A 72,089-nucleotide genomic window follows, 5' to 3' on the forward strand; every position below is an offset into this window, starting at 1 on the left:
TTTTATAAAAAAATTATACTAGTATTTTCAACTAATCTATTTACAACGTATTCCAATTTATTATAATTAGTGAGAAACTATTTTAAATGATACTTTTATTCAGCTCTTTGATGGGATGGTGTTTTTTTTATATGAATGGTACCAAAAATGAAAACTATTAATTTATTTTCTTAATTATTTTACCAAGAAAAAAATGCACAATTACGTATTAAAATTCTTAAAAAGAATTTTTTTTTGAAAAATAAATAAAATTCTAAAGCAACTGTAGTGAATGTCTTTTACACTTAATTTATTTTTTTATCTCTTTTGATATTTCTCTTCAAGAAAATATTTTTAATTTTTACTTAATTTCTTACTTATTTTCACTTATCCATTTTATTTTTATCTATCATTTTCTCTTCTTTTTTTTCTATCAAACAGGCACAGTGTCCAAGTTTATTTTTCGTTTATGAATTATGCTGTTTTAAAGTATACTTGCATTGACTTGACGCGGGGTCATCACGTGACAAATTTTATAGCCGACATCTCGACAATCACCAGCTACGTCATCGTGGCCATCACCAACTTAATTTACACTCATTTTGTTCGTGTTAAATTCTTAGGAAATAATATGAAAATGATAACATTTAACAAGATGATCTCAATAATAGAAAAATATATATTATTGTACGGTCATTGTTTAGAACCTTTCTTGTATATTATTATTTTTTAAATAAAACATAAAATCTTACTGAAATGAGATTTTTATTTTGTTAGTGTAAATATTGTGAACCTGTATGATAAAACTTTTTTTTGTGAACAAATGGGGCTAGGCCCACTTGTATGATAAAACTAATATCCCCCAATAAAAAACACTGGTGCGTGAAATTGAACATTCTTCCGTGTCATGGATTCATGGGAGAAAAACTTCAATTCCAAAAATACATTGATATATTGGGTGTGTGTATTGGAAAATTTATAGTATACTTTTAAAGATCAGTAGTTATATTTTCAATAATACAACATCAAATTATATAAACATGACTGATTAATTATATTATGTAATAATTACAATATTTTAAATTATATAACAAGGTATAATTATATTTTTAGTCTTTTTAATTAAGACTATAATTTATTTTACTCTTTCAAACTTTTTATTTTTTATAAGTAATTTTTTCAGTTAATTAAATTTATTTAGTTTTAAAATTGAGCAAATTACTCTATTATTTTTATTTTACTTAAAATCCGTAATTTCTCGTTTGTTACTTATTTTTACCGCAAAATCAAGTTGATTATTTTAAGTTTCTTTTACTCAAAATTTACTAATTAATTAACAAATCATATTTTAGACAAAACTAAAATATATTCTGTCATTTCTTTTATCTTCGAACCTTAATTTTACATCTTGAAAATTTCTTTAAATTTCATTAAATATTCACTAATTTGATTTTTAAACTTTTAAATCGGTTAAATGTATATTTAGTCTCTGCAAAATGGAAAAATTTCAATACCTTCAAAAGTTTATCTATGATTTTCATTATTTTTCTTCAATTTAAAAGCAATATTTTTGGTTCCTACGATCATATGACATCTGTTAATTATTTATGTGTCTAATAGAAAGTCACATAACCATCGCATATAAAAAATACCAAAAAGTACTATGTGATTCCGTATGTGAACACGTGGCTCCATAATTTGTCTTAGTCCTAAAATATGTTATTTTTCAGTCTTGAAATGAATACTAATGAAAAACATTCATTTTGGAGATGAAAATCAAATAATTTTTTTTTAATAGGGACTAATTCCAAAATATTCAATCGGAGATAATAAAAAAATATTTCAAATTTTATGAAATGCGGGATAGAAAAATGATCCCTGGGAAAATATGAAGATGATTTTTTATTAATTAAGCTTGAGTTAATAATTAAAAAACATTTAAAATTATATGTATATATAATTAAGGTGGTTCTATATTGTTGAAAGTATAGTCCCTGCGATTTTTTTTATTCATATTCTAGTCCTCGTAGTAAAAATAATAAGTCTTCAAATGCGAAGCCCAAAATGAGCTAATATCTACAAGATGATGTTCAAATGTTAGAAAAAATTATATTCCCTGTTATTGTCCTCTAGAATCTATTAAACACAGATAAGGTGGTTGACTTAGCCGACAACACTAACAATGATCCATATATTCGATGCTTAACGTGAAGGAATTCTATTGCTTTCACTCTATATATGGTAGGAATTTGGAAATAATTTTAAAAAAACTCACCTTTAGAGCAATGTAATTATTATAACAAATTGATATTATATAGCCACTACGATATTTGGGAGTTGCAAGCCCTCAAAGAAAAGAATAAGACATGCACTACAACATATATACCAGTATAAATTCACTTGTCATCGTTCATTCGGACACGTCATGTATATAATGTTTGAGAAGAATACTGATTACGGTGAAACGACCAACCACTAGGGATGATTCTTATGTGCATTAATTGGACAAAATACTATACTAGTAGCTGTCACATCATTTTTATATTTGTATGTTAAACAAATACCACATGTTTGTTAAATTTTATTTCAAACGAGTAATAACTAACAATTTTAATGTTTGCTTATATATTTTTGTATTTGAATAATCAGTATGCATATCGAGAATTTTTATCCCTACTTTTATTATATATAAAAGTATTATTCTCATTGTTTCGAAATTATTTGCCTTTAATCTTGTTCAACATAAAGTTAAGATTATTATTTATTTTAAGAATATTAAATTATTAATTAAACTCATTAAATAAAGATGCAATTCATATCATATAACTTCACAATATCCAGTAATTTTAAATTAATAATAAAACTGTGTTTAGAATATTGGCCTAATTAAATAATAATTAATTTATTGTTATAATTTTTGTTATTTAAAATAAAAATATTGTACCCGAAATTTAAAAATAAAAGCAATTTACTAAGCTCTAAAAAATGAAAAAAAAAAAAAAACAAACAAACTGGACACGTACTTGGTCAAATTAAACATGTTGGTACTTTTACTTAAGCAAGGCTAGGTCAAATGAAGAAGATAATAATAACACTCATGAGACACGACGCCGACGGCCATCTCTACGTCAATGAACAGTGATGAATCTTTATCGTCTCAATTCTCAAACAATAATCTCAACTTTTTTATTTTTATTTTTCATCTTAGTTCACGCTATGTATACACATGTTATGTAGATATAAACACTTTACTTTGTCGGCCAGCAGCCAAATGCTAACTAAAATTTCATTTTAGATAAAAATCACTGTACTAGTAATTATAATTTTGTCGAGTATTTAAATAAGTCTTATTCATTAAATTTTTTAAGGGTATTTTAATCAAAATCATTCTATACATCCTTTTTGCAACCAACCAAATTCTAGACATCCTTCTAACTAGTTACTTTAATAGTTTAGGTTAAGAATATCGTTTTATTTTGAAGTAATACTTTTACTTATTATTTCTTAATCAACATCCTATGATATATCGTTTTATTTTGAAGTAATACTTTTACTTATTATTTCTTAATCAACATCCTATACTTTTTATTCATTTCTTAAAGAAATCGTTAGTTGTTACTTAATACATAAAAATATGTTTAATGATTTAATATTAGTTTTTATCAAAATATAATGTAGTTGTTTTTATTTGATTTGACAACACCTGTTGATTTTTTTTTTTTTTGTGAACCTCTTTAGGAATTATGGATGATGCTTAAATTAGAGGTGTAAATATATGCAAACAATAATATGTTAAAAATTCAAATTTTTTACCTATGTCTCGATAATCTTTTATATAGGAGAAATTAAATTATTTAATCTCAATATTTTTCTTTTAGATAATGTAAATAAAAAAAATATGAGATAATTATCTTATTTTTTCTTTAATAAAAGATACTTTCTGATATTAAAATTATATATTTATTTTATGATTAAGAGATAAATTTTTCTTTTTACGTTAATTAAATTGCCTATATATTCAGGATTTGAGTAGCCTATTTTACCATTGATATGATTTGTGCCACAAATTTCTTTTAGAGTTGAAAGAATTGAGCTTGAACTCTAAATCAAAGTGTTTATCAAGTTTTTGTTAATTTTGAAAGTCAATTTCTGGGACGGCCGGGTAAAATTAGTTTTAAGTCAAATGATATTTTTGTTCATTAAATAAAATTAACCGTAAATGTAACGATAACATCCACAAATTAACTAAATAAGGTCAAATCTTTTAAAATTTCGATTAAAGTATCATACTTTTTAATTTAATTTGATAAAAAAGAGATGGCAAAATTAATATGCATCACATGAAGTATTTCATTGCTATTGAGGATAACAGGATAAGGATGAAATTAAGAAAAGAATTGAAGCAAGTTGTTTGATAATAAAAAATAAAAAAAGAAAAAGAAAAAATAAGCAAGTTGATAGACAGTAAAGAGAATACGACCGCTAAAGCTGTCAAGTGGCTAATTCTCCCATGTGCATTAAATGTTTCACTCAGTTTTTTTCTGTTCATGTTTTGTCTCATGTACGTGTTGACGAACGACTGGGAAAAGTGAACCAATCACAGTTGAAACTTTCCTTCTTTTGGAAAAGTCATCGCACACACTTTCTCTCTCTTCAAATGGAGGCTCTAGTATTTTTTTTTTTTTTTTTTTTTGCGTGTTTTTCACCACATTTTGCACACGCACCTGTGTATATATACAACACCACACCGCTCTCATTTCTCAACTCCAAAGTTTTCAAACACAAAACCACCACTCTCAATTCACAAAAAAACACACTAACCTCTTCAGTTCACAAACCACACAACCTCTTCTAATATTCCTTTTCTGATCTACGCAAGGTTAAGGTTAATTTGCTTCTATCTACATGGACATTAACGAGATCGATGTTCCTTCATTCTTTCTCTGCCCCATTTCGTTAGAAATCATGAAGGATCCAGTGACGGTCTCAACAGGCATCACCTACGACCGTGAAAGCATCGAAACATGGCTGTTCTCGAAGAAAAACACGACATGCCCCATGACCAAACAGCCCTTGATAGATTACACCGATCTCACACCAAACCACACCCTTCGGAGACTCATCCAAGCGTGGTGTACCATGAACACTTCTCACGGCATCGAAAGGATCCCAACCCCCAAACCCCCCATTAACAAAAATCAAATTTCCAAGCTTCTCAAGGACGCTTCTCATTCCCCTCTCACATGCCTCAGGAGACTCAAATCCATCGCTTCAGGAAGCGAAACAAATAAGCGGTGCATGGAAGCTTCTGGTGTTGTTGAATTTCTAGCATCAATTGTAATCAACAACAACAACATCGTTTCTTCAAATGAGGCTGACTCAAATGAGGGATCTGGATTCGAGTTGAGAACAAGTGCAAGCGATGAAGCGTTGAGTTTGCTTCATAATCTTCATTTATCTGATCAAGGGTTGAAGACTCTCTTGAGCTTCAAAACCGGCGACTTTATTGAGTCTTTGACAAGAGTTATGCAAAAGGGGTTCTTTGAATCACGCGCTTATGCAGTGTTCTTGTTGAAATCCATGTCCGAAGTGGCTGAGCCAGTGCAATTATTGCATCTAAGACAGGACCTTTTTGTCGAACTAGTACAAGTCTTGAAGGATCAAATTTCTCAAAAGACATCAAAAGCAACACTCCAAACCCTGATCCAATTCTCTCCTTGGGGGAGGAACAGGATCAAAGCTGTGGAAGCAGGTACCGTTCCTGTTTTGGTAGAGCTTCTTCTCGATTGCAAGGAGAGAAAGCCTTGCGAGATGATGCTGGTGTTGTTGGAAATTCTATGCCAGTGTGCTGAGGGAAGAGCAGAACTTTTGAATCATGCAGCAGGTCTTGCCATTGTGTCCAAAAAGATTCTAAGGGTTTCGACTTTGGCCAATGATAGAGCTGTTAAGATTCTTCTGTCTGTTTCGAGATTCTCTGCGACTCCACATGTTGTTCAAGAAATGCTTAAACTCGGTGTGGTCGCGAAATTGTGCTTGGTGCTTCAGGTGGATAGTGGAAACAAGGCTAAGGAAAAGGCAAGAGAGATTCTCAAATTGCATGCTCGTGCGTGGAGGAATTCTCCATGCATACCGAACAATTTGCTTAATTCATACCCGAACTATGTGTGAAATGATACGAGAATTTTGAATGGTACCTCTTTTAGAAATTTTAATGTACATAAATTATTTGGAAAGGACACAGTTAGGTGTAAGTTATAAATATGAGCAGCAACTATATATATTGATTGCCCCACAAAAAGCATAGGTGGGTAGTGAGATTTCAGGTTTTGATTTGTATTTCCTGACAATTGTGTGATGGATTTTTGTTTTGCTAATTAAGCTAGCTGACACAGAAATGAGAAAAGGGTTAATCAATCATGATTTAATTTTATTCCAGATTTTGAGTTAAATTTTCTTTTTTGATATTTTTTCCCCTTAAACATTCAATGGCTTGAAATACTATAAAAGTTGAATTTGGAGCAAACAAATGTTGTGGGCATGTCTTAATTAATTAAAGAAAATGCCGTGATGTATAATAACATATGCCGTGGCCTAATCATCACAATTGAGATGAATTACTTTTTAAAGTAATTTAGTTCCATTTAAGCAACTGATTCTAATTTGAAGGGCTTTAATTAATTGTTTCATGACGATAATATTTTGTTCAATATAAATCATATTAACAACTTCTTCCACTATGACATTAAAAATGCTGGAGTATGAATTTTTAATTGCCCACATAACTAACGTGGGGAATTGGGCTTATTGAATAAATTGAAAAAAGCAAAATAAGAACTTAAATTTTTGTCTGAAAAGAAAATAACAACTTTTGATACTCACATAATTTAGTATTCGCATTTGATTGTTGAGGCATATCAAATGAAAATATTATTGATAAAAGTTGAAAGGAACTTTTAGTATATTTTTGTTTTGACAGAAGGAACTTGATTTTATTACTGTATTACTTAGTGTCACGTGTTTTTATGTTCTAGTTTTAATAATAAATGTGTGTGTGAGATATATGATGTATATATAGACATTTTTCTCTACATAGTATACTATAGAAATGCATTTTATAGTAAGAAATGTAAATCTTAACCATAAAATCATATATATATATATATATATATATAGTTTAGTTTCTCTATTAACAAATTAAAAAAAATAGTTTCTCTTGCACATATGAAAAAAAAACTATTGGTGGAGCTATACCTTACCGTGAATTAATATTTCCATTTCAAGTATTATTCGCATAAAAGATACTTATGCGCTATACATGTTTCAATGTTCATTTTTTCTTGCCTTTAAAACTTATATAAAATTAAATTAATATATATGTGTGTATACCAACCTTTTTTCATAGAAATTAAATTAAATCAATATGTGAAAGAGCCGCGTGTGGCATGTCCCCCGTTTTTTTGTGAAAGAGTCGTTGCGTTGGTTAGGAAAGATTGAGTTGTGATACGCACTAGACTACGTACGTTGAGCAAGAAGGATCGCGAAATTTGTTATACTTTGAAATTTTGTCAAGTGCTTGCAAGTGCATTGTTGGATTTATTTTTTTTAATAAAAAGTTTCATTATTTCCTTCAACAAATCAATCGTGATATATGTTCTTCTAGAAAATGAACTCTCTAGGAGCGCCTAGTTGTGAATGTGATGTTCAAACTTTTATCTAGACCAAGCTAGCTAGTTCGTGTAAAGTTTGAAACCTAATATGATTTGTTAGTAAGAAACTTCTTCATCGATCTATGCATATTGACCCAAAATAATAAACAGAAGCATACCTTCGGATTCGACGTCCGAAATATTAATGGCATGTAAAACAACAGCCCGATCAATCGGAAGCTGCGGCTAGAGCTGAATTAATGACAAACAATTAATTTTTCCAAGCCAATAATGCTCATGAATTCGTCAAACCACTTTATAATATTAATTAATGTGTATGAGCTTGCACAGGGTATTGCCATCCCTTAATCCCTCAATGATCTATGCTGTCTATACCATTTTACGGTATGAATATAGTGGCAGAATCTTATAAGATATATAGTGACCATTGTCTCCTAAGAATATATATAAGAATAAATTAATATATTATGTAGGTATTAATTTCTTTGTAAGATGGGATTTGATCTAATTTATCAATATATATATATATATATATATATATATATATATATATATATATATATATATATATATATATATATATATATATATATCGTCAGGGCCAGTTTTTTAGATCACGAGCTTAATTTTCTAGGACAATGTGTTGCACTTGCACATATTTTATGTACTGTGGTTGCTCTCTGTAATTTCAAGTAGTTTCAGTTTGTCCAAACTTTCAAAGTTTGAATACCCCTCCCCAAAAAAAAGAGACTGCGGTGGGCTGATGGCCAGGTCGATACAAAGTAATATGTGGTTTATAAATTTTACTATTAAATTCCATGTGTCAGGTTCTGTTCATTGAAGGTCAATATAGCTGTGAACGTGAAAGAACGTATATATTTGAATATGATTTTCTGACCAAATTATTAGCTCGAGTTGGCCATTGATCAGTGACCAGGTGCAAAGTTGGGTGCGGTCCAACCTATTTTTTTCGTACAGTTGATTTGGATTTCAGTGAAGTTTGGAACCCGCAATTAATAATTTTAAACAGCATTAGTTAGTACCCTTCTGCTGACCCATATAAATTGTCAAAGACTTCTGGCTCAACACAAAACTATTACTAGTATTTAAAATTTCAAATCAATATTCAAAGTAACCTACCTTCGCTGGGAGTCGTTGATACATTCGAAACTAGTGAAGTTTCTAAACCGCAAGTAGAGGGCATAATTGGAGTTTACTTTTACGTAAGCAACTTATTCGATCAATAAAGCAAAATCAAAATAGTAATAACCATATGCAACACATAAGGGTTAAAGTATATATTTTGTATTTTTATTTTTATATGGACGAAAGTGAATATTATTATTGATAAATAATTGTAACCAAAACTTAACACAAAATGTGTCAAGCGGTGGTTACATAAAAGAAAATTACTGCCTATATTAAAATAATGAAAAAATATGTTTAGTTTTTGTATATTTTTTTTTAGATCTTGGAATTTTATATCGTCCAATTTAGTCTATATATTTTATTAAAAATGTATATTTAGTCCCTCTTCACATACAATATTGACGCTGTTTATTATAAGACACATAAATTACACGATGATCATTATTTTTATAAATGTGACAATACATATTATTCCATGCGATATTTTGAATTAAAACCCACGAAATCTGCAATCTGCATGGTATACGAGCCTTATTTTTTTGAGTCCGTTTAAAAAGCAAGCTTTTTAGCCTATCTCGCATAACCAGCGAGTTAAATGGGTTTTACCCATGGGTATTTTAATCTCTATTAAAAAAAAAAGGGTGTGGTTTAGCAAAACTAAAACCCCTAAAACACAGATCTATTGACTAAATCCCTAATTCTCAAGCACTCAGACTCCTCTCCTCTCCTCGCATAGTTAGTGAAACTCCTCTCTTCTCGTCGCACTCGACCATGTTGACGTCGCCATGACTCCTCCACACGACCACGACATATCATCTCTCTCTCTCACTCGTAGTCACTCGGACTCCACTCCTCTCCTCGCGCTCCACCATGCTAGCGTTGCCATGGCTCCTCCACATGACCATGGCTCGCAATCCCTTTCTCTCTTTCTCTTTCTCTTTCTCGTACTCGCAGTCCCAGTCTCACAGTAGTCTCCCTTGCACTCCTTTATTTTATTTTCTTGTGGATGCGAACTACTTGCAAAACGCGGGGCGGGGGTGGGTTCAAAATAAATGAGCCCATTTAGAATGTAAGTTTTGCTGGACTAGCTTTGCGGCTTGCAGGTTTCGCAGGTGTAGGTTTCGCGAGGCGGACTTACCCTAATGTCCAACTCCAATACCCACATCTTTTGGTAAACCCATAAATGCCCATGAATAACCATGAATATTTTAGAAAAATACTTTATTATGGGTAAAATAAAGATATTTATTTCATTATACCATAAGAATGAGCATAAGACGTGACATCAAGAGAAAGAGAAGAAAATATAAAAAAAAATTCTTAAAAACCAATATCATATATATGCACCTAACATAATACCCCGTCAGAAATATTTCACAACTCATCGAAGCCTTTCATTTATCTCGTGACCACGATGTACACAACAACGGAGGAAAAACTCATGCAACCAATAAAGTTATTTGAACACACAAGTCTCTTGAAAACCCACGCCCACATACTACTATCTAGGTTAAATTATTTCAAGGACATTTAGGTATGGGTACGAGTACCATGATACTCGTCTTCGCTCCGTTAAGTCACGGGTGGAGAAAATACATGTATCCCTTCCTTGTGGGTACTTTTTCTTTATTAGGGATATTAATTGTTAATATATTAGTTTTTGTTTGTAAGAGATATTTAAACTCACAATGTTAATTCATAAGCAAAAATGATCAAAAACAGTTGATTCATGAACCGGCATTGCAAGAATATTATATGTTCTCACATACGTTTTCACAAATGAATCGTGTTTTCTTCAAACATGTGTTGGTTGGTTGGAGATGATTAATCAATGTTTTATATACTATCCAATGATGGCAACAGTTTCGAAGACCCAATAAAATTTTACTGGCCCCAGCAGTTCCAGTGGGGACAGTCGTTGTGTGGTGGAATCCCTTTGACGATCACGGCCAACGTCGTTAATTCCAAATATGTTTATGTGCCACATGGCTATTCAAAAAACACCTTTCTTGATGCCATTATGATGAGAGTAACGGCGATTACTATAAGGTTGTTCTTTACCTTCATCCACGCCTTATGTTTGAAGATTGGCACACGAACTATGCTAATTACAAATGGATGAACAATTGAGTATGGTTACATAGCTCACAAAGTCGCTCATATAGATGTCTAAATGTTGCTTGGCCTCTGTCCCATAATGGAGTTGGTTGTCATGTGTACTTGGATGGACAACCTCATTTGATTCGTGGAGGGCATGACATGACTTTCGAGATTGATGAGTTTTTGCTGGTGTTGTATGTTTGGAAGATCGAGACATTTATCACTACTTGAATTCCCTATCCATGGGACGATGAACCACAAGATTCACATAGAATTATTACTTCTGATGCAATCTCTACATACCACTAGCCTTATTGAACCGAAGCGTTGCTTTAATTAATCATGTACTTCTCGTGGACATACCCCTTTGATGTTTAAATCTTGGGTGTAGTTGTGTTGAAAAGTCACGACCCGTTGTACATGCTAATTTGCTAGTTTTTGTTTGTAAAAAAGATTCAAACCCACAATGTCGGTTCATGAACACAATTGATCAAAAGCCATCACGAGAATAGTATATCTGTCCATGACGTACATTTTCACAAAAAGAACCATGTTTTCTTCAAACATGTGTCAGTCAGAGATGATCAATCATCGTTTTATCTATTATCCGGTGGTGGCAACAGTTTTGAATACCTATTGATTGGCTCTTGCAATTTAAAAATGACAAAAATGGTATTAAAAGGCCTAGTACTTCCAATTTCAATGGATTTATATGCATTAAGGGGTCAGCGGATCCAGTGGTGGCAAGCGTTGGGTGGTAGAACCCTTTGATGATTGAGATCAACGTTGTTCCTTCCAAATATGTCGTTTATGTGCCAAATGACTATTCAAAAAAACACTTTAATGGATGTCATTATGATGAGAGTAACCACGATGATAAGGTTATTCTTTACATTCATCCACGCTTTATGTTTGATGATTAGGACACGGGATTTCAAAGATGAGTTTGATTACAAAGACGGGTTTCACAACTCTTTTTACCGCGCGCGGGTCACATTCTACAATATACATTCATTGAGCCCTACCACTCGGGCTGGAATTTATTTTCTCAATGATTTCCTTTTGAGTTGTCTGATCCAAGAAACCGCATAGCAACGACAACCAAAGAATCTCAAGAAGAATATCAAGGTTATGTTAGAGCAAGAAGCGCATGAGTCCGGTGAGCTCATTTTATGGTTTGTTTGTGATATGATGAGGGTAAAAACATTGTAAGTGAAGTGACCATACATGTCTCACTACGAATGGTGAACTAAAGGTAATGTCATTCACCTAGCCATGAGGAATGACGGCAAGCTGAAGAAGTTGGTAGCAAATGTCATAGGTTTCAGAAGAGAAGTAGACCTAAGAACGGGTAATTGCTATACAAGATTTCTTATCTGATTATTCCAGGATGTTAATCTTGAATATTGTACAAAGTATTACAAGGACAATGATGGTAAAAATCTCTCACTGAGCCATAATACTTCCTTGATTGCTTTACTTCCATGTGATGTTGAAAGACACATAAGAAAAATAAGGATACTATTTGACAATTGAAATGCTTACACAAATGTGTAAAAATGAAGTCATCATTGATTTTGACCAGTCTCCTTCTAGAACATTATTGTTTCCACACTATAACGATTTAGAGGGACATCACCGTATGACAGATACAACACATCACCATTGCAAGGGCAAATCGACAAAGGTCACATACTCGTCCTGTCACATATTGTCTATACAATCTCATCTCCCTCTCTTAATACATTTGATCTCATAGTGTTTGCTTTAACATGCCTTGGCATGGATCCTTCGCGCACGACGAAGGTGGCGCAACAACTCTATAAAGAAGGCTTCATCAACTATCGTCGCACCTAGTGACAGATCCAGAGAAGTTATAAGTTGTGGCGGCAAGACTTGTATAAGTTTGTAGCATTAAAAATATTACACTTCACTTTTAAAAATATTAATATACATTATAATGTTTCTTTTAAAAAATTCACATTCTATTTTTTATTTTCTCATTTTCAGTATTAATTAGCAAAAATCTTTTTCGATATAGGTAAGTAACTACACAATCATTCATCTCATACAAATTCATATCCAATACTAAAGAAAAATAATATTTTAACCTTTAACTAATCCAAAAAATAATATTTTAACTAATTAGCAAAGGGGTCTAATTAAGTTAATTCAACATTATAAGTAAGTTATTGTAAATACTTTAATACTTATGTTTGATTAAAAAAATATAAACAACAAGAATATTTTTATGTTGAGAAAATCGGAAGAAAAAAATAATAACATCCAAATAACATTTGAGAAATAATCTAATAAAATATAAAAAAATACATTGAAACATATTGAATAGAAGAAAATTAAGTAATTAACCTCTGAAATAAGATTTTTTAATTTTCTTCTCCTTAACCGTTTTTCCTTCCTTTGAGACTAGTATGTGTTTTTTGAAAAATTAAAAAATAGTAAGCTTAATAGGTATAAAAAATATTGAATATTTACAATAAAAATATCAATTACATTCTAACAAAACATGAAAATGTAACAATATAGCAATTTGTTCTGATTTTGAGTCGGTTGCGAAAACTTGTAAGTTTTATTTTATTTTTTTATTATCAAAATTTAACTTTTACTTTTAAAATGTTATATTATTTATGGGAATATATTATTAAAGTCTTTAAAATGTTACTGGAATATATTCATCCTATGAATGCTTCTACTACGTTTTATATTCATCCTATGAATGTTTCTCTTACTTTACACTTTTTATTAATATGGAAAAACAATATCAATCTCAAAATAAGACTTTTATTATTCATTCTCAAAATCATTATTTTATTATGATTCATTTCTTAATGGTCCAAATTGAGGGCTTTTTAAGAGTGGTTACTAGTACTCCTAAATTACTAATCCCACCCCTATTTTTTTTTAATAAAACTTTACATTACTATTCATTCCTAAGCCCTTTCTTTCCCTTCCCGGTTCCCCTTCAGTTTTTGCACATCCTATTTCCCTTCATTTTCTCTCTTTGTTTCTCTCTACAAACCATTATCGCTAAACATCACACCATCCTACTTCCTACCATGACACATCCCGTTGAATCCTGTCATCAACATTATCACGATAAGCTTCAAAACTCTTTTTCCCCATTTGTGGATGCTACATACACTACTAGAAATACGTTTTTCTAAGTCGGTTAAGTAGTGTTTTTAACGACGGTTTTCAACCGTTGTAATTGCCGCCGTCGTAAAAGGTAGAATTACTTGAAAGACGGTTCTATTAACCGTCGTTGTAAACATAACTTTTTACGACGGTTGTTGATGAACCGTCGTTGTATGTCTGTGCTGTTTACGACGCTTGTTGATAAACCGTCGTTGTATGTCTGTGCTGTTTACGACGGTTGTTAATGAACCGTCTTCGTATATGTGCGCTTTTTACGACGGTTGTTGATGAACCGTCTTCGTATATGTGCACTTTTTACGACGGTTGTTGATGAACCGTCTTCATATGTGACATGCAAAAATGGCTTTTTACGCCGGTTTTGATATAACAGGCGTAGTAAGTGTAATATACTAAGACGGTTGGATTATAACCGTCGTAGTATTACCAATTTTTTTTAACTATTTTATGCCGGTTGTGAAGTAACCGACGTAGTAAGGGCAATATACTAAGACGGTTATAGAATAACCGTCGTAGTATTGTTATTTTTTTATTGTTTTTTTTTTGTATATTTTCTTTTTTTTGTTTTTTTTTTAATTTGATAGGAACCAAAACTATCAAATGAAAATGATGCAAGAAATTAATAAGTCTGTCAAAGCAAATTTATACTAGATTTTCATTCTAGAAGATTATATTAAATATTTTTAAAAATAAATTAAATTAAACATTTTATTAGTAATTTAGTCAAATAATAATAGTAATAACAATAAATGGGGATGATCTATTTAACATAAATCCTGTTATGGATGAATTTCTGCAGTCCATAAAAAGTTAAAAAAATGTTCATATCAACAACACTCATAATATGCTACATCTCCATATCAATAGAACCAACATTCCAATCATGCGTGCTAGAATCATCACAACTGCATCATTTGGAAATTAAATAGCACCTGCAGAAGACATAAGAATTCAGCATAAGTTTCATTTGTTTTTTTTTCCAAGTAATTCTTGGCAGCTTTCAAGTAAATCTTCCCGTGCCTAATGATAAAAAAAAAGGATTAGTAGATTATCGCATCTAGTTTCTTATTTTGGGCAAAGATTGCAGAACATATGCAACACAACAATGCAAATGAAACTATTCTCAAGTGACATAACTAAAAGCAAATGTTCTAGAAGGATGATGTTTATTTAAGTTACCTTGAGGCAGAACCCTTCAGCTTCTCAACTTCCTCTTCCATTCGGGTAAACACGGATTTCTTCTCTTCATCGCTGGCAGCTACAAACTCCTTAACCAAGACATCCAAGCTTTCTCAATTATAGTTTTTATTTTTATGTGTTAGAAAAATATGATGTTGACACTTGGATAATTATTATCCTTGATTGACATTTTTAGGACTATATAAATGTACTCATCTTTACTTATTATTATCAATGAATGAAATCTGAATTTTATGTTCATCTTCTTTACAGCTTTTATTTGTAGCTTTAATGGTGTTTTCTTAGGAGTAGTGGTAGAGTAGAATTAGCACCCTTTCAAATATATGTAAAGGAAAAATAATTTCACCCAATAATGGATTTCAAAAAAGGAGATTCCTGATAGGGGTACTAACTAGACTAATACAAGATGACACTATTGTAAGGTTAATACAATCAAACTCTATTCTTATTCACAGCTCTATCTGGACTATCATTTCAATATAAACTTTGGAATATGATATTTTACAAGTGGACTCTCAAAATGTGATCTCATCATTCATTGTTCTTAAAAGGGAAAAGTTCCAAACTAGAAAAGAATCACAAGATAAATAATTCAGTACATATTTTATTTACTATAGAGTGTAAAGACAGTTAGATAGATGAGTGAGGGAGACACAGTATTGATTTGTTTATTAGAAAGAGTTAAGGACCTGCACTGGAGTATTAATAGCAGCTCGCTCAATGTGACCTTTCTGATAGGTGTTAGCTTGGGCCATCAAAGGGAACCGTCGAGCTCGCCCTAGCAATGTGTAAACACAATGTAACACGCGAGCTTCCTTTTTACGCTTCTCTTGCCATTGCAAAACCTCTTTTCTATCATTGTACCAAAGGTCAACTGTTTTCTTAGCTTATTTCACAGAAACCTGAGTGAACAATCAAATAATAAATCAAGGGCACTTGTCACCATTGTAAATCCCTCATAATAAGTAACATTTCAGGGTACCTTCCAATCCTTGGAAAGCCCCATAGGAGTCTTCCCATATGCAATTGAGAAGTTAAGCATTTTAGCTTTTCTTCTTTCAGAAGCAAAGGCATCCTGACATGGAAGGGAAACAAAAATCAAAACATGATCAATCATGAAATAGATGGTTATAAGTTATAACAGTAAACTGCTAAAACAGCTTTTTGATATCTTGAGGGAAGGGCATCAAACAACATTAAACTGCTAAAAAAGCTTATTAATGCCTGGTGTATTCTGATTTACTTTTATTAATATACATAAACATTATTAAACACATTATATATAAAAAAACTCAGTGAATTCTTCTACTACCACAGCAACTATGTTTTCCCCCTAAACAGTGTTCTAATGAGCAGTAGCTGTCCTTTATTTCTATTGGAAAGTTCACAAGTTATTAGTATTTGTTCTGATTTTTAATAAAGTATATTTATCGCATTTGCAGTTGATGGATCTGGGTCCAATCAGAACAAGGATTAGTCCTCCCTCATGCACCTGCCAGCACTCTGGTGGTCACTATATTTGACGTCATCAGCTACAAGAAATACCAAACTAAAGACAAAGCCACTACTTCCACATCTCAATGCAATGGTACTTGCAACTATCAGCATACAGTTACCTTCAAAAGAGGAACTGGGGGTTTATCTTCACCAGGCTGAGGATGCCACTCAAGAAGCACTTCCTTTTTTTCAACTGCTTCACGAATATGTGGGTACATATTCATTGCAGTCCTTGAATGGAAATCTCCACCAGCTTCAAAAGCTTCCAACATGCTCTTACAGTCTGCAAGGTGTGCCAGAATCCTAAGTTCCAGCTGTAACAATAAACAAGGCAGTTAACAGAATGAAATTTCTTGAAAATAGTTCAGTTAGATAGACAATATAGACTGTTAACCTGTCCATAATCAGCAACTATAAGAGAATTCCTGGGTGCAGCAATGAATGCTTGACGGATTTTGTATCGATCCTTTTCTAGAGCAGGTTGATTCTAATTCATGAAGCGTAAGTGTCAGGTTCTATATTGTTTTGAAAGTCTGATTAATCTAGTGGATGTAATACCCGCATGTCAATGTCAAAATACAAATTGAAAATGAATGAGATGCATTGCGCAGTCCAAAATTAGGACCCAAATCATTGTAATAAAGTAACAGAAAAGGCATCAAGACCAAGTAGACATCAAATGATTACATGAATGTGTATCGCAATTAGCAAGGCTGGGATTAGTACAAAAACACTAATTTTAATCAGATATTTTTAACTAAAGGAATAAATGAATACAAAAGAATGTACATTTGAGCAAAGATGTCAAGAACTGACTCTTGACCTTGAGATATTTGATACATGACGGCCTAAAAAGGGTTTTATATTTTTAACATGCTACCTCACACAAGAATAATTCAGGTTTGCAACACAAATAATCCACAGACCTATTTCACCTTCAGCTGAATTTTTTTTTGTTCAACCTTACTGCCAAAATTTAGTTAAGAAAAACAGCAGCAAAAAGATAGAGTGGAGGTTCAAAATGGACTTATATGTCTAATAGGAAGAAACCCTACTAAAAGGAGAAACTACATTTTAGATTAAAAGACAAAATGATAAAGCCTTCTACTAAGAGTCTAGCATCAAGGAAACTGTATGCCACCAATTAATGAACATACCAGCACACAGATGAAGGTTAATGGTCAAATCTCAAATGTATAGCACTTAAAAAAATTTGAAGTTCACAACGACTACTATCAAAATGAAAATTCCTAATCAAAATCATTAGAGAATTCTGATTAATCTAATTAGAATAACCTGCAGATTTGGCCTTCTTGCTGACAAGCGTCCTGTCTCTGTGTTGATATTTAAGGAACAATGAACACGGAGATCTTTTCCTGATATATTATGTCCCTGACAAAGAGAAACTGCAGCTATTATAGAGCACATATAAAGAGCTTCAGTGTAAGAATACAAATGTTTACTAAAAGTTCTAAAATGTAAGTGGTGGCACAATAAGCATTCAAAAAATTAGCTTAAATCAGGTACACATTAACTTAACATTAGGAATGCAAGTTGCAACCTATTCTTAGCATATTATTGAAAAATTGAATATACCACTGAACACGCAGTAAAAATCAATATGGCTCTCTGTATAATACGACACTAAACTTTTACATTACCTGAGGTTAATTTCAGAACAGATTGTAGCTGATTGTCATATATCTTAACTAGTAAGGCATCTTTCATACAGTAGCAAGCATAGAATTAAGATTTGAGGAGTGTTGCATGTTGAGGAGAGTAATAGGATTAAGAACATAGAAGGGATAGAAGAAGAAAAGTTTACCTTCTTGATGGAAGAATCGCTAAAAAATTCAGCAAATTTTTCTAAAATCTCTTTGCCTCCACCATCAAGTTTACCTACTTAATTATTCTTTGTCCAAATATTAATGAGAAACAATTAAGTGGATAGAGAGATAAGAAAAGGATAAAATTTAGGAATGCTAGCACAATTAATTGACAGATTTAATGTGGTTAATTAAACTAGGTACTTTTCTTAAAGGGCGTAAATTAGTTGAAAGAGTCTTATAATTAAGGACGGAGGGAGTAATAAGTTCATAATTTAGTGCGCTTACTCTATACTCTAACACAATCCTAAATACATGCACAAAAATCAAAGTTGCAAACTGTCAAACTCTCAACCTATAATCAGCTTTACTCTTCTACAGTTCTACAAATTTATTCCTGTTCCTTGGCAAGAAACATTGGCAAAATAAAAATATTATATATAATCTATTTTTTCTTTAGGCAACCATAGCCTTACCTGCAATAGTAAGCTTCTCCACATCCACCAGGGCATGGAACAGCTGGCGGCAAGGAGACTTCTCGGAGAAAGGCAACACCAATTGGCCATTCATTAAAGATTTCACAACATCTTCAGGGAGAGGAACTTTAGTTTTGGGACTACCAAAAGTGCATTGCTGAGTGCTCTCCTCTTCATCTGAAGATTCCATTTCATGGCAGTGTTTCTAAGAGCTTCCCACATCACAACCATGACTCTCGTTGGCCCTCAGTTGTTGCATGTAAAGCCTCCTTCCAATTTCAAGTTCTATGGAACCAACAAAACGAAAGCAGAAGCTACACACCAAACAATCAATCTGCGAAACAAGGTAGAATATAAGAGAAAGGAGCAGAAAGCTTTTAATATGGCTACACAAGAACAAAAACTGTGAAAATGAAAACAAACCTTTTTGAGGGGATGTTGAGCTCCTACAACATGGGGTCCTTCAAAACCAGTTCCCCCTCTTTGAAGTCCATGTCTGCATATAAACCTGCAGTTCTCCAATTGCAGAAAAAACACATACTATGAACTAATAATTGCGTTGATCCTATTAAAATGAATATTTTATAATAAAATAAAACCACAAACTAAAACAATTTAAGCATAAACAATGGAGACCTTAATTGTGCCTTTCATATAATCAGATGAAACAATTGTTTGAAATTTTAAACGAAATGATGTAATGACACTAAAAATGTTCTACTACATAATGAAAATCCTCTTTAGCATCCGCTTTTCCTAATACTTAAAAAGAATGTTGCCCATTTTTGGCGAAGTGTGGTGATGGCCTCCACGTCTAACGGTGATCCATCAGAAAACCACTACAAAATTAAGAATTGATGACATTATTAGTAAGTTAACAAATATTAACCAAACCTACAATCGTAAGTCCATGCATTACGTATACCTTGTTCCAGTCATCCTTCAATCCACCAGTCACTATGCACCACATCCAATGCATGACATAATATCCGCACTCGTACGCTCCAGTTTGGACATGACTCTAAATTTAACATTGAAAATTGTTAGTTAAGATACAAGACTTCAACATGTACAAACACTTCATTAGAAACAGGTAGAACTTCAATAATTTCTAACCTTTGGTTCAACCCACCGAGGTGCAGCTTGATTAGACATGCCTTGGAAAGAACTGGTTATTGTCTTCATTGCACTAGTAAAAAAAATACAAACAACCATATATATGACAACCATTATTTATGTATATGTAACAACAGTTACCTCCACAGACCATCATTTGTATATTTGAATAGAACCTGTTAATTGTGGCTTTGATGTTAATATCTGGCTTCTTCCTCAGAGAACAAAACCAAACAACCGTGTTTTCCCTTGGACACAAAACAAATAGTTGCCAATGTGCCCTGAAGTTGACAATTACAATTAGGTTTTTATTCAAGCAAAAAAAAAATGACTTTAATTACAACAACAGTTCAACTTACTGATGCAAGTAAGCCCCTAAGTACAACTGCCTTTGTGATTCCTTGACCCATGTTTGAATGTATTCTTGGCATTGTTCACGTCTGTCCTTAGCATTGTGTATAGATTGAGGCTCCAACAGACCATACAGTGACTGATCAACTTTGCTTCTACCACAGTTATTCATAAAACTATTTGCAACACAAGTCATGAATATTGTAAATGTTTTAGATTCAAGAATGTTGGTTATGACGTAATCAAACATAAAGGTTGACAAAAAATGACTTACATGGTCCACAGCTGCAGGATAGATATGTTCAAACACTTGTCACCTGATATTATTTCCGCTAGATCAGCATGTGTGATGAAAAATTTTGCCCCAACATCAGGAAGTCCAAATTGCGTCGCCTCCCATGGCACTTCCACTGGACTCTTGTACACGTAAAACAATGTCTTCATTAATTCGCCCAATGGATCAGGTTCAGCTGCAACCTCAGCCTCACCAAGACGTCCAACTGGCAAACGCGCATTATGATTTGAATCCTATATGGTACAAGAAAATAAGTAGTAAAGTTAATCACAAATGGTGTATTAAATTAAATGACATTAGGCAGGGCGATAATTATATTACTTACATCAGTTATAGGCTTCACTAGATGTCTGGGCCATGCAATGAATGTGCTACTCGCGTCCCTGACATACTGAATCTCTGCAGTTGGAAACGGGACAGTGGCGTCACCATCGTAAATTGTGTCAACACAAACCCTTACTACATCATCTGCGTAAGCAACATTGTGTATAATGCCACCAACTCCATACATTTTTCCCGCAGCCACCACCTGTGTACTATCACCACACACAATGTATAACCCCACAATAGAAGCATCAAGTGTAGACCGCTCCTTAGCAACAACATTTGCAGCAGCCTCGGCACAGCTTTCTTTGGTGCTGACACGTGCAACCAATACATCAGGGATAGACGGTCTACAAGGAGCTGACTGTTGCGTTTGAATTTGTGATAACTCACTCTTGATCGCATCCAACTGCTTTTGCAATAAGTCGATAGTCCGTTTGTTTTCGTCTTCTACCTCTTTCCTCAACTCTTGCTTTATACTTCCTATGATTTCCACCAATTTATCTGCGGTCATCGTCGCCGAAGAAGTGTTGGAGCCACTACCACGCGGTCCATAGTAATTACCTATCGTGACACCATGTCCAGCAACACGAACCCGACCTGGGTGCTCTGGACGGCCAATGGCAGTGTTCAAAATGTCTTCACGACCATGCGGGACAAAAGTTCCCTGTGTTGATTGTTCCTGCAAATCATCCTGTAACAATGACAACAAGTAAACTCATAACTGTCATTACAACTTACAATTTTTAAGGGAAACATATATTGAGCTTACAATTTTGTCTGCGATTTCTTGAGCTGCAGCAGATGTCATTTGCCCAAATTTGTTAGTTCTAGCCTTCTTCCACTTCACATGTCTTGCAATAGGGGATGGAGGGTCGACGACCACATCTGTATTGTCAGTACCATCACCTTGATTCACTCTTGACTTTGTTTTCTCGGCCATCAATTTTTTTTCAAGCACGTCGTACCCTCCACGAGATAGTACGTGGGGACAGTCATTAAATTTTTGAATTTCCTGTGCTTTTTTGCGGATTCCCTGTCAACATTATTAAATACAAGTCAATATATCAAAACTTTGACAACAATTAAATAAGTTAAATGTTGAGTAAAAACAATTAAATTTAAACCTTCCAAGTTGGTGTCTGTCGTGTCTTTGAAAATGCTTCCCATGTTTCTCGATCGAAACCATACTTAGCAGATGGATCAATGTTTTGTTGATCGTCTTTGTCAGTGTATAGATATCTGGAGGTCAAGGAGGACTTAAATTGCCTCCATCTTGTTGCAACCGTGGACATAACCTTCTTCTTCGCAGTTAAACCTTCAGGAATATCAAATTTGGCCTAAAATAATAAATACTTTTCAATCAGTAACTGCATAAACCACATTTCCACAGGCATTAAATATACACAAAAGTAAACTCGTTACCAGTTGAGTGGACTTACCAAAATGTCATCCCATACAATAACTTTTAAAGTTTCGGGGACATCTTTCCAAGTAGCATGAACAATAGGGATTTTCTCCCGCGCCACTACCCCCAAGTAACTATGGAATTTTTCTTTATGTGGGCCAGATCCTCTACCAGTACTAGTGTTGACGTGGACAGTTGGTCGTGGTTGATATAAGCTTCGTGCAGTCAACCTTCGGAGCCTAGTAGTTTGTCTAGTCTTCCTTTTTGTGGTTGCACTAGGAGAATCTGGTGGTGGAGGGGATCTCAGGGGTGTTGTCATGGCTGCAATCAAAAAGAAAAATTAATTATGCCAACTTAATTGTCACAACATAGAAGTATGAAATTATAATGAAAGAAAAATAATGGCAAATTGAAAATCAGAAATGGACAACATAAAGAAAATTTGGGTTATATACCACATTCAAGTAGCAATATTTTCCCATAAACCTTCATCATGATCGATACGATTTGCAAATACATCATCCTCCTCATTTTCAGCATTTACCGAAGGCATTTCTGTGCAGAACGTCGGGATGTCATTAACATCAAGGGTTGAAACATCAATATCGGGAGGGATACCAGTTGTTTTACCCTGAAGAACCACTGACCATCTTGCGTCACTGGGATCTTCAACATAAAACACCTGTCTTGCTTGTGCTGCCAGGATGAATGGCTCGTCCTTGTAGCCAATCTTTTGAAGGTCAACCAAAGTAAAACCCATTTTGTCTTGTCGGACACCAGCATTTCCATTAACCCATTGGCACTTGAAAACAGGCACTCTAAATTCACCATAATCAAGCTCCCAGATTTCCTTAATCAGTCCATAATAAGGCATGGACGCTCGAATAGGATGGTTATCTAATGCACTACTAAAGTGCTCCGAATGAGCATCAATCGTTACTCCACAGTTTTGCACAGTGCTATTATCATCCTGGGATTTTGTGTAGAACGAATAATTGTTGATATCATACCCCCTCCAAGTCAAGACATTGAGATTAGGCCCAACAGCTAACAATGATAATGTCTTAGAAGTGTTGTCGCTAGCAAATATTGTTTTTCTAAACCAATTGACGAAACTCTTATTGTGCTCCTGCAACACACGCATCATATTCATGGTTGGGTGACAAGCTGTAACATATTCTTTGTGAGCATCTATGTATGGTATAACTTCAGCTGTGTTGTTTAGTACATATAAATGCGCTTGTGACAGTTGCTGGCGATCCATGGTTACAACATTGAATCCTCGTTTCCCCCTACCTTGGTGGCTAGACTCGTGACGGCTTTGAGGAAGACCAACAGGTGAAGCATTTTCAATGTAGTCAGAACAAAACTCAATAGCTTCTTCTGCCACGTACCTTTCAACAATGCTTGCTTCTGGCCGATATTGATTCTTGGTATAACTTTTCAATACCTTCATGTACCGCTCTACCGGATACATCCACCGCAGATACACGGGCCCGCACAACCGTATTTCTCGAACCAGATGAACAACCAAGTGAACCATTATGTCAAAAAAGGCTGGTGGAAAATACATCTCCAACTGACAAACGATAATTGAAGCCTCATTTTCCAAATCATCCAACTGTTTCGGGTCGATGACTTTGCTACAGATGGCATTGAAGAAAAAACACAATCTAGTTATTGCAACCCTTACTTTGTCAGGCAATATACCACGAATGGCAACAGGCAACAATTGCTGCATTAAAACATGACAATCATGAGACTTCAAACCAACCAACTTCATTTCAGTCACAGATACAAGGCTCTTGATATTTGAAGAGTATCCTTGTGGGACTTTAACATTTTTCAAACAATGACAGAAACTTTTTTTCTCAGACGTTGACATCGTATGACATGCTGGCGGTAAATATGTTCGAAGCCCTTTTGACACTGGATGCAACTGTTGTCGTATGCCCATTTCTGCTAGATCTTGACGACATTTCAAACCATCTTTTGTCTTCCCTTTAATGTTAAGCAGTGTCCCAACCAAACTATCACAGACATTTTTCTCAACATGCATAACATCTAAACAATGTCTCACATTTAAATCGCACCAGTAAGGCAGATCAAAAAAGATGGACCTTTTCTTCCAAATTTTGTTTGCAGAGCCATCCTTTTTTTGTGTCTTCCCATAGATAATGGTAATGTTGTTCACCCGATCAAGAACTTCAACACCTGACAAAGGAATCGGTGCACTGTCAATCTCAGATGTCCCATTAAAGGCTTTCTTCATTCGCCTATATGGGTGAAAAGGTTTTAAAAATCTTCGGTGTCTTGTATACACTGTCTTTTTGCCATGCTTTAATTGGATGTAACTTGTGTCTTTCTCACATATGGGACATGCGTGGTGGCCTTTCACACTATATCCACTCAAATTACCATATGCTGGAAAGTCATTAATGGTACAAAATATCAAGGCACGCAACTTGAAGGTCTCATGAGCATTCCCATCATAAACATCAACCCCTTCTACCCATAATTTTTTTAGGTCTTCAATCAAGGGAGCAAGATACACATCAATGTCATTTCCTGGTTGTCTTGGACCGGCTATCATCATAGACATCATAATGTACTTCCGCTTGATGCACAACCAAGGAGGGAGGTTGTAGATCATTAGCAAAACAGGCCACGAACTATGATTGCAACTCAAGTTTCCAAATGGATTCATTCCATCCGAAGCGAGAGCAACCCTTAGGTTTCGAGGATCTTGGCTAAACTCTGGATACAGCTGATCAATTGTTTTCCATTGAGGAGAATCAGCAGGATGACGGAGCAATCCATCTTTGATCCTGCCATCAGCATGCCATGTTAGGTTTTTCGCGTCTTCTGCATTAGCAAACAATCGCTTAAACCTTGGTATTACTGGAAGATACCAACAAACCTTGGATGGGCGATCTTTGTATGTGGTTGCATCTTCACCGCAATCATTGGAATTCACTTTGTAGCGTGACACGCCACATGTAGGGCAGTTGCGCAGTTCAGCATACTCATGCCTATACAAGATACAATCGTTAGGGCAAGCATGTATTTTTTGATATTCCATTCCAACAGGACATAATATCTTCTTTGCCTCGTAATGATTCTTCAGTAGCGTGTTATCTTCAGGAAGCATATTCTTCAATAACAACAGTAATTCGTTGAAGCTTTTGTCACTCCACCCAAATCTTGCTTTCAAATTCACCAAAGCTAACACCCCTGACAACCGTGTATACTTAGTGCATCCGACATACAACGGTTTCTTTGAATCATTATCTAACTTTTCAAAATATGGTGCGTGTGTTTGCCTAAAACCCTCTTGTCCAAGATCGCGTAGCATGTCTTCTATACGATCACCAACTTCTTCATGAACTCCAACATTTGCAGGGGTTGATGACATTTCTGATAACTCACCATGCCATATCCATCTTGTATAAGTAGGACAGATACCATCACATATCAGATGTGTTCTAATGTCATCCAAAGATTGTCGTCGACCATTCAAACATTTCACACATGGACAGAAGTATACCCCACGAAAGTCTGCAGCATTTTCAACAGCAAATTGCAAGAAATCTTCAACCCCATTCTCGTACTCTTCAGTTATGCGTGGTCTTGTCATCCAACTCCGATCCATATTTAGTGTACTGTCAAACGAGGTTCATTATCTGATATGCATGCGAACCTCTCTTTTTTATTGTAAAAAGGTGTGACCCTACCCCATTCAGGAAGACACTTTTTTACTTCATTCAAACAAACAAGTTAAGGCACTTATGTTAAATTTGACTAAATTTCGGCAGCATTTCGCTTTGGTCTCCAAGTACACAACATGAAACCTGTGACATCAATTGACACCGATCATGTATGCACCCGGAGAACAAAGCAAGATGCAGTGACCGAAATATAATCAAAAATAACACAACATACTTGTAAGTCAAAATGAAGTAAAAAAAATTGTCTTCCCAAACTGTCCAAACGGACAATTCAAGATTCAATACAACAATTAATCCAAACTATCCGTATTAATCGTTGTATTGAAGCTCAAACGGGGAACTATGGCTCACTCAATGAGGTAGAATGTAATAATAAACAATACTTACATCAGGGGCAAAAATATAATAGTTAACCACAACAGTTTAAGAATGACATACATACCTCCGAAGATGAGCAGTATGACAGTATTTGTTGCAGTAACACTGAAGTTGGCAAGTACTTTTTGCCAATCCGTAGCAGTCGGTACCTACAAATTAAGAATAATTTCATATTTAATAGCACAGCAAAATTACAGTTGTGCAACAAAAAAAATTGAAACACACATTTTTCATATGGCTGTAAGGTAATTCAATGACACAAAATTGTTTCCATCCATTCCTTCCATTTTCACCCTTTCCAAAAGCACAATAAATATACAAATATAGTTGTGCCTTTTTTTTTTCCTTTTTTTTAGTTTTACAAGCATAATTAATATTTCTAAGTTGCAAACTAGGTGTTCTAAGTTGCAAACTGGGTGTTCAAGCTTGTGCTCAAACAGTTTCTTCAACCAACCACTAGGATCGGTCTAGTGGTAGGAGAATTTGGAAAATTCAAACAAAGTCCTAGACTCTTGTACACCAAAACAGTTTCTTTGGCCTCTATGTATAGTACCCAAAAAAAAGGTAAATATGAAAGCGATCAAGTCTTACAATGATTCATCTACTAAGGTACAATGAATTCAGATCCTTAATGACATTAATGTTGTCCACATCCAAAGCTTGCTTCAAATTACCAGAATTTCTAAGGCAAAATTCATGAGAAATATATTTGATGTGCTCTAACTCATATATATATATATATATATATATATATATATATATATATATATATATACACACACACACACACACAAATATTAATTACAAAGACATCTAGAAAATTTTGTTTTCTCTTTCACAATATTAACAAAGTAGTGAATAGAATAATATAACTCAAGAAAAAGAGTAGAAAACACCCTCAAATTTGACAAGAGAGTTACAAAGCATTTCTTTTACTGGTACTTAATAGAATTTTTGTAGTTACATGTAACTAGTGATGACATTTATCATCTTCCATGGATTAGAAATGACTCTGCCTTAATTCAAGCTTTGCAACGTCTTGCTGTAACTTCTTTATAGTCTTAAATCAGACAGCTTTCCTTTGGAAAGTAGAAAATAACACCAGTGACTTTATTTTGTTCTCACGCTTTGGTTGAAAATGTTTTGGACAACAAAAGTGTTAACTTGAGTTCTAAATTGGACGGGCTCTGCTAACACAACTGAGCAATTACGGATCAAGTGGCCCAAAAGAGACTGTTGCTTCTTGCAACCTTTCCCAAATATTTTTTCTATTGGTTATTTCAGAAACCACAAAAAGGATGCATTTTGAATTGGTCATTCCAAAAATAAAAAAGGAAGTATAGGAAGCAACTGGGAGTTGCATGAAACAGAAGTCCAAAAACATGGTAGGAAAGGGTTGGTGAAAGTATACATAAGGAGACAAAGCCGTTACTTCTTCTATCCCAATTTTTGCTATCTGCACCCCATAAGAAAAGTGAATGGACAAATATTGTGTTTATAAGTCCATGCTTGACACCTATATGAGTTTGATATATAGAAGGATAGTTCTCAAGCCGCAGGAGACATTGGACTGTAGTGAAATAATTGTATCTAGTAACATTAAGTCGTATTTGATTTATTTAATTTTTAGCCTAAGTGGGCATATAGCAGCAGCCTTCACATAAATTAATGATCAAGTTTTTAAATATAAACCCAGAAAACATTAATGGGTTTCCCCCAAAGAGTTAGCCAATAGTCAATAATGATTCTGATTGGTTTCAGTCCCGTAAGCATTGCAAGCACCAAATTAAGAAGTAGGCAAATGCCTATTAATAACTAGAAAATTCAACTAACTAAAATGGTGAAAATTTTTAATTCGGGTATATTGCATTTTTCTTATGCTCTAGATAACCTTTAATAATAGGTTTGAACTAAGGGGCTAGTTCTTAATATTCAATCACTTAATATATATTCAATGTGTTTTTTTTGTTAGAGTTTTTTTTTTATCTTTTTTATTTAATAGAGATATATTCAATGTGTTTGCTATCGAGCATTTCCTTGCTCATTTTTATTTATTTATTTTTGGACATATTTATTTTAAAATACAACTGAGTTTGCTACAAGAAGTCTGGATAATGAATTGTTAGAGCCTTAATTCAATTTTGAAATAGAACAAATCAAAACCTTCTCCAAAATTTCCTAATTATGTACTTGTTGTCACTCATTTACTTAATCCTAATTATGTACTACTTAATCCAAATTACTTAATCCGGAATAATACTATCAACTTCTTGAGTAACTGTTTCAAAAATATCATTGCTTTATTTTGAACTTAGTAATCCAGAAAACAACATGGATTCCAAATTACTTAATCCGAAATAATGCTAGGATATTTTCAGAACAAATCCAGAAGCCTAAAAAAATATTTTCACAGTCCGATTAACTTATGGATTACTCAATTCATAATTATAATTGCTGGAAAAAAAAAGTAAACAAAACGTGTTTGAAGTATAATGGGCCCATCCACCTTTACTGGGACGGTATGACAGAATGACAGAATACACTAATTGTTTGACAAATGGAATTCTAGAGGCATACTCAGGGATCTTAGAAGGATTTAAAGGTTCCCCAAAGACCCAATTTCTAATGTCTTATATATGCTCGTCACTTTGCTTTGGGAAATCCTTCCGAGGATGAAACGAAGCACAGAACCAAAAGTGAAGAAGAAAAAGAAATGAAATTTGTTTTATTTTTTAAACTAATGATAAATATAGTAATTGCCACTGTTCATAAATAAAAGCCGCTGAAATATGAAATCAAATTAAACCTTTTAATATAATTTGAAGACCAAATTGATAACTAAGATACAAAAAGCTTATTATTGGACATTTGAATGAAATTAATTTTGTCAAAATTTTGTTAAAGAGAGCTACCAGTTAAATTAGGAAAAAAAATATAATATATTAATTTTTTGTAAAATTAGCCATGAGAGTTAAAAGATCTAAGCGACAACTTTAAATATCCATCTTTATGAGTGAAATTTCTTCAAATCTTGATGTTATTTTTTTTCAGCTTTTTTTTCTCATTATTATTTGTATAAGAAGTTAATGTTTCAGCTTTTTTTTCTCTGTTTATTTTTCTCTTCTGTTGATGTTATTTGAAAATTGAAAGGTTTCAATTTTGCTTTTTGTTAAATAAAAATTTAAAAACTATGAGCTCATCTTATATTATAAAGGAAACAGAGGGTAGGGGAATATTATTGCATATATCCTATTGACTATGGACTTTTCTTCCTTACTGATCATAAATTTTCAAGTCCTCGACAAATAATAATAATAAAATCTAAAAGTATTCCCATCTTCTCCATCCATTTTTTTAAAGATTTGTGATTTTATAATAACTGGTTATAATTTGAAGGGAAAGAATAAAAATAAAAAGGAAACCCACTAAAAAAAGGAGAAAGGAACAAGGAGATGTTTTTGGCCTTTGCTTTTATGTTTGCCTGATACATGACAGTGAGATTGACAAGTTTGGTAGAAGGAGATAATTTGATTCCTTTTATTTTTCAATTTAAGTTGCAGTTTGCATATGAATTGTATATGTGAGAAAAATGGATTATAAAAGGTTGGCCTATGAAAGTCAACCTAACAAAAGTGAATTGAAATTAGATTCGATTAGTTTAAAATTTAATAATAATTTTTTGGATCATAATAATATTAAATTTATGAAAAGTTTGATTACATTAATATTAAGTTGAACTCAAAGCCTGCTGTTTTGGGTAACAAAAGCCCGCTGTTTTGGGTAACAAAAGCATGCAGCAACCTTCATGTGCTTAGGATAGAGTACAACATGAAAGTTTGTATTAGAGTCAAGCTGCGAACTCAACTCATTTCTAGACATGTTTTTTTTTTTTTTTTTTTTCTGATTTCTCATTTAGTGTCAACTATCCCTACTCTAATTTTATTTATTATGTTTTAATATTTAATCTTCTATACTTTTGTAGATTTAATTTATTGTTTTAAATATACTATAGCAATGTGTGTGCGCGCACGAATTTATGCATTTTTAGGTTTGGTGTATATTGTTTATCGACAATTATTAACATACCTCCTCTAATTGTTTATTTTTTTTAATCCCAAATTCAAAAGCTAGCCTCCATAATTCTATATTGGGTTATCCCATTTTAAACTTTGCAATCATATTTTATTGTATTGTCAATGTCCCTTGGTCCATATGTCTCTCAATTGAACACGAGAGTAAGAGTGTTATTCTCTTAAAGTCTTGATCATTGATTCTTTTATACTTGAGTGAAAGAGTAAACTCAAATATGTCAAATATCACATATTGTTATGCATGGTCACGCATATTTCATGTTCTACTCTATCGAGAGGTCCAATAGCATAACTCCATATGTAACAAATCTATATATGTGACTGTTTTACTTACAGTATAATCTAAAGGGACATAAAAATCTAACATAGGAACAATGAATTGAATGAAACAAGTGAGTAATAATGTTGAAAGTTGAAATTGCAGAGATAGATACCTGACAGAGAATGTGAACCGCAATGAGGACGAGAGAGGCACTTGCACAGATTACCAAACAAATGTGAACCCTAGCAGAGATCTATATGAATAAAGTAATTTTCCTTAGTAACGAACAAAATTCAATTTGCTACATCAGGAATTGTAGCAACGGATAACGAATTGGTGGAAATAATAATAAAGAAGGGTGAGGGTTACTTACGTAGACAAAGTGAGTGCTCCAAGAAAGAGAGACGAATGGACTGCGACGGAGGTGCAGCGGAGGACGGAGGTGACGGCAAGCAGACAACTAAAGATGCGAGGCTGCAATGAAAGGGTAGCGAGTCTGGTTCAGGGTTTTGATTATTAAATTGAAATAATTAATTTTATTGTACAAAGTAAATGAATAAATAAATAAAAATATCTAAAATAGTTATAATATAACTTGTTTTACGGAAACTTATATTATAATATAACTTTTATAAATTATTTTATTAAGAGTCTCTTTTTAAAATTTATTTTAAACTTAGATAAATGCTGACTGACCTTTAAAGTATTTGAAATTATTTAATATGATATAATAAATTTTTCCTTACAGCAAAGTCTTTTTTTAGGATTCCTCACTACAGTGATATATAATTGATACGAAAGGAAAAATAAATAAATACAAATTGCACACCTTATGGAAAGTATATTTTTCACTGCACACTCCACGTAATCCGTTATAATTTTTTATTAGTGTTGCACCAATACCAAAGTTATTATGAAAGTTAAGGCATATTCTTGTGAATTTGGCTACAAGCTAGCTTTTGCAGTAAAGCACTAGATAAACCTTATGTGCAATCGAGCTTTCACGGAAAATTAAAGCATTCTCGCTGGCTATAACAATTGATTGATACTCTCAGACACCATAACCTGATGAAGAACCATATTTATACATTAAAGATATTGTATCATTCTTAGAGAGTGTTTTATTTTAGTTCTCTATTTCTAAATTTTTTCAACCAAAACGTAAAAAATGATATAGAGATTATAATGTTTAAAGATTATTATTCTAAGAAAACAATTTCTTAAATAACTTTAAGCTGTCTACAATTTGAGTGAGAAAAAATAAGTAATTGATTTTGTAGATTTAATTTTATTGTTTTAATATTTAATCTTCTATACTTTTGTAGATTTAATTTATTGTTTTAAATATACTATAGCAATGTGTGTGACATGTTGCCTAACTAAAAAAGTGAGAATTTAACCTTCAAATTGTTAGAATCCAATTGATGTTCACTTGATTTTATATAATATGTTACAATATAATATAAAACATAAAGCACTAACTTTTATTTATAGTAATAATCTATCATAATCCTAATTAAATAGGAAACAAATCATGAGATAATTGTCAATAATAAGGAAATATGAAAGCCAATCCTTGGGGTCTCCAACTGCAATGGCTAGTTTTTTAGGATTGGTTCTCTGTTGGTTCTTGTCAATAATAAGGAAATATGAAAGCCAATCCTGGGAGGTAATTCAGATAATAATAAAATATGGAACTAATCTTAACATATAATTGAGATACAATTGGATGTTTTTCATTTATTCTAACATTATTCAACAAAAACAAACAGAAGCCTTTTCCACTAGGTAACACCAGCTACATGGATAAAATAATGTCATTGTATTCTGTTAACAATTAATAAATTTGTGCTTTCAGAGAAGCTAATGTGGTGGCTGATTATCTAGCTTCAGTGGCTTATTCTTATAACATAAGTTTACATTTACTTGTTGTTCCACCATCTCGGTGTGTCAATTTTCTGTTGAAGGGTGTAATGGGTCTTCCATTGACCCAAAGAACTAATATGCTAAAAGAATAGTAAAACAAAGCTATGGTACTTACCCAAAAAATTGTTAACCGAATTAACATACTAAAGCAAGTAAGCAACATGGCTATATGAAACATCTCAGATTCTAGAAATAAATTTTGTACTCGCACACACACACATAATGAATGAATGAATGAATACAAGAAGCTTTCTTTCTTGATTGCTTTCTTAGTTACTTGAGGATACTTTTAATGCAAATTAGTTGAAGAAGAAAGAAAGACACGTTACTTGAAGAGAAGAGGTTTTTTAAGTTAGGGTTCTTCGCCTATTTTATTAGTGTTATATAAGCACCACATCAATAAAATTGTTTCTTAGTGTTATATAAGCACCACATCAATAAAATTGTTTCTTAGTGTTATATAAGCACCACATCAGTAACTTCATTCCCATTTAACTTGATGGCAAACATTTAGAAGTTTCCTCCTTGATTCTCCCTAGGTTTAACTACTTTCTAACATTGATTCTTACATAAAAATAACAAGTAGTGCTTTTTACTAAAATAAGAAAACAAACAAAATAGAATTGGATTAAACAGGCAAACCATGAATCTTCAACTATTAATTTCAAATTCTGCAGCATACACGAATCAAATTAGTACAAATACAGTTTCATTTTCCTCATTTTGAATACATAGCATGAAACTGTGAAGCAAGCAACTTGTCAAGCAATAGAAAAAATACCAGACCAAGACATATACGTTCATAACAGTACAAGAATCTCAACTGCTTCAGATGAGAAGAATCTTGGCTACTATTTCTAACATAAAGTCCAAATATATACGTCTTTTCCGCCAATTACTCTATAGCCATCATTAAGCCAGCTTGTCAATGTCACCCATTATAAGTTGATCAGTTGAACAATTTGGAGAGAAAAACATGTTTACAGCTTTAAAAAATTGAATTTTAGAACTCAAATTGCTATTTATTTAATTTCTAATTTAGGTTCCATTTTTCTTTTGGCTGGTTTGGTAATACACTTGAAACTTAAAGCCCTTTCTGACTCATGATAGCAATCACTTAAAAAGGTTATAGCCAGAGGAGTTGGAAAATTAGTATGCAGGCTTTGCCTAGTCTTTTGGAGGTGCATGCATGAGAAATTATTGGATGGTAGAAAGTATCTAGACTATTAGGTATGTGTTTGTAGTCCTAGTTAATTTTCAGCAGATGTGATGTCAAGTTTTTTAATTTATCAGAAAGTTAATAAAATTCAACTAATCATCATTTAAAAATCAAACTAATTAACTAGAATCATAGATAAGTAGTACTAGTTCTAGACCAAAGTGCATGTTTTAGGGGTGCCAAAGAAATCTAATGTCAATATGGGGTGGGTAGGTAGGGGTGGGGTGGGGTTACACAGCCTGCAGACCAGTTCACATGACACACAAGGCTGGACAGGCTTAGGTCAGCAAAATCTTTTTCCATTAGCCTATGCAGGTTAGTTCGCATAACACGTGTTAAACATATTTGGTTGCGGACATTGTTGTATTACTAAGTGGATTTATGAAGTTGTAGGTATTGTTTGTTAGGAAAATCATTTTATTCCCCTATTAAGAAAGGTAGCCTTTAGGTGAGTGATTGGAAAACTGACATGAAACCAATGGATTTTTACCAACAAGGTATTTTAAGCATTTTCCCCCACTGGACTTACTTTTTAACTTTTATTATATAAACCCTATTGTTACAATGCCTTTATTCACCAAAGAGTCTAAACTAAATTATAGTTCAATGAAGGATATGGTATAATTCTCCCACCAGCTGGGGTGAAAATGGCAACAAAAAAAATATTGATTCCAACCAAGAAGAGTGAATGGAGAAATATATATCGACTACAAGAAGAAAATTAATCTAAGCATCTCACTTAGAATGTGGTTGTGTTTGTATCAAATGCAAAGCTGAAAGACCAATTTAAGTCAAATAGATCTAGGCTATTTTGATTTTTTTTTTCTTTCTGGTTTACTTGCTTGATCCTATTAGGTTATTTCATTTGTCATTTGTCTGATTGTTTTGTGGTAAATTGAAGGCAAAAACCAAGAAGAGTGGAATGAGTCACTTAATTTTCCATATCCGGCAAAGATGACACAGCCCTCTACTCAATTGTGATGCATATGAAAAGCTTTCATTATTCTCTTTTATTATGCTTTTAGTTCTATATAAAGCACTAAATTTAGATTACATGTTTATTGCTTCATTTATTAAAATTTAGTGTCAAGCTTAGATCAATATACCATCTGAATTGATATTCTTATGTAAAAGGATGGTTTTATTTTCTCTTAAACCTCACAAACTAATCTCTTTATTTGTATTTCTTTTATATTGTTATAGCAGATTTGTTAGCTTTGCCAAAGCTGCACAAATGATGTTGATGTCAAATTTGCATAAATCAGTAGAAGGGGTTCAGAGTACTCATTATTGTAGGGGTCTTTGGGGGACTTAAGCATGTTATGGCCATACCATATTGACATCTTGGACAGTGCTAATATAACTGATATATATTTACCCCTTAAGATTTTTATGGCTGGAGAATTGTGTGTTGGTGAGTATGTGTTGTTATCTAGAGGTAGAGAATGGTTGTATGTTATGATTTTGAATTGATATAATTAAATCCCCTGATCAATCTGTTGTTGATGTGGAACACTTTTTCTGACAATATGTTGTCATTGTCTGCAAAAGGAGCTTCATTTAAGTAAAAATAGAGCCATGCCAATGAGTATAATTACATCAACTTAAAAGATATTTAGTTAATCAATCTACATTGAAATAGGAGGATAAAAAACAAGATTAAGCCTAATGGGTAAAAAATATTTTCATCAGCTCAGTTGCTGAGAATGTACTGCATATCTTCATTTGTGCCAAGTGGGTGAGAATGTTTTGGGTGGAAGAAAAGGGAAAGGATTGATGTATTTGGACTGGGCTTCAGTACATACTCATCAATGCTTTGCCTTCTTTACTCTCCAAATCCCTTCTACCAAGCATATAAGCTGTGCTATGAGTATTCTTGTTCTTCTCATTTGTAATATTGGTTACATTTTTAATTTGAGTTTCTGCTCTCAAGATATTTGTGCATATTGGCATCTTTTGTGTACAAACTCCTTACATCTAATTGCACTCTGCAGGTGCTAAGCAATCCAGAAAAGACTCCTCTTCACACTTTCTTTTGCAACTATGATTTGAGTGACATGGCAGTTGGTACCAAAGTAAGATTTGTCAGTCTGGCTGAATATATGACTCAATTGATCTGGACATTTTCATTCCTAATGGCATAATTGTTCTGACAAGGCTAAATTTAGCTTTGAAGTTCATTGAAATCAGACTGTTGTGACCAGATGAGTGACTTGTAGAGGTTGTAACCCAAAAAATTGCCTTAAATATTGCTAGGCAGGGTGGCTTGGCCATAATTTAAAAAAAAATAAAACTAGAAACCAATAACAAGATTTAATTATAAATCAACCATCAGACACATTACAAAATATTAGCATCATTGAAATACACAAATGAAGTGTTGAAAAACAGGAGAGCTAACACACTAATGGAAACTATATCTTAAAAAGCAAAGTACTACCAAGACATGAATAACATAAAGTAATAAGACTTTTCTCACTAACATAAAATAAAAATAAGAGACTGGAAATGGTAAGGAGTGCTAGCTACCAGTTCCTTTGGTGGAAGGAGGGTGGATGTCAAGCTTCATTTCCTCTAATAATTTTTTTTTGGTGAGTTTGATTTACAGAAATCACATTCAATCCATTTGCGGTAGGAATTTTCACATGGTCTTTTGCTTAGTATTAGTCAGGTCTTGCCTCTCATATTGTATAAAGCTATGCACATTTAATTAATAATAGGGGATATTATTGGCAAAATATTCATTCTCTTATTGTTTATTAATCTTAGAATCAGAAATATGCCAAGATTGTAAGATCCAAATTTGGTTTTCTATGGCTTTTCTAGTGAGTTTTATTGGATCTAGTAATAGGGGGTACTGAATCAAAGCTTGCAAGTTGAAACTTAGGGGTACATAGCTTGTCCTGCCACACCTGGGTCCTGTATTGTATAGTCCACTTATTTTTAATCTTCGGCCTGTTGGGTAATCATAACCAACAAAATATAGTCCACTTATTTTACAAACTGGGCTAGATCGACCCATTGAAAATGCAGGCCAACATGAACAAATCTTATATGAGTTTAGTCGTCCGATTTACTCACCTCTAACTCTAATAGTTAACTAGGCGAAATTCTCTACTTCACCCTCTCTTTTTTTCTACTTATCATTACGTGTTATATTGCTGAGCTAACAAATACTATGAACAAAAGGTAACTAACTCAAAACAAATAAATAATCAATCATATTATTTGGGCGACATTCTTTAACGCCCATTTATTCCGTCTCCCAGATCTCGCAGACCCGGTTTACGCCTCTACCCTCCCCGGCGCACGTTAGATATAACCCCTCTTTCAACAACATAAGCCGTATTGTTAACTAAATAACAGTAGAGAAAATGGTAACAATTACTAAAAAGAAAGCATGTATTAATATTATTATTACCTTGCCTTCCTTTCCTGCTTTGACCTTCCCTTCTGCAACTATTGGCCCATAGATGAGCTTCGTATCTCCCAGTCCATCTATGTCTGAAAATAAGAAACAGAATCAGATAAATAAAATAATTACTAATATGATATTATGATGATAAAAGGTGGTGGCCATGAATAAGATACCGGGTCACGCCGCGGTAGATGGAGGTGCGTTGCCCGAAGGTGTCGACGGTTTTCTTGGGGGATGGTTTTTGCGGTTCGGTGCTTTGTTCGGCGGCCAAGGCGCGAGGGAAGCACGCGGCTATTGTTGACTTCAGCTCCAAATCGTATAGGTGGTTGTTGTTGTCGGTGGAGAACTGCGGAAGCTGTGGCGGTGCACACGCGACGGTGGTGGCTGTTGCGTTTCAGTAGCTAGGTTTTGTGTTTTATGTGAACATCGATAAAACGTCGTTCCACGTTATTACAAAATTGCCACTAGGTGGCATTCTAAGACGGTCGTAAGGAACCGCCTTAGATTCTGTGACGTAAAAAAAATTAAATTATTCTGTTAATTACAAAAATGCCACCGCGTGGCATTCTAAGGCGGTTCTGTAGAACCGTCTTAGATTCAGTGTCGTAGAAAATTAATTTTCTAGTAGTGATAAACGTGTTATTGTTGTGTATCATATATATCAAAAACATGTTTTTGTTATGTATGAAAATTAACAACTAAAGAAAAATGTATTTTCATGTTGTGTGATACAGAACGAAAATGCATTTTCATTAAGAATCACATCACGAAAAATGCATTTATGATTTGCATCTATTTGTGATACACAATGTGTATCAAATCATATATACAACAGAAACTTATTTCAATTTTTTGTTGAAAACGACATTCCCGTTGCAAAATGAAAACACTTTCTATTTTGTGTTGTCAACAATGGAAATCTGTTTTTGTGGATAATATTTTAATAAAAAAACAAACCAAAATAAGGAGTAGTCTTAGCAATAAAGAGGTCTCATTAACAAAGTCCAGGGCCTAAGTATCTTAATGTGTGGTGCATTTTGTTATTCTTGTGCTTTTTCTTTTCTCTTTCAATTCTATCTCAATTTTCTGTTTTTTTTAATAAAAACATTTTTGACAGAAATACGTTCAACAATGAAAATGTGTTTTCGTGGAGGGTACTTTCTAAAAAATAAAAAGTTAAACTAAAATGGGAGATATAATTAACAAGGGTGCCATTAACAACCCCCGACTTTTTATAAGCAATTGTGACATTGGGCTGAGTATCTTAATGCGTGGTGTGTGTTTTGTTATTCACACGTCACAATTAATTTTTTTATAAAAATATTCTTAACAAAAATATTTTTATTGTATATGTCAAAACACAGATATAGAATAAAAATATTTTCTTTTGTGAATTTTGTTGAAGTATACAATGAACACATATATTTATTGTATATCTTAATAAACTCTTATTAAGATATGAAAATGTATTTGATTGAGTATCTTGACAAATCTTATTCAGATAAGATACGCAACACAAAAAAGTTTATTTTATGTATCGTGACATAAATGAAACTAGGCTTCCTTGTATTGACAACAAGCGGAAAAATGAAAACGAAAAGCTATCAAAGAAAACGGAATGGGGTTGCGATAAGAGTATATACGGAGGTTGGATTAAAGAGGTGGGGATAAGGGGTGTGTGTGTGTGATTTTTAATAGGCAAAATATATATATTATAATTAAGGATTAATAGTAGAACATGAGTTTCCATCATGCTTATCTGAGGTTAGCATAAGTCATGCCTCACCTGCAGAATTAATGGGTGTGTATGCGGGAGAGAAAAGAATGAGAGGGGGAGTGTCAGAAGTAAGGGGGAGAGGAAACAGAATAAGTGAGGGGAAGGTGGTAGAATAGGAATTTTAATTAAAAAAATATAGGATGTGCGAATAGGAAAAAAAAAAAGATTTAAGAATAATACGGTCAATGTGGTGCTGGTGTTTTTGAGTGAAATATTAATTTTATTGCTTGAACAAAAGAGTTAAGAATTAGAAATGATATTAAAAAATTTATAACACAAATGTTAATTTGGTATGGCTTGAAAATAAATCATATTACTATGATATATACCCATGAAAGGAAAAACTAGATTTTGAATAAAAATATCTTTAAATAAATGTTAAAAATTTAAATTAAATTATCTGATGTAACAATATAAATCACATGTATATCCGTATGATTTATTGTTAAGTTACACTAAAAGTAATCATCTTATGTTCATACATTTTACTCAATGGATTGAACATTATGACAGTTAAATTCATTCTCTTTTATAATATATATATATAAATTTCATTTGTTGTTGAACTTTTTGCCTGGACTGCGAAGACGACGTCGTGGAAGGCAAACAGGCAAAGAGAACTTGGCTTGTTGGAGACTGAACTGTGTATTGTGTGGGTTCCCCTGGCCGTTAGTACCTAAATCTCAATCGCGCTTTAGCGACAGCAGAGATCCGATCTGCTCTGCACCTCTCTCTCACCACAGTGTCGCCAGAGAAAGGAGAATATCACATCAATAACACGATGATGATGATGGATCCGCCGATGACGCCGCTGGGGCAAATGCTATTGGAGGAGATCACTCCCGTCGTCATGCTCCTCTCAACTCCTTCCGTCGAACAAGTTTCCCTCAAGAACGGTCTCTCCTTCCTCCAGACGCTAACGCCGTTCTGCTCCTTCAACAACATCGACGGTAACTAATCTCATCCTCCAAATCCACTCCTATAATCCGTTACGCCTTCTAAGTCCTCACTAGCATTCTTCCCTTTCCCCTCTCGCAGTTCCTGTTAGGACCGCCAGTGACCAACCTTATCGCCTTCACAAGTTCAAATTGCGTTTGTTCTACGCTTCCGATGTGAGGAAGCCTGATTTGAAGGTAGTTCATTGCTCGCTCGCTCGTTTTTTTTTTTTACCAATGCCGTGACTTTGATGTTTAGGATGTGCTTGCTTCATAGAGTTTTTGAATATTCTGCGCCTTCTTCGATGTTTAGGATTTATTATGTGGTTCTATTTGTGTATCCGCACCTTTTTACTAGGTAGCTAAAGAGCAAGTGAAGCAAGTTATCACAGAGGCAGGGGAGAAAGAGTTTTCTGAGTCGTGTTCAGATGTGTCAGAAATTAATCATGAACTTTCGTCGAGTAAGTTACATTCACTGTGTGTATTTGTTTTCGTGTTTTTTATGTTCATATACATGCCTTTACATGGTAAAATAATTGGTTATTAGTTATAATAGTTTAATTTATATATGGATGAGTCTACAGCTATACAATATACATCTTCTAACTAATAATCTAATACTTATTTTGAATTGCTTGGGGTTGGAGTTGAGCTGAGCTCAGGCACTGAGCTTTTTTTAGCATTGATTAAACTTTAATTGAACAAGACAAGCTTGAGCAGATATTAGTGCTCTGCTAGGCACCACTTGTTTACAGTGCTGAAATGTGTTGTAAAAGTGTGATGTCGAGGTAGTTTAGTTCTGTCATTGTCTAAGACTTGGTTTAATTGACGAATACTTTTGTAGGTTCCGAATACCAACATACACCATCCTGGTTTCGGTTTCTCAATAAAGAACTTGTTCGTGTGGCTTCCTTTTCAGACCATGAAGCATTTGACCATCCTGTGATATGTAAGATTTGAGATCAGTTAGAGCTTCTTTTTTTTTTTTTTAACTTTCTCTTACACAGTAGTATACTACGATACATAATTTGTTTTTGAATTTTTCTTCTACTTTCCTTCTGCTGAATGTATCTTTTTGGCTTTATTTGTCTTTCTTCTACTTGCAGGTCTTGTTGCTGTTTCATCAAAGGATGAACAGCCTATTAGCAGATTTGTTGACCTTTGTAATGCCAACAAGCTTCCTTCCCTTCTTAATGATGGTGCAATGGATCCAAAAATTTCAAAGCATTACTTGTTAGTGCATGATAATCAAGATGGCCCTGCAGACAGGTATAAATGGTTCATTCTTTTTGTTTGAGAAGCTATCTAAGTGCATATACATGTGACATTGTACACTTGTTGCCAATAATTATTACACAAGACTTTGTTCTTTATATCCCAAGAAAGATTTTGTCATTTTGGTTGTTATTACTTTATGCCATTCCGTGAGATGTATCTTGTGCTCCCTCTGTCCAATAATAAGTGTCATCCTAGGTTTTTTTTACACTAACCAAGAAAAGCTAATAAATAGATGAAAGAATGTAGCAATTTTATGAAATTATCCGTATTCTTAGTCTTCTTTGCTGGAAACGGTGCAACACAAAAGCAACATTCTAAAAAATATTATTAGGGGTATAAATGGAAAAACAATTAATATTATATTGAAAAACTAAAATGACATTTATTTGTGGACTTATTTTTTCTTCTAACATGACACTTATTTTGGGATGGAGGGAGTACACGATGGGATGGGAGGTCTATGTTTCACTGTTTAATGAAGATTGCTTGGGCCTGGCATTTTGTTTAAAAGACCCTTAAATTAGAAGTTAATGGGCGTATTTCAGGGGGACACTAGGGAGCATTCTTTGGTGGCTCTAGAGGAGTATTTGAAGTTTGGGCTTTAAATATTTCTGGAAAGATTTTTGATAATTCTTTCTTCTATATTCTTACTCTCTCCCAATCATGAGCTATTCCTTTGAGAAAAACTGATTTGGAAATCCAAAGCTCCCTCTAAAAATTTTTCTATGAACATTGGTATTGATTAATTTAATAGGATACAAATGTCCTTTTGGCAAGGTTTCAGGCTTCATGTTGCTCTGTCTGTTTGATATGTGTGTTATGTGCTGCTCTAGCTCAGAATCAATTGTACACCTGTCAGTTCTCTGCAAGGTAGACCATTTTTTATTGAACATTTTGTTTGGAGTTCTTGAAGAACAGTGGGCATTCTTGCTCTAGAATTTTATCTGCTGGTTATATTTATAGGTTTCAGCAATATGGGTAAAAAACGGTGGCATTATACAAAATTTTTAGTTGGGCAATAATGTTTGTATATACTGCACACATGCTCTTATGCTAATAAGATTATATGGCCTCACTTTGGTGTTGGTCAATTGTTACTTTGAGGGAGTTTCTATTTTACACATTCGGTAGCTTTGCTGGATTCTTGGCTTTTTTTTTTTTTTTTTGCTTTTCTGCTCTGGAGGATTGCTTATTGTGCCTTTCTCTCCTTCCTTTCTAATAAATTTCTGTTTTGATAAAAAGGTAACTCTCATTTTCGTGGAAAATTAAAACTTAGGATGGAATTGGTTTGATTATTTTCTGATTTCATTTTTGATGAAAATATAGAAAAGGATCTAGTGTTATGTTTGGTTGAGCATAGGGGAAAGCATATTTTTGAGATCAGTTTAAGTGTAAATTATCCTCACTTCTCTATTTTGTCCTTATTACATTGACATTCTCTCTATCTTGAACACCTACACAATACTCCTTTGAGGAGGGAGGTTTGTGTGATGTAGACCTTAAATGAAAACAATTTCAAATTTCACAACTAGTTTCATGTTGTGGGAGTGAACATGACAACAACAAAAGCCTTATCTCACTAGGTGAGATTGACTTCTTGGATCTCATAACGTCATTCAGTTCAGTTAAATACCAAATCTTCAAAGATATTATTTATCATGGGATCTTTTTTAACAACTTCTTTCGACATCCTACTTGATCTCCCTCTCCCCTCTGAGTGGCCACACATCCATTGTAACATTCTTATTTTTGCTACTGCCATATTTTTCTATTGTTGTCCTTTTAAAGTCCAACATTTACTACCATAGAGTATAGCCAGACGCATCATAGTACGACCAAAATTGCCTTTGAGCTTGGTAGGTACTTTGTGATTACAAATAACCCCCCCTTATCTTTTTCTATTTTAGCCATCTTGCTCATATCCTATGCGTGTTCCCATCATTTTGTAGTATTGATCCCGGTTATTTAAACATAGAAATTTGTGGTATGACATCTCCCATTTTTATTTCCAAGTTAATTAAAACCATATGTAAGTTTCTTTCTTTGCTTTGGTAACTTTCCATCAATCCCTGTAAAAGATAAATGGCTTTTGTTGTAGACTTTCTTGGTATAAAACCAAATTGATTGTTTGCAATCCTCATCTCTTATCTATGCTCAATCAGTTCTTCTCATAATTTCATAGTGTGGGAGTGAACATTGAAAGTGAAAATTGTTTTATTAGAAAAATTAAAGAGAATGAAAACTTGACGGTTGTTTGCTGCAACCTAATGCAATCTTGGGCATTCACTAATCATTATTTTTCTTTGGGAATAGATTTATTAGTTGTATGTAGTGTTAGACTTATTCGAATTGCTTATTCTTCTTCAACAGAGCAAGTAAAATATTGACAGATATCAGGAGTACATTTGGTGCAAGTGACTGTTCATTGCTTTGCATTAATTCTTCCCTGGATGCTCCAATCAAACATCAAGATAATCCTTGGGCTTCATATGTAAGTTTGTTTGGGGAGGACTTGTAGCTGCTTCTTCTATTCCAAAATAAAAAAATTATTATTTAGTTCATCTTCCTTGCCTCATGCTTTTCCTTTTTCTTTTGCCTTTTGGTACCTATGTTAAAATAATATAAAATTTTGGTTTCATTCTTATGAAAGTATGCAATTTAGGCTGTTGTCTCCTGAAATTTGTGACAGATAACTGATGCCTCACCTACTCATAGTCAAGATTTTGGTTGCTTTCTCAACATTGATGATATCAACGAGGTATATTGCTTTTGCTAACAGCAATGCTGTTAGATTCATTATATAGGACCAATGCTTACATTAAGTTGCATATTTTGCTACTCATTTTTTTTGCCTTGAGCGCAGATCAAAGATCTAATGCAAGATTTAGCATCTAAGCACATCATTCCAAATATGGAGCAAAAAATTCGTGTACTCAATCAACAGGTCTTTTATGCTTAGCCCTTTTTGACTTCATGTCTTGAATTTGTTATTTCAGACCCAATATTTATTATTTTGACCTATATTCTGATTGTCCTTTACCTTTTTCTGTAATATTTTTTTGTTTTGTTTAGGTTTCTGCCACACGAAAAGGGTTTAAAAACCAAATAAAAAATTTATGGTGGAGAAAAGGGAAAGAAGATGGTGCAGATTCTCTCAATGGTCCCACGTATGCTATATTATTTATTTATTTATTTATATCTTATGATAGAATATACATGTATGCTATTTATCATTCGATTTCTTGCATTTTTTTTAATATGGTTTTGGTTTCCATTGTTGAAGGTATGACTTTAATTCCATTGAATCCCAGATTCGAGTTTTGGGTGATTATGCTTTCATGTTACGAGATTATGAACTTGCCTTGTCAAATTATCGCCTAATTTCCACAGATTACAAGATTGATAAAGCCTGGAAGCGTTATGCTGGTGTGCAGGTAATTTTATTTTTTTATATTCCAAATGCAGAGGGCTTTCAGATGATGTATGGTTGTTATATGGGTTCAAATTAGACTAGGATTTTCTGTAGAGAAGCAGTGGAAGGATGTTGAATTGGATTCTGTTTTTTTCCCCAAAATAAGGAATAACTTCCCTTCATTTAATTCTATCATTTATCTAACCAGTTGAATCTCTATTACCCTTTTGTCTTATGTTCTTACTGAGGGATTCATTCTTTTTCTTGAAATATGAAACATTGAAACCCTGGAGATATTGTAGATGTGATACTTGACATGGCTCTTTGCTTGTCATCAAAATGATCTGACTGACTTTTTAAAGTAAAAGTTACATTGCATTCAGAATTTCAGATGCACTTCAGGCCTTTTGCATTAGTCATGCTTAATGTAGGGATATTTTTGTAATTACAGTTAAAATGTTTAAAATCCTCTTCCCCTCCCCTCCAAATCCCCTCGATATTGGAGGGGAGCAAAAATTAGATGAAGAGGGGTTTTGCTCCCCTCAAGTCCCCTCCCCTCCCCTCCTAAGAATTGAACCAAACAACAAAAGTTTAAAAAGATCACTCCCCTCTCCTCGATTTCCCTCCAACCAAACACTATGTAACTATGACTTTTCCAGTGCCATATTATAAGCTTTCTGACTGTAGAATGTTCTGAAATGCATCAATCTGTTTGCCTACTTTATTTTTCAGGAAATGATGGGACTTACATACTTCATATTGGATCAATCAAGAAAGGAAGCTGAGTATTGCATGGAAAATGCTTTTAACACATATTTAGTATGTATGGTTTATTTTGGATCATAAGAAAGATTGAGTAGCATGTTTTTCTAGTAATGCTCTGTTACTTCTATATTCCTTTTGCGTTCTCTTTTTGATTAATAAACTTGATATTTCCAGAAACTTGGATCATTGGGTCAGCTAAATGCAACAAGATGTGGTCTGTGGTGGATAGAAATGTTAAAGGCACGTGATCAATATAAGGAGGCTGCTACTGTTTATTTTCGTATTTGTGGTGAGGTAGTGCTTTCTTTTTTAAAAAAATAAAATTGTAATTTAGGATTATTGTTTTCTGCTGTTGACCAATTCCTTTCTTAGGATATCCTACATTCTGCTGTGATGCTTGAACAAGCATCATACTGCTACTTGTTGTCTAAACCCTCCATGTTACACAAATATGGATTTCATCTAGTGCTTTCTGGTGAGCAGTATAAAAAGTGTGATCAGGTATTGGGATATCAACAATATGCAGAAACCCTCCTTCCAATATAATAATGTATTGCTCTTCTTTACTAATTTTTTTATCCTTAACCTTGTCATGCTCAGATCAAACATGCAATTCGAACATACAGAAGTGCTCTTTCTGTTTTTAGAGGAACTACTTGGAGTTATATAAATGATCATGTTCATTTCCATATAGGACAGTAAGTTAGACTTGGTTTAGCTATAATGTTTTTTTTTTTTTTTTTATCAAAAAGTATGGCACCAACATTCTTTGAACTTTCTTAATCAAGATGTTTGTTTTAGGTGGTATGCTTCTCTTGGGATGTATGATGTGGCTGTCAAGCATATGATGGAAATCTTGGCCTGTAGTCACCAGTCCAAGACAACACAGGAATTATTCCTGGGCGACTTTCTTCAAATTGTCGAGGTGATAGTGCCTCTATTGCCTTTTCAAATATCATACAATTAGAACCTGATCGTTTGTATGATATTTTCTGAATAAGCAAAATAATTTGATTTGTTGTAATTTGTAATTTCTAACAGAATTTGCTTTGCATGAATCTATAATTTCAGTGTTTTATGTATCTTGATGCTAGGACAGAAGCTAATTAATTTGACAGCGGTCTTAATTTTTCGTGTATATCATAGAAAACTGGACGGACGTTTGAGGTAACAAAACTTCAATTGCCTGTAATCAACATCTCTTCACTGAAGATCATCTTCGAAGATTACCGAACTTTTGGAACATCTTCAGCTGTAAGTTGAATCCAATTCTATGCTTCCCCATTCTCTGAGTGAAATTGCAAGGAAGAACTATTCATGAAACTATTTGACTAGTTAAAGATGTTCCAAAAATTCACCTTTTCCTTTTCCCTTTCAAGTGCAAGCTGTGTTCCATTTGTCAGTTGCTTATTTGTTTGTATATGTGTTAAAAAACCACAGAGCAACTGAACATGAAAAGCTCAATCCATAGGATGAAGTACAAAGGATGGGTTTTGATTATCTAAAATGTCCCTTTACATTACTTGAAAGCATGAACAGACCAATTTCCATCTTTCTGTTTTTTTTATTATAAAGGGATTTACCTGATTGTTAGGAACTATGGATCATTTAGACCAAACTACTAAAGAATCATTCTAGTTAAAATGCTCATGCTCTGGCAATCTTAGCCGCTTATTATGACCAATATGCTTGATTTACTGTGAAATTGGCTTAGGTTTTGAACTTCTAAAACAAACTACTGATGGGCCACATAACTGGCCAGTTTAACACCAATTTTAGCCCAAAACAATGCGATACCATGTGAGCAGTAGGAACACTCTTTTGTAGCACAATCAATTCATTCAATAGGGATGATGGTGGGTTCTGTGTATGAATCCTTGCTGAGGTGATTACGAGCAAAGAGTGGAAATTATGATTCTCACTGTGTGGTTTGCAAAGGGACTTGTAGGAATTTTTTTTGTCCTCTATTCAACTTTTGCTATAACCATTATATCATGGGTTTTCATTTTAATACTTGTGTTAGTAGTAGTACTTTCAAATTTCCAGGGGAAGCATTTCTGTTTCATGGATTCTGTTGCACATAAGTTACAAATTAGTTAATGGCTGTAGTTTGACGGCTTGAAGTGTCACCACTCTCTGGCAAACATTTCAGGCTAATACTAGAGAAGGCTTGTGGCACTCTTTGGAGGAAGAAATGCTACCATCATTCTCTTCTGCCAAGACAAATTGGTTGGAGTTGCAATCAAAGCTTATCTCAAAAAAGCACAGTCAATCGAATGTTTGTGTTGCAGGCGGTATGTGGTAGAATTTCCTGAGATTGATAATTTAATCATTATATTTCATTTTATTTCACTTGAATGTTTTTCCAATTGTTAACTAATTATTGGAGGATAAGAAGTTCATTTGCTGCCTTACATTTTATGTAATAGCATGTTCTGGCTTCATGAAGGAATGGTGGTAAATACAAATTAAAGGGAAAGGAAAAATCAAAATGGTGTTGAACTTTGAACCTCTAAATTTTGTTTGAACCATATGTTTATGTTTATATGATAGATTCTAGCTGTGGGCTACTGTTCTAGTGAAAACTGCTACCAATACATGTTTTCTCTTACTATTAAGGCTTACAATCAGAAAGTTGATTTGCTTTAGAATGCTCATAGTTTGTAAATATATGCTTGTAAATGTTATTGTAGATATACATCGTATTTTCTGTTTTCTTATCAAGACAGATGCCTAACCATTGTGTAATTTTTTTTAAATGGATTATATCTCATAATGTAGCTTGAATAAGTGATCTTTGCCCTTTTTGAAGTTGAGTGTTTTATATTTTGTTTCCTTTTTCGCTCAAGTTTATGTATTCTCTTTGCATCCTTGACAGACATGTAGATTTAGGAACTGATTTTTTAGAAATAATTTATTTTTCAAAAGCTCTCTCAGGAAGCTAACTAAAAAAAAGATTATTTATTCCAAACAAGTTGAATCAAACACAGTAATTATTCAGTGAGCCCCAATCTTAAGCCACAAGTATCCTCAGGTTTTATTCATTATGACTTAGATGCATGGTAGTTTTTAGCAACTGTGGTCTGCATTAGACCATCAGGAGTGGAACAAGAGCTTCAGTTGTTTTGTAACATTTGGCATGTACTCATTGTAATTATAGGTTAAAACTTAAAATAGTTACCATATTTCATTATCCTACCAGTATTGTAGAAGATGGATGGACTCAAGCAGGACTATTGATTCCATTCATTTAGGGAATTGAATTGAACTTTTCAGTTTATGAAGTGACTGATTTTTACTAGAAACTAATTTGAAATTTTGATGGCATTTGGACTTTCATGTGTAAATCCTGTTGATATTAGTGCAAAATATAAAATATAAAGCGGAATTTTGTTTAAAATTTGTTTTTATATATATATTTTTTAAAATGGTTTAAGGAATTGGAACTATAGGCTGACTTTTCCCCCCTTTATATTGTTATTGGTGATTGTTTGTTTTATTGCACCCATTTGCAGAAGCTGTGAATGTGAATATTGAATTTAAAAATCCTCTGCAAATCTCAATTCCCATATCTGGTGTTACACTTGTATGCAAGTATTCTGCCAGTACTGGTGATATTAGATCAGGTAAGCTATGAATTTCTATTTCTACCTTCTTTTTATTAATTTTTATTTTATTTTTATTCATTAGTAATACTTTTTCATTTGGGGACTACAGATGAGAATGAGTCAAGTGTGGAGAAAGATAATGAGGTTGACCACTTTAGGAATATGAGCTCCGACAATTCCTCATTTATGGTGTCCGAGGTTGATTTCTTACTAGGAGGCGGTGAAACAACCATGGTGAGTTTGTTTTGTTTTAGAGATGAAGTCTAGTATGAGAGATCTTGTTTTGACTAAAAATATGCAAATTGAGTTGCATTGAGGAAAATCAAGAAATTCATTTTCCATCTTAATTTTGTGCATATCTCCAATTAAATTGAAGCTTGAGTATAATGGCACTAGACTTCAGTCCTGGAAGATGAAGATAATTGTTTGTTCTAGCAAAGTACAAATGAAGCTCCCAGATGATATATCTCTTTTTTTGTCCAGTCTTTATTTGAGAGATAGGGTTTCTATTAGGAGACCCACTATTTCTGTTGTGAGAAGTTGAAAACAAACACCACACCTAACAGCAGTGCTGGCAAAGAGCACCTATGTCCTTTCCTGGCAAATTCACAGCTCCAGGGTTTGTCCCATTGTTTCTGTCCTTTGGACTTTTTGGTTAATTCTTACCCGTCCTGCTGTTTTGTTCTCTCTCCAGCAGCTCTTGGTTCTCTGTATGACAGACCACAATGGCCTTTCATTTCACTGTTCTGCCCCTTTGCTTTCCTTTTTTTTTCTTGTCTTCAAAGTTCTAATGTGTTTTGATCTCATCACTTTTCTCCATTGTTTCTATTCGTTGACTTCAGCTTATGAATGACTTGACTATTAATTATAAACGTTCCTTGAATTTTAGGTTTTGTTATAAAACTTTTGAGCATTTATATATGTGCTTATAAATTATTCAACTTGTATTTATAAATTATAATATTCAAAATAGCAATCATCCCACATTCCCACTCAACAATAGTGGTTTTGGGGCTAGGCTGCTCTATGCCATTATCCGGGATTTATAACTATGCTACTAACCTGTTGTCAGCAGTTTCCCAGATGTTGGAAAGCCACCTTAATTGTAGCCTCAAGGAGGTGTGTTTAGTCCAACATCGATTGGAGATATGACTTAAATAGAGCTTACAAGACTTGGGTAATCCTCACCATACAATCTAGTTTATGGGGTTGAGTTAGGATCTAAGTCCAAATGTCTAAGACTAGACATAGACTTAACCAAATTCTATAGCGTAACATGCATTCTAATGCGTTGCCTAGACATTCATTTTTATTTTATTTTTAATGAAGAAAAATGTTAATTAATTAAGGGAGAATAGACAAAGTGTGCAAGAAGTATGAGCTAAGAAAAGCTCTTGAAAATGTGTGCACTATGCTCTAACCGAAAACACCAAACCACAACTGGCATACTGCCACAAAGTTTTGTCATCCTTTTTTCTCTCTCTCTAAACCTAATGCTAAATAAGAGAATGTCTTGATTTACCCCTTTTTGCTCTTCATTTGGCCCAAAATAACTTAGGTGTGTGTATTAAAAGAAAGAAGGGGTGCAATGTAGGGGATTGTGATCAAGTGAAAATGAAAAGGATCTCCACTATGTAACTAACTGCTGAGCTGGCAGTAGGGAGGGTAGAGAAAATGTGATTTAGTTCTATGACATATAAGGCTAGGGAGTGCGGATTGGAGAGGTTAGGCTGGGACTTTTGGGAGAGACTTAACTGCCCAGGACATTTTCTTTTTCCATTGAATTCCTTTTTCATCAGTCTTCAACATTCAGGCACTGTATCCTCCTGATACAGGTCTATTTTAGCAATAATACATTGAATTTACAGTGAATTTTCATCTATTTTTCTGCTATTTGTTTGATAGCTATTATCTTTTTGCATAATTATATATGTGTGTTTGTTTGTGTGTATTGTATTTTCAAGTTATCATTTTTTCAAAATTAACATTGTCAAGTACATGTTTTCCAGATACAACTATCAGTTACTCCCAGGGCAGAGGGTACTCTTGAAATTCTTGGTGTTAGGTGGAAACTGTCTGGTACAATAGTTGGCTTTCACAACTTTGAGTTGTGCCACCCAAAGAAGATTATAAAAGGAAGAAGGAAAACAAAGCACATGCCAAATGAGAAATTTAAATTTATGGTGATTAAGGTGGATGCTCTTATCCTACCCTTTCTCATTATTCTCTTTTTTTCCACGTGAATTTTAAGTCATCCCTCTTGTAGAGTCTCTAAGTTTGAGCTAAAACAGCTTTTCCTCTTCTAAAATCCCAGAGCATACCCAAGCTTCAGGGTTCCATTCACCCTCTACCTGGAAAGGCGTATGCTGGAGATTTACGACAACTTGTTTTGGAATTGAGGAATCCATCAGACTTTCCTGTTAAGGTACCATGTTTGGAGTCAACTTGCTCTAAGGCTTAAATAGGTTTTTAGTCCCTATAAATATGACTTCATGTAGTTTTGGTATTTCAATTTTTTTTTGTTAGTATTGGTCCTTGTAAATTGTTAAGATATTGTACATAATTAGTGAAATGTGAAATACTGTACTGCATAATTAGGTTGATTTGTCTTCTGATTATTTCCATACATAGATAGGTTGATCCTAATCCCTAAACTTAAGGGATAGATTCTTGCTCACTGTATATAAATATTGCACTCATTATCATGAAAAACAATCAGATTTCTCACCATTCATTTTCAATTTAAAGTTTAAAATATTTGTAAATGTTCATTGCTGTTTAGTGGTCACCACTGACTGAGTGATAATGTGACAAATAACATGCCATGTCATTGTCACATTATCACTGCTATCCGTCATACTAAGGGACCATGACAAAGGAAATGTAATATAAAAAAGGAACAAAACAAAATTATTATATTTACAATTACAAGAGCCAAAAACATATTTAAGTTAATTTTCGAATTGTGAGCTTTGAAACTTAAAAAAATGAACATATCTCCAGTAGTTAGGAACTAATCCTTCCTTTTTTGTGGTCTTTCATTTTTAACCTAGAGCATCACTTTATAGCAATGGTTTCTCAATCTTTTTTATAGTACTTTCTAAATATTTTTTTAATGTTTAGTTTGAGAGAAAATGAACATGAAACTTAGAGATTGTATTTCTCTAAAATGAAAATCCAATTACAAAGATGAGGGTTCAGCTATATAATAGCACCCAATATTCCTAACAGAACTAAAATACAGTTGTAACTAATTCTACTGCTCATATCACCGGGTGATACTACTCTAATACCCTCCCATGAGTTCAACAGTGGTGAGAAGCTGCTGAATCACCCACTTTGAGCTTGGGTACAAGATCTGTAAAATGTGTGGAGAGAGAGCTTTGGTTAGGATATCAGAATATTGGTCTGAAGAACGAGCATGAAAAACTTGAAGTTGCTTTGCGAGAACCTTCTGCGTACAAAGAAGTCAAGCTCCACGTTCTTGGTGCAGGTATGCAAAACTGGATTGTGAGCAAGAAATACGGTGTCAGTGCTCAAATTGTCACAATAGACCTGAGGTGTGGAGTGCTGCACTACAAGTTTGGACAGCAGTGTTTGCATCCACGTGATTTCAGCAGTGGCATGAGCCAAGCTTTGATATTCAACCTCAGTGCTGGATCGGGCAATGACAGTCTGCTTTTTGGACCACCAGGATATGAGGTTAGGGTCAAGAAACACACAGGTCCCAGAGGTAGAATGTCAGTCATATGGGTCAGATGCCCAATCAGCATCACAGAAGACAGTGAGGGACAAAGAAACACGCATTGAGGCTGGATGCAAGTAAAGACCCCAGGAGATGGTGCCTTTTAAGTATCTCAAGACACCTTTGACAGCAACCCAGTGAGTCTCAAGGGGCTGAGACATAAAACTGACAGAGTTTGTTCACTGGAAAAGTGATCTCTGGGCATGTAATTGCAACATACTGCAGTGCATCAACAACAGATCTATAGGTAGAAGCATCAGTCAGAAAATCAGAACCATTTTTGGTGAGTTTGGAACCACTAACCATTGGAGAAGAAATGGGTTTTCCTATGACCATATTGGTTCTAGGCTTCCAGCCAAGAGGTCACGAATATATTTGCTCTGAGTGAGATAGAGTCCCATCAGACTGAGGTTTGAGTTAAATGCTAAGAAAGTAGTCTGGGTTGCCAAGATCTTTGAGGGAAAAGACAGTGTTGAACTGAGAGACTAGGGTCTGCCAAAGTGCAGACTGCAGAATTGCTACCAGTATGGACGATGTCATCAACATATACTAACACATAGGCAGTTGCAGTCCCTTTAGAGTAGATAAACAGACAGATCGCACTTGCTTGGCAAAACTGAACTACTGTAGCTGTAACAGTGTAGATTTTAGCCTGTCAAACTAGGTGTGCTAGGCTTGTTTCAGCCCATAGATCGTCTTGTGTGGTCTGCACATGAGAGACTTGTCATGAGATTCAAAGCCAGGAGGCTGGTCATATAGACTTTCTCCTCAAGGATCTCATTAAGGAAAGCATTGTTGAAATCGAGTTGCTTTAGGGGCCAGCCATGAGTGTTTGCCAAAGTGAGAATGAGACGAACAGTAACAGGTTTGCTAACTGGTGAAAAGGTCTCAGTATAATCACTGCCAAACTGTTGGTTAAAGCCCTTGGCAACAAGGTGGGGTCTATGCCTGTTGACCGTGCTTTTTGGATTTTCTTTTACTCTAAACACCAATTTGCAGCCAATTGGAATGCAGCCAGGGGGTAAAGACAAAGGACTATAACAAAAAAAATACTATATTATGAGGGACTGAAAGTATTTAAGCCGAAATTTATATAACAATTACTTCTAGAGTATGTGTGTGTAATGCTAATGAGAGAAAAATATTTAATGAAAACAAAAGCAATTATTATGTTGAAAACACAAATTACTTAATGTAGAAGCATATATGATATGAAGATGATGCCAAAGATAAGCGCTTCTCAAGTTTAATCCAAGTCAAGAATTCAGAAAATAACTCCCAAGAGTCACAACTCTTCAAAAAGTAACTCCCAAGAGTCAACACTCTTCAAAAAATAACTCCCAAGAGTCACAATTCTTCAGAAAATAACTCCCAAGAGTCACAACTCTTCAAATAACTCCTAAGAGTTACAACTCTTCAGAAAATAATTCCCAAGAGTCACAACTCTTCAGAAAATAACTTCCAAGAGTCACAAACTTCAGAAAATAACTCCCAAGAGTCACATCTGTTCAAGAGATTTTTGAATGGCCATCAAAGGCCTATAAATAGGTGACTTGGGACACGAAATTCTTAAAAGAGTTTTTCTGAACTGAAATGTCTTATCCTCTTAAAAAAATTCCTTGGTCAAACACTTGTATATTCAATAAGGAATCTTGATTGATCTTCAATTGTAATATCCTTCTCTTAAAGAGAGAAACTTCTTCTTCTTCTTATTCAAAGAGATTGATTAAGGGACCGAGGGTCTCTTAAGTTGTAAGGATTTCTGAACACAAGGAAAGGATTGTCCTTGTGTGGTTCAAACTTTGTAAAAGGCATTTTACAAGAGAGTGGAAATCTCAAGCGGGTTGCTTGGAGACTGGACGTAGGCACAGGACGTGGCCGAACCAGTATAAAAACTGAGTTTGTATTCTCTCTTCCCTTAAAACTTATTTTATTTATTGCTATTTATCTTTTGCTTTAAAGAAGTTTATTTTGAATTGTCTTTTGAGTAATTCATATTAAGGGTGCATTGTTAATCCAAAAAGAAAGAGTGAAATTTTTAATTGGAGAATAGTTTTTTTTAATCTTAATTCAACCCCCCTTCTTAAGATAACTAAGGCCACTTGTCTAACACTTAATACTTGCTTTCTTAGGTGATTGAAAGCATTTTAGTAGGATGTGTTACATGTTCTTTTACAAGTGTCCTTATTAGCAGGACCTTGTATTGGGTTGAACTTCAGATCTTGCTTTCTTCCTCCTCTTTCTGGCATACTTTTTTTCTTAATACCATTTGTGGTTTTGGCAGAATCTGAAGATGAAGATAAGTCATCCTAGATTCCTGATAATTGGGAAGCAGGAAAATAGGAAGTCAGAGTTTCCTGCGTGCTTAAGAAAGAGAACAGATGCAGTACTAAGTGATGTGTATGCTAATCCTAACATCATGTCTGACACAGTCTTTTTGTTTCCAGAGGTCAGTGTTGAATCTTTTCCATTTAAGTTGTGTATTGACACTTGTTAAAAAGGAAGAAGCAGAATTACAGAAGCATATTTAGACTGAAACCATGTGTCTTAAGGCTCCATGGAGAGGTTTATATAGGCTTATTGTATTAATTACAAATAAATAGAGGAGATTTTGTTTCCTCTAAATCAAATATTCAGTTGCCTATAAACCTCTATACATTAAATGTAAATATCCTTTCCTGATTTTTCAACAAAACTTTATTCTAATTTGGCTCCTGTTGGTCACATGATTTACACTTCCTTTCAGGGCACATCAGTTCAAGGTGAAGCACCCTTCTTGTGGCCTCTTTGGTTTAGGGCTGCTGTTCCTGGTGATATATCACTTTACATGAGCATATATTATGAGATGGGAGATGCATCAAGTGTCATCAAATATCGTACTCTTCGCTTGCATTACAATCTGCAGGTTAGTATAATGAATACTGAAAGAAACTTTTGGGCATCACTGGTTTTATTTTCTTTATATTGTAACTTTTTTTTCCTTGGGTGGCTATAAAATTAATTGAATAATAATTGTGTTCTATGATTTTTTGCTGCATTATGAGTGAAAAAAGAATATGTTAAATGACTAATTTTCATATATACCTGGCATAGACCTAGTTAATTCTTAAGTGCCAAATTTTGGTGATCGTAGGTATTACCATCGTTGGATGTCTCATTTCAAATAAGTCCTTCTCGATTAAGATTACAAGAATTTCTCGTTCAATTGGATGTTGTTAACAAGACTAGCTCAGAAAGTTTCCAAGTTTATCAGTTGTCGTCAGTTGGTCACCGCTGGGAAATCTCGTTACTTCAAGCTCCTGATACTATTTTTCCTTCACAATCATTGAAGGCTGGCCAAGCAATATCTTGTTTCTTTACACTAAAGGTTTGTGCTATAGGTTTTGATTTTTGTGATTCATTTGTTTTGCATGCTTTGTTATGGAATTGGGTTTCATTTGAGGGGTTCTATTGAAATGTGAAAAGATGGATGTTAATTGGTTTAATATAAATATTTTAATTAATGGTATACATTAAACACATAATCTATAGGGATAATAATTAGAGGCAGGTGACTTGAAACGAAATGTTGAACAATATGAACCTTAGTGGTTATTTCGTTGTAAAATATGCTATTGATCACCAATTCTTTTTTTTCCTTATGTTAGAGGGTGAAAAACCCTTTTACCTGGTTGTATCCATATTCCATAGTTTATTAGTGACCTAAATGTTTTAGAGCAATCACTATGTTGTTTGCATAATATATTACTGTAAAGAAATTATTTTTGATGAATGAGTGGTGGTTAAGAAAATATGGAATTCATCTTTGATTCAGAAACAACCATAAAAAAAATAGAATGATTAATAAGATGGAAAACTTTGATGCAGAAATTCAGGGAGTGACCACGTTAATATTTCAGAATCTGTATATTCAAATGCTTAGTTATCTGAGCTTATGTGTCTTAAACTTGACTTGATTTTATCTGAAAAAGAATGTGTTTGGGTGCTTGCAAATTTGATTTTGGATGATCTTGATTTAACGAAATTGATTTTGGTTGAAGTGATTTATTTTTGGAAACTTTTATTTCAAAAGTTGGCATTCAAACCTAGTATGTAATTCTCAACCCAACATGAATGCTACATTTTTCACTTCTGCTCAAACATGCTTTAAGGACCAAACATGATTATAACTTTATGTAAGCAAACGATTTTTTTTATAAAAAAAACTGTTTACATTATTCCAACTAACGTGTGGGTAGTTCAAACACTCCCGAAAATATGCTATTAGTATTATTATATTATGTATCTTCTGTTTACGTGCTTGTGCAAGATGTGGTCGTTAGTTGAAATTTGTATGCGTGTGTGCATGTGATTATTTCAGTTAGCTGAATTTATTGTTTGCCCTCAGAATTCTTCGAGGTTTTCGACATTGGAGGACAACATATCTACATTGCCTGTCAGAAGTGATGTAAGATTGGTACCCCAAAGCAGTGAGGATTTAGTTTACGATATAAACAGTGCACCTTTGTTCAATTTCCACCATTATGAAAGATTGCAGCAGAAAGTTACATATGAGGTTAACATTTATTTTGTTTTTATTGAAGTCCAACCAAAGTGTATCTTTTTTGTAATTTGAGTTTCATATCATTTAGGGTATGCTTGACTGTGTTGATGAAAGCGGAAAAGTAGAAAGCATATGGTGGTTTTAAAATAATTTTTAACCAAGAATGAAACGTTTATTATATTTTATTTTTGGGGAATGCTAATATCCACCCTAGTTGGTGTGCATTAGCATTTAACACCAAAAAATTTGGATTAAAAAACCATTGAATCTTTTGTTTTTCAAAATTTAATTTAAGGACATTATCTATGATGAAATACGATAATATCCTTGAATTAAATTTTGGAAAACAAAACAACCAATGGTTTTATAGTTCAAATTTTTTTGTGTTGAATGCTAATGCACTCCAACTAGGGTGGATATTAGCATTTCCCTTGATTTTTTTATGCCTTTGTTTTAGGGTACTAAGCAAGTGTAAAGTGGTAAAGTGATATTCTCTGCTAATTATTCCACCTACTCAAGCACTCCCACTTTTGCCATTACCCTATTCTCTTAAAATCTGGAATGTACACTCCCTCAAATGATTTTCCTTGCCTGTAAATTTACTTTGGAGTATATTCTTAGCTTTTGTTTGGTTCTCATCCCATGGTTTCTTCAAGGGTGTTGACGTATCTGATTTGCAAAGGGATTGGGTTGCATTGTGCTACTACACTCATAGTTTCTTTGCTTCCTTACTTTTTGTCTTGTTTTAATTATTTTTCACAGCTCAAGGATATTTTTCCGTCCTATTTTATCATACTTGAAGTTTCAATAGGACAAAACAAGTATCAAAGTTTCAATTAGCTATATTACTAGGTTTCACTTTTTTTGTTGGTTAGCTAACCAGGCAGTAGATAAGATATTTCAATGTGTAATATGAATATCATTTTTTTTAATTTGCTTTGACTACAACAGGCATGGTTTCTAGGTTTAAAGAATTTGAAAGTTTAAAGGACATTTGTTTTCCAGTGTCAGAACATTTACGATTGACTTTTACAAAATTCTTAGACTCTCTATTTATTGTTTTTTCTCTCCTTTTACTCACACAAGCTTCATCTGTTTGTATGATCAGGGTGACTTAAATACTGTTGATTTTGTATTGATCTCTCGGCCATTCAAGAGTAATGACGATCCTGGTTTTTCCAATCCTCCTCATGTTATGTCTCATCATGCGTGTCACTTCAGGTATGTTTCTCCCATGCATAATAGTTCTAATTTTGACTTTATAATAAATTTCAAATATCCATGTTTATGTTAATTGTCTTTTGGGGGTATTTATGTTATTATGTTTCTGTCTTCTACTAGTACTGCTAGCACGGGCCCTATTTCATGGCTAGTGGATGGACCTCAAACCTTACATCATGACTTCTCTGCATCATTCTGTGAAATAAGTCTGAAGATGCATATTTACAATTCTTCTGGTTCCACTGTTTTTGTACGCATTGACACCTTAGATTCTGCTGGTAATGGTGGGCACATGAACAGTGTAAATGTGGTTCAATCAGCAACTAGTGATAACCGAGCAGGGTGGCATGATATTACACCAGTGAATGAACTCAAAGTCACATCAAATGTTCTTGGAACCCAACCAGGAAAGGCACTATCATTGGAAAGTGTGCCTTCATATATTTGGTCTGGATCAAGCTCAACCAATCTCCACATTGATGCTATGTCCTCAGCAGAAATTCCTCTTCAGATCTGTGTGTTTTCCCCAGGGACATATGACCTGTCAAATTATGTTTTGAATTGGAAACATCCATCCAATGGTCAGGGAGACAGTGATGAAACGAAGCAGCATTCAGGCAAGTGCCAGGGCTATAAATACTATCTTACCGTGCTTCAGTCCACTTGAGAAGTTAGTAAATGTTTTGCTGTCCGTTTATCTCATGCTAGAATTTCAGAAGTGATTTGTAACCGGGGGCTGTATATATTACATATGTTTTCATGTATTGTTAAAATGCCATTAGGAACTAGGAACAGGGTAAAAGTTCGGTTGAAAAAGCGGTAGAACTCAAGTTCTTTTTGTCCAAACAATAATGACGGTGGCGATATACAATTCATCCAACAGGCTAGGATAATTGGACTGGCCAAGTTTGAGAAAGGAAGTTATAAGGAAGTATTTTTATGGAGACAAGGAAGTACTTTTATATGAAGACAATCTTAACAATTTTTTGCATGCCCCACGGTTAACTAGGGATGGAATGGCAGAGTGGACCACAGGCAATCGAATGAGAATTTTTCACCCCTTACCCCTGAAAGCGGGGTGCACGTGTTAGCGGCGCAAGAATTGGTTACACACCGAATGTTTTGAGTTCAAGGAGCATTGGAGCATTTGTTCTTTCTAATTTTGCTACATATGATCGGAAGCAGTTCAGAGAGCCTACTTTTGTGACTCTTGCAAACTTGTAAGACAGGCATTTGATTAAAAGAAATAAATTTTTATTGTTATAATGTGATTTCTTTTATTTAGTGTTAATATACCAAGTTTCCCAGTGCATTAGCTTTAAGCCGAAGTCAGTGCTGGTGAGGTTAATTGCATTACTCGTGAAATTTTGAGTGATATAGGTTGGCCTTGTTGGAGCTCAATAACAAAAAGGAAAGGTGGGTGATGAAAAATGCTCGAGCTTGTCAAATAAACGTGTTTAGAATATTATTGAACGAATATATTATTTTATAATTCACATAACGGGAGGCGAGCCATTGATTCTGTGAATAAGACAACGAAGAGATAGAGAGAATGATAGTGCATAATAGTGAATCAGTGATGGACTTATTATAGTACGTGAAAGAAGAAAAAAAACAACAGGTAATAAGTGCCTAAAAGAGAATGTTAAAAAAAAAGTACCTAAAAGAGTACCATCTCTTGGTACCTTCCAAAAGACTCTGGTCTTGCTTCAGTTACAAAGCAAAATGGCACGAGCTTTGGGATGATAGTTTGGTGTGGTGTGGAGGCATTGGGTGGTTCTGATGGTGGTGTTTTGGTGGAGGTGGGGTGCAGTGATCATGGAGGTTTGGGAGAGAGATGGTTAGGGTTTTACTTGGAAGAAGAAAGGTAAAAAAGAAATGATTAAATTATTCATTTAGTCCATATAGTTTCTTGATTTTTACTTTTTTAGTTACTATAGTATGAAAGTGCTATTTCTAATTCCTATAGTTTATATTTTAATTTTTTTTTATTCCCTGTAGTTTTGAAAGTAGTCTTTTTCGTCTCTATAGTTTCATGATTCTTACTTTTTTAGTTTTATAATTTTCAAATTAAAGAAAATTAAAATATAAACTATAGAAACTAAAAAAAACACTTTTAAATTACAAGGACTAAAAGAGAATTAAATGGTAAAATATAGGGATTAAAAAGACCACTTTCAAACTATAAAGACTAAAAAAGTAAAAACTATGAAACTAAAGAAAGTAAATAAGTAATTTAACTAAAAGAAATATTAGAAAATTTGAAGGTGTGACAAGCAAAAAAAATGAAGAGCTAAGTAATTGCCTAGAAGTGTTCATCACCGGTTGGACCACACTATTATATATATATATATATATATATAAAGTATGTGAAAGAGTAACGTGTTATATGTGTGACATTCGTAAAAAAAATAAATTCAAATCTTGATAATTGTCAAGAAAAAATATTACTAATCTATTACTCGACATTTTAATGTAATTACATTTGACTTGTTAATAACAAGATAACATGTGTTAGATTAAACAATCAAAATTATTATTCATTATTTTTAGAAAAATAAAAATATATTATAACATTTTTTAATATATTTTTTGTCATTATATTTAATGTTGAGTCTTATTAACTAGTGTCTTAAGACATTGGTTAAGAAACAAAAATAAGAAAATATTTTATGAATAACATAATTTTTTGTCTCCCAATAAAAATATTTTTACTTTAAATTTTTTAATGAGTGTTCTTAAGGCATGATTAACATTTGTCTTTAAAGTCTATGACGATACATTAGTGTAAAATTAATTTATACTGTTATTTCTTTTTATATATAAAAACGATAAGAAAAACAAATGCCAAACTAATTACAAATGTTCATGGGATGAATATTTTATAATGTCATTTAATTACAAATAAATGTTGATATCATTTTTAAAATAAATTTATTATACATAATAATTTGTGATTGAATGAGATAAGTGAATATTCTTTTCTCTTATTTATGTAAAACTCAAAATAAAAAAATAGAAAATAAGACTCACTAATGTATGTGAGACTCACTTAAATTACAGTTTAAAAAGTGTACTACGAATGTTATTCTCAATGTAATAAAAGTTATTTCCATCAAATTCACTTTAACCTTTTGAATGTCTTACGCAAGCGTGTTTTGTTAAGCAATTTAATATATTATTTTTAAATTTAAAATAAAATAAATGCAATTTAATATTTTTATATTATTTTTTTTATAAAAAATAATAAAGTGAGGGGCTAAAATACTAGTTAAAAAATAAAAACTAACATACCTTAGTTTGGAGCGTGATTTGGCAGCAAGATGGAACAGGATCATTTTCGATTCAGAAAGAACTATGGGGTTCTGCAATTAAAAATTTAAAATCTAAAATCGAAGGGTCAAGGTTTTTAAGATACATTTTATTTCATTATTAACAACATATAAATATTTTTTATGGTAAGTATTCCTGCAGTTGATAATTACCTAGAACCCAAACCTGAAAAGAGTCATCATACTCATAAAAATGATAGTATTCCAGATTTACTCTACATCTTGTCATTATAATTACACATAATAGCAAATTAGTCAGATTATACGTGATTTCAGTTTTTATTCCAATTCCTTTTTAATGAAGCAAGAAATACCGAAATTTCCATGATGATGTGAACATACCTACTACTTTGTGTCTTAGGGCTAATTAATTTGGCCCGTGGGATTAGTTAAGTCATGATAAGCTAAAATAATTAGGTAGGGTGAGACCAATTATTCACTTAATATGTTCATTCGTATTCCTTATTTTTCAATTTTATTTAACTTTCAGTTTTATTATTATTTAGATTTTCAAAATAAAATTCAAAATCAAGGTATCTCTCACATGAGATTTTATTATTATTATTTGTTTTATTTTTTAAATATGTTATTATTTCATGTTTCTAAACAAAAGTTAAAACCATCAAACTTTACTTCCTTTTTTAATAATAAATAATAATAAATGATAAAAAAAATTATTTGATAAAATAGAAATAAAGTTTTTACACTCAATATAATTTTCACACTCAATATATAAGCAGCAAGGTCTCCCTCCAAGTATTAAAAACATATGCATATATTAGCCCATATTATTTAAAGTTGAAGTTTTCACACTCAATATAATTCTTTTCTGTATCTATATATTAATTACTTAAATACCACTTAGTAACTTATATTTCTTATTAATTCATTTTTTTGTCAATTATATTTGACTATTTTTGTTTAATTTTTTTGCATTTTTATTATATATATTTTAATCACGTGCTATTATTATGTAGATAAAAAAAAGAGATGACATGAATTATCTTTTTTATTTCTCCTTATTTGTTTTTGTTCGCGGTTTTTTTTTATTCTAAAATAAAATTAACGAATATTTATGAAAATTAAAACTATTTTAATTTTAAAAATTAAGCCGATAAAACATTATTTAGAAAAATACATGTAAATAAAAAATTCATTTTATGTAAATAAAAAATATTTTTGTTTATTTTATTTTTAGTTTTTATGATTTTTTTTAAATTTTACACACACACACAAACATTTATGAAAAAAGTTAAATAATTTTAAATTTTTAAAAAATTTAAATAAAGGTAAGGTTTTTTTTTAAGCAAAGAACGACTTGAGTTACGTACAAGGCGTATCTAACTATAACAGCTGTGCAGCATTGTAAAAATAAAGGTAAGTTTGGAAAATAAAAGTAAGGCAAAACAAAAATCAGAATGTGAATAAACATATTGAAATACCAATAACACCAGCAGCTTATATAACATAATTTTTTAACATAATCTTAAATGGGACTATAGTTAATTTTGTTAACATAATTTTTTATGGTTATTTAAAATATCTAAAAGGGATAAGATTTTATTAAAAAGAAAGAAAGAATTTATTACATTAGAATTTAGAAAGACAAAAATTTTAATAAAATTAATTTTATCACTTTTAGCTACTCAAAACCAATGTCATATGGCTGATGTTAATACTTCTGTATAATATGAGAAAAAAAGTTATGTATTGAAAATATAATTTTTTTTTACACAATCATTTTATTATAATATATATTTGTTAACTTTTAAAATAATTATATTAAAATAATTCAAATAATAATTTATAATCGGCGTAAAATTGCATAAGCATTAAACTTATAGGATATTATGACTTTGTAAATCATTTGGTGTAATGTTGTATTGTAACAAGTATACCTTTGACGGATAAGGTTATTCTTGATTAGGTTTTGATGTACATTTTTTGTTTGTTTGTTTAGGACAATAGTGGTAATTCCATTTAAAAAGTTTGAACATTCAAACATGATGTAGGTGTAACTTTCATAGTGAGAGTCATAATTTTTATACATGAAAAATTCAAACTTAAAATCCAAAATCAGACTTGAACACTTATAACAAAAATAAAATAACATAAATCAGACATGCATGTACACTTGAATCCACCACATGTACGTATTTACTGACATATAAGCTTTTATAAAAATAATAATTACAACTTTAAAAAATTTAATATGATTTTAGTAATAACTAATTTCATTTTTTAAAATGTAAATATATTTAAATTTTTAATAGTTTTGATTGAAAGTATTTCAAATTAATATTTTTTTGTTCTAATTGTTTAAATAAATATTTAAAAATACAAGACAACAAAAGTTACAGACACATTGCTAGCTATTAAGAGCTAAGCGATCTTGAGTTTGCAATCGTATCAAGATGTGTTTAAGCAATATTGTGCCAAAATTATTTTATCGTTTTTTCTTCTTCTATACATTAATTACTATTTTTTGGTATAAAATTGCACAATTTAACTTGGGGTACCATTCCGTAAGAATAAGAATGTGCAAGTAGGTTGGTGACAGACTGGCACATTTCACATTGGTAACGGACTCTTGAATTCATATATTTTTTCCAGGGTTAAGTTATTTAAATTTGGAGTAAGCTTATTTTTTATCCTCTAAATTTAAAATTAATTTTTTTAGTTAATGCAATTTGAACGAAAAAAAATCAACCCCTTTGTCCAAAAGTTGTTAGAGACTTTGTTTACGTGATTAACGGGTTATAAATTATTTACATGATAACTCATTCTGATTTTACCTTTTTATTATAAAAACCTTTTTATATGTATTTTTTTGTAAGTATTAATTTTGATGATGCTTGGACAGAAAATGTTAGAGTAGAAGGACTAGAACAAACTCTATTCTTCTTTTTTCCCTTTCAAATTATACGAATTAAAAAAATCAAATTTAAAATTAAAAATTCTAAAACAAACTCATCTCAAATTTAAAGAACTTAAAAACATATTGAAGCTTTTTTTATATATAATCTTAGTGACAACCCCTTCTGAACTCTTTTTTTCTTTTAATTTTTTTTCATTTCACTGTGATCCACTGGAATATCTATTTTTAATTATTTTTTTTACATTTGTCTTTTTTTTTATTGATGAAATCACTCATTATATTTACTATTTCTTTCTCTTTTTCTATTCAACTCAGGTAAAATTATCACTCATTATCTATTTCTTTTTAATTATTTTTTGCATTTCTTTCTTAGTCTCTAAAAATTGTTTCTTTTTTTTTTCTTCTTCAAATTATACTCGAAGGGGTGAGAAAAAATATTTTTAAAAATATATTTATAAAGCTAGTTTTGATAAACACTTTAACGGGTACTTATAGAAGAGGATAAAATAATTCCTAAAGTTTTCTTATAAACTTAATGAAGTTTATATATTTTTTTTTAAAGTATGGTATAAAAAGTATGAATGTTCATGACGCGTATCTCAAAGTTACTTTGGATGACAAGTTTGGGTTAAAAAATTAGAGTCTGTGTATTTTAGAGACAAGTTCAAAATGTTCCCCACTCAATTTAATGTTTTAAATGTTCTTTTTAAAAAATATAGTTTCTAAACAAGAGAAAAAACAAGATTATGCACCGACAGCAAATAATTTTACACTATAATTATTATATATTATCATATGATAAATTTATTAATTTTTTAAATAAATACCATAAAAATCATACTAACTTTGACTCGTGATTGAAAAACATGTCATTGCATAATAATTAAATTAACTCTTTGAAAAATTGTGTATTAATAATACAACTTTTAAGTTTGACGAATAATACTTTCTTAACACGGTATTATATTTATATTGACCAGAAGTGCTAAAAAACACACACAACTAAAACACACACACATAATCTAATTTTTTTAACATTTCTATTGATTAAAATGTATAAAAAAAACTATAAAATTTAAAGAAGTATAAAGATTTATTAAATAAGATGTGAAATCTATAAAATTATATAATTTTTAATAAATTTTAACTAATAAGAAAGAATATATTGACAATTGTTATGCATACGTAATTTGTATATTTAAATCACATGATAATTATCTAATTTTTTCTCTTTTAACATTTCTTTTGAGTTAAAAATTTAGCTTCTTTTGAGTTTGTATCCATTGAATGCTAAAATTAGTTCTATTTTTTTGTAGTAAGTGACACAACAGGAGGTCACGAAGATGTTGAAGAACTAGAGTAGCACATTTAGTGTAACTACAACTGCTCAACGCAAGGAGTCAATCTGGAGGCCAATTACAACGTGCATGGGTGCTAAGCATGCATCTGATGGCTTAACGTGCGCTCACTTAAGTCGACTGGACTTTATATGTGTGCTCAGCGTGCACATGCAGGCTTAACGCACAGTCATTGTCAAAAAAATATGATTGTGTAACATTTTGAAGATAAAAAGAGGGAGAGCATTGTACCAAAGGGGATACTCAGATATATGAATAGGGCTAGGACACAAGAGAAGAGAAAAAAATCCACTCACTTGAGGATCCTTTCTTCCATTCCTCTTGTTTCCTTTTTGTATTTGTAAGTCTTTCATGATAATGAGAGACTAAATCATCTATTGTTGAGAGCTCAACAACCAAACACTTTTGATGTAATGATTCTCACTATTCATTTAATGTTATTTTAATATTATTGCTTTTTTTTGTTTATTGTCTTTTTATGGTTTAATCACTCTTGCACATGTATGTTATAGGGTTTACTCATTGAAAAATGTTAGCACCCTAAGAACTTGAAAAGGGTATCTAAGTAATTAATGTCTAGGGATAGAATGATATTATTTAGCCTTAATTATGCATCTTTATTCTTAAACTAAATTATTTGATGTAACTTTTAAGGGATTAAGAGTGAAATTAGATAATTTAGACTCTTTCACATAAGGGATCATGGTTAGGATAGGTTAGTAGAGGAATGTAATAATTGGAATAATGTTTAATAGTGAAAAATCTCTAATATTGCATAAAGAATAATTTCGATAGGCCAAACAAACACCCAACACGTCATGAAACTCTGCATCAACCGACAATTATCACCCTTTGTTTTACCTCTTTAATGTGTTCTATTTAATTATCTGTATTAATGTTAAATTTTATATTTTCATATCATTATCAGACAAATATCGAATTTAGTCAATTATCCACTTAAAATTAAAAATATACAAATTCTAAATAAAGTTAAAGTTCCTATAGATTTGATACTTGGACTTATCGTTTTAATCATTGCTCGGACGAATTGATATGATTTTCAAGGAGTTAAGCTATATTTAAAAAAATATGTTAAAAAATATATTCTTAACATTTCTTTTGTATTGATATTTTGTCTTGAAATATATATTATAAAATATACCTTAATTGTTAAAATAAAACACTTCAATAACATTTGCAGATTTCTTACAATTTAACTATATATAATAACATGAAATTAATATATTATGTGAATAAATTAGATTCACATTATATTCTCTCATATATTGTCAATTTTTAATCGTATCGTGTTTGAGTTTAAATAAAAAATCTCCTTATGAAATTTTTTAGCTGGTTAAGAATAAGTTTTGACTCATCTCACGAACAACACCCCTAATATAATATAATTGAACAGTGATTCTTCCGCTGAAAAGAAATATTCAAAAGGTGTTTTGTAAGAGTATGCTTTTGAAACTTGTATATATAAAAAATAAAAACTTAAGTGATATATATATATATATATATATATATATATATATATATACTTTTTAACATATTTTTAATTACTTTTTATTAATGAATAAACTTTATTAATATCATAAAAATTTGTAAAAGTCACTTCTTATTTAATCAATCTCATTCATGATTTTATAATTTTTATTAAATTTCAAATAATAATAATAATACATAGTATAGTTCCTTAAAAAGAATGTATTAGAGACTTTGCTACAACTTCCCTTGTATACATCACGTTTATAGAATGCCAATTTTTTTCTTCAAATAATTATAATGGAATTAATAGTAAGAAATTAATTAAACCGAACGAGTTTAATTTGGATAAGTGTTGTACTGAAACTAGTTCCAACGTCGAAGGACCATAAGTATCCATAGGAAGCTTCATGTTCAGCCGGTACACGCCGTAGAACACCATTACACTTCAACTATAGTTTCAGCCTAGCTACTATTAAGCTTCAAGTATATATGAAATCTACAAAACAAATTCCACCGATTCATCCATATTTGACCAGATAACCATGATCTCTCCCCTTTCAAGTACTAGGTTGATTCTATCCACCAGCAATTTTAGATTTCAATGAAACAAGTACATCAGCAGCCACCCTATAAAACCCAACACAATCCTTAATTTTCTAATTCTCAAAACAACCTTTTATTCTTTTATTCTTTTTTTTCTTTTTTTTTTTTTACATAAAACTGATATTCTCTATGAGAGACAATCCTGTTATATATCTTAAACGGAGTGAAGTAGAGATCGAATAAATAGAATGAACGACTTGTTATCAGGTTTGTTCTCAAAGGGAAAACAAGAAGAGCATGTGATTGAGATAACAGAAGGTGGTGGCATAATGGAGTTGGAGAAGTTCTTGGAAGAAGTGGAATCAGTGAAGGAGGACTTGAAGGAGCTAGAGCGTCTCCACCTAAGCCTTGATGCTACAAACCAAAACGGAAAAGCGCTTCACAGCCCAAAGGGCGTTAGGGAGCTACGGTCTCGCATGGACCTGGACGTGGCTCTCTCTCTCACCAAAGCCAAGCACGTCAAGGGTCGCTTGGCGGCTCTCCACCGTGCCAACCAAGCCACCCTCTCCTTGCCCGATTGCGGGCCCGGTTCATACTCCGACCGGACCCGAACCGCGCTGGTGGGGGCCTTGACCAAGAACCTTAGACAGTCCATGGCGAGTTTCAATAAGCTGAGGGAGCAGATATCGTACGAGTACAGAGACACCGTGCAACGTAGATACTACGCTGTCACTGGAGAGAACCCTGATCAAGAAACCATCGACCTCCTCATCTCTACGGGTAATAATATATTAATCACAATTCGATTCAAGTTTTACCTCAATCATTTCTGTAATAAAAGTTTTACATTAAAGACCAACACATTAGGTATTCAAGCGAAATTCTAATTCTAATTGCAGAAGGAGTACTTGAGGAACTACAGTTACATTTTGTTCTTTCTGTTCAAAAACGTATATTTTCTTTTTTGATAACTTTTTACAAGAGTTAAATTATTTTAATATAACTTTTTCGATCCTTTTATATCTTCAAAAAAAAAAGTTATTAATGATTTCGTTTTACTAATTAAATTTAACATTTAATGTCAATTAATCATGTTTATGCATGTGTTTGTTTAGTTTTTGAGAAGTTTTATGGGTAAAATATAGAAAAATTGTTGGTATTCCACAGGTGAAAATTCTTTACACGACTAACGTAGATTTAGTTTTTTTTTATTGCCATACTCAATTATATATATATATATATATATAGTTTTAGATTGAGTACTTTGTATTAGTATGACTATCATACTCAACTTAGACCTTTGAGTCAAGCCATTACAATTTCAAGGTATCATGAGACACCATTTGTCACCTGCCAAGTCATTTTAAATCTTAAACTTTTCTAATAGTGAGAAATATATATGCGAGCAGAGATTACATTAGTATAATTTTGATAATAATTATATTCACAATTGTATTGAAATTTTCTTTCACATAAATTATATATATAAAATTCCATATTAATAAAAAATTATTTATTATTTTCTTTATATAGATTAAAATCAATATAATATAAACATTTTAAAATATACTACAATATAAATTATTTTATTACTTAATATTGTTCAATTTTAACAAAATTTTATACATATAATTTTAATAATACCTCAACAGTTAAATTAATAAAAATCTATAAAAATAATTAATAGTACATCGGTATAATCATATATAGCTAGCTACAAAGTTTTGCATCTAGCAATGAACTGAGGACGTGATGAGATGAACATGAATTGCGCAAAATTAATCAGGTTGTAGACAATTGTGTGTGTTACTAATCACATTTATATACATTGTGGTGGAGCAGGTGAGAGCGAAACATTATTACAGAAAGCCATCCAACAGCAAGGGAGAGCCAGTGTCATGGACACAATCCAAGAGATTCAAGAGAGGCACGGCACGATGAAAGAGATAGAGAGAAGCCTACACGAGCTGCACCAAGTGTTCATGGACATGGCAGTGTTGATCCAACACCAGGGTGAACACTTGGATGACATAGAGAGCCACGTGGAACTCGCAAACTCCTTCGTGAGCAAAGGGGTACAGCATTTGCAGGTCGTGAGGAATCATCAGAAGAACACCCGTAACTTCACTTGTTTCGCCGTTCTGCTCTTCATCATCGTGTTGGTCATAATTCTCCCTATTGTTTTCAGAAATTGATGGTGTTATCATCGGTGAGTGGTGGCTATATAATATAATATATGGGATATTCTAACATCAAAACTTGGTAGTCAAGTCAAAGCTGCCTTGACCTTCCATGTGAAAATGCATGCCTTTCTTTCTGTGATCATATATACTATACGTGTAGTGTATGTGCTTTAATTTTTTCCTTGCCGTTGTTTAACGTCTCTTTGAGGATTTTCCCGACAATGTAACTTTTACTAGCATGAAGGCTAGGCTGGAGCTAATTAAAGCACTTTAATTTTTCTTTTTGAGTTCTTGGCCTCTCTCAAAGAAGAGGAAAGAGAAGAGAATGGAGGCAAAGGATGATGCTGTTCATGTTAACAAGGAAGTGTGGATATATATATATAAAATAAATTTTTCATCTTTGAAATTTTGGTGATTGTTATTTTGAGTCTCCAACATTTAAATTTTATTTTATAAAAGATTAAAAAATATATTTTTTGAAATTAAAAAAAAATATAAGTCATTATTATCTTATTCTAACATTCAGAAAAAGAAAAAAAATTACTTAAATATAAAGATTGAATGGAAAATTGGACACGGCCGAAAAAGGCAGGCCCAATTAGCTTTATGCTATTCCGAGTCAATCATACTCACATTTCTTTGTTTTTTTTTTCAAATTAGATCTGATATTTATTTATTTTTACCTTAAAAAAATTTCTTAATTTTTAACTCACATTACATCCAGATCTTCTCCCTCTTGTTTAATAATTTAACATAGAATAAGTACATGTTGGTCACATGACTTTTAATGAAAATTTATGTCTAAAATACTTTCATCTTTTGTCTCACACTTGCACTCTTGTGTTTTTTTTTTTCAGATTGCATCCAACACCCCTCATTTTTTGCACCTTACAAAAAATATTTTAATTGTTTAACTCATATTACACCTAAATTTTCTTCCTTATAAATACCGTTTAATAATTTAACAGAAAATAGACACAAACTGATCACATAACTTTTAATGAAAATTTATGTTCAAAATACTCACATCTTCTTCCTTTTAATTCCATAAAATATATGACACTATTTTGAACCTGAATATATTTTAACATTTTTTTTCTTCTAATTAGACGTGAACCCAATTTTTTGTTGGACGTGAACCCATCTTGTTGGTACGCATGTGCTAACACGCTTCATTCTTCTTCTTCTTCTTAACTCAAATTTTTTGGTACGTGTTGGGTCATTTGGTTGTTACATTTTTGTTGGACGTGTTCTCGACGATGTCTATTGATTGAATATGGTCATTTGTTTTAAATTTTAGTATATTTGCTCTTGCATTTGTGTTTTTAATTTCTTTGAAATATTTATTTTTGATAGTTAGGAGATTGATATAATGTCTCAATCAAGAGCGACATGTTCTTCAAGTGTTAATAACAATGAAGTAAAAGTCAAATATT

General features: G+C 32.7%; 6 protein-coding genes and 1 long non-coding RNA gene across 7 annotated transcripts; 3 read left to right on the forward strand and 4 right to left on the reverse strand.

The window, feature by feature from the left end:
* Positions 1–4,736: 4,736 nt before the first annotated feature.
* On the forward strand, positions 4,737–6,409 carry LOC114407270 (E3 ubiquitin-protein ligase PUB22-like). The gene has a single exon (XM_028370310.1). It carries the CDS (start codon positions 4,885–4,887, stop codon positions 6,145–6,147), a length of 1,263 nt encoding a protein of 420 aa, XP_028226111.1. The 5' UTR covers positions 4,737–4,884; the 3' UTR covers positions 6,148–6,409.
* An 8,640-nt stretch (positions 6,410–15,049) lies between these two features.
* LOC114405555 lies at positions 15,050–15,358 on the reverse strand. Its single transcript, XR_003665264.1, has 2 exons — positions 15,249–15,358; positions 15,050–15,089 (listed from the first exon to the last, which is right to left on the reverse strand). It is a non-coding gene; the product is annotated as an uncharacterized LOC114405555 (long non-coding RNA).
* An 869-nt stretch (positions 15,359–16,227) lies between these two features.
* Positions 16,228–18,212, reverse strand: LOC114407271 (DNA polymerase I B, chloroplastic/mitochondrial-like). The gene is made up of 4 exons (XM_028370312.1): positions 18,063–18,212; positions 17,161–17,253; positions 16,886–17,080; positions 16,228–16,344 (listed from the first exon to the last, which is right to left on the reverse strand). The coding sequence occupies exons 1-4, from the start codon at positions 18,192–18,194 to the stop codon at positions 16,243–16,245; spliced, it is 522 nt and encodes a 173-aa protein (XP_028226113.1). The 5' UTR covers positions 18,195–18,212; the 3' UTR covers positions 16,228–16,242.
* Positions 18,213–19,653: 1,441 nt separating this feature from the next.
* LOC114405303 lies at positions 19,654–22,881 on the reverse strand. Its single transcript, XM_028367897.1, has 10 exons — positions 22,597–22,881; positions 22,282–22,494; positions 21,927–22,190; positions 21,156–21,848; positions 20,810–21,063; positions 20,544–20,711; positions 20,361–20,465; positions 20,185–20,257; positions 19,994–20,089; positions 19,654–19,907 (listed from the first exon to the last, which is right to left on the reverse strand). The coding sequence occupies exons 1-10, from the start codon at positions 22,879–22,881 to the stop codon at positions 19,809–19,811; spliced, it is 2,250 nt and encodes a 749-aa protein (XP_028223698.1). The 3' UTR covers positions 19,654–19,808.
* A 141-nt stretch (positions 22,882–23,022) lies between these two features.
* Positions 23,023–26,214, reverse strand: LOC114405305. The gene has a single exon (XM_028367898.1). It carries the CDS (start codon positions 26,212–26,214, stop codon positions 23,023–23,025), a length of 3,192 nt encoding a protein of 1,063 aa, XP_028223699.1.
* A 13,715-nt stretch (positions 26,215–39,929) lies between these two features.
* LOC114407272 (trafficking protein particle complex subunit 8-like) lies at positions 39,930–60,139 on the forward strand. Its single transcript, XM_028370313.1, has 27 exons — positions 39,930–40,311; positions 40,400–40,494; positions 40,655–40,757; positions 41,141–41,245; positions 41,403–41,565; positions 43,945–44,065; positions 44,264–44,332; positions 44,438–44,518; positions 44,647–44,741; positions 44,858–45,008; positions 45,719–45,805; positions 45,926–46,045; positions 46,124–46,252; positions 46,352–46,449; positions 46,553–46,676; positions 46,898–47,005; positions 47,904–48,045; positions 49,267–49,377; positions 49,469–49,593; positions 51,369–51,551; positions 51,674–51,784; positions 55,389–55,553; positions 55,851–56,009; positions 56,238–56,471; positions 57,492–57,659; positions 58,756–58,868; positions 58,989–60,139. Exons 1-27 carry the CDS (start codon positions 40,143–40,145, stop codon positions 59,533–59,535), a joined length of 3,876 nt encoding a protein of 1,291 aa, XP_028226114.1. The 5' UTR covers positions 39,930–40,142; the 3' UTR covers positions 59,536–60,139.
* An 8,359-nt stretch (positions 60,140–68,498) lies between these two features.
* LOC114407273 (syntaxin-121-like) lies at positions 68,499–70,933 on the forward strand. Its single transcript, XM_028370314.1, has 2 exons — positions 68,499–69,250; positions 70,313–70,933. Exons 1-2 carry the CDS (start codon positions 68,719–68,721, stop codon positions 70,663–70,665), a joined length of 885 nt encoding a protein of 294 aa, XP_028226115.1. The 5' UTR covers positions 68,499–68,718; the 3' UTR covers positions 70,666–70,933.
* The last annotated feature ends 1,156 nt before the right edge of the window (positions 70,934–72,089 follow it).

This window comes from Glycine soja, chromosome 3, assembly GCF_004193775.1.
Source record: "Glycine soja cultivar W05 chromosome 3, ASM419377v2, whole genome shotgun sequence".
Classification (NCBI taxonomy): domain Eukaryota; kingdom Viridiplantae; phylum Streptophyta; class Magnoliopsida; order Fabales; family Fabaceae; genus Glycine; species Glycine soja.

Excerpts from the sequence above, each read along its gene's own strand:
- LOC114407270 (XM_028370310.1), top strand. The coding sequence starts at position 4,885 with ATGGACATTAACGAGATCGATGTTCCTTCATTCTTTCTCTGCCCCATT.
- LOC114407271 (XM_028370312.1), bottom strand. The coding sequence starts at position 18,194 with ATGTGCTCTATAATAGCTGCAGTTTCTCTTTGTCAGGGACATAATATA. Across the intron at positions 17,254-18,062 it reads CAAGAAGGCCAAATCTGCAG|AATCAACCTGCTCTAGAAAA; the intron begins GTTATTCTAATT and ends TTCATGAATTAG. Across the intron at positions 17,081-17,160 it reads TAGTTGCTGATTATGGACAG|CTGGAACTTAGGATTCTGGC; the intron begins GTTAACAGTCTA and ends TTATTGTTACAG.
- LOC114405303 (XM_028367897.1), bottom strand. The coding sequence starts at position 22,881 with ATGACAACACCCCTGAGATCCCCTCCACCACCAGATTCTCCTAGTGCA. Across the intron at positions 21,849-21,926 it reads AAGAAATCGCAGACAAAATT|GATGATTTGCAGGAACAATC; the intron begins GTAAGCTCAATA and ends TCATTGTTACAG. Across the intron at positions 20,712-20,809 it reads ATCCTGCAGCTGTGGACCAT|TTTTATGAATAACTGTGGTA; the intron begins GTAAGTCATTTT and ends TGTTGCAAATAG.
- LOC114405305 (XM_028367898.1), bottom strand. The coding sequence starts at position 26,214 with ATGGATCGGAGTTGGATGACAAGACCACGCATAACTGAAGAGTACGAG.
- LOC114407272 (XM_028370313.1), top strand. The coding sequence starts at position 40,143 with ATGATGATGATGGATCCGCCGATGACGCCGCTGGGGCAAATGCTATTG. Across the intron at positions 40,758-41,140 it reads TAATCATGAACTTTCGTCGA|GTTCCGAATACCAACATACA; the intron begins GTAAGTTACATT and ends ATACTTTTGTAG. Across the intron at positions 57,660-58,755 it reads AGCAGAAAGTTACATATGAG|GGTGACTTAAATACTGTTGA; the intron begins GTTAACATTTAT and ends TTGTATGATCAG.
- LOC114407273 (XM_028370314.1), top strand. The coding sequence starts at position 68,719 with ATGAACGACTTGTTATCAGGTTTGTTCTCAAAGGGAAAACAAGAAGAG. Across the intron at positions 69,251-70,312 it reads CGACCTCCTCATCTCTACGG|GTGAGAGCGAAACATTATTA; the intron begins GTAATAATATAT and ends GTGGTGGAGCAG.